We start from the raw sequence: 68,844 nt of genomic DNA, 5'->3' as shown, positions 1-68,844 counted from the left end.
TCAGGCACTCGCCAGTTTTTTTTTTTCCTACTTTTTTTTTCTAAAGAAAATTGCGTATGTTAAATCAGTGTGAACTTTTCGTTGGACTTTAAGTGAATGAGTATTGGGTAGTATTATTTGTGAGATAAAATTCGTTCAAGCTCATGAGATTGTCTTATTATTATTATTATTATTATTATTATTATTATTAAAAGTTAAGTTTACTGAAAATGAGTAAAATCTCCATTTTATTTCCATCAAGATTAAGCAGGATTACTTGTTGCTGTTATAATGATCTCAATGACTAGCAAGAAAATGAGAGAGACTATACTTTTGGAAAACTCATTTATAATCATACCAACATCCTTCTTCTTTTTTCATTTTTTTTTTCAGCAATGTGCTATAGGCTTTAATAAAATACACATGTTTTGGTGAGCACCAAAAAGAAACAACCTTACACATTCATTATATAGATAGGTTCTAGTGTTAGGACAATATCGGGTCGATGGCTTAAAGTGCCACTTAAACAAGGAGAGTGTAAAAATAAAATGAATGCGCAACGTTTTTATATATATTGGGTGTATTGGAAAATAAAAAGGGAAAGAGCAAGAGTAAAATATCTTTTTTTTGAAAGCAAAATATAAGCGATCATGGAGCACAGACACATACTTTATACGTCTTTTAAAAATACGCCCAGAATGTCTGTAAGAGTAATAAGACCTTTGAGATGTCCTTCATCATCACACCACCACAATCTGGGAGCCTTTCGCAGAACTACTGCGGCCATGATGTGGGAAAGGGTAAAACGGTCATGACAGGTGAATGGAGGATATAGCTCGCCTCGACTGGCTTTTATGTACATTAATACTGGTTTAGCAAGGGCATCAAATCTGTCTTTGTTCAACCCACGCAAGTCTTGGGGGCTGATCTCGGCCACCAGAGTTTTATCATTCTCTACTACAGCTAGTGCGCTTATGTGAGGGTTGTTCGCAATTTCCAGAAACGCTTTTAGTGCTGTCACTCGACAGTCTGTGGAGATAACATTGTTTTCGGAGATCTGTCTCAGCTCCAATGATAGTTTTACAAGAGTAGCTGTACTTATGTCAAGGATGGATCCTAGTCGATGATTGTTATTTTGAAGATAACGCAGTACATCCATTTGAGACAGTAGGACCGGACTTCCTTGACCTTGAACAAGGACCCGATGAACTCCATGGGTACTGAAAAGACGGATCAAATATGCAAGTGGGTCCGTATGTTTGACTGTAACTAGTTTGGCACTTTCTTCAGTCAATCCAATGGCATCTTTCAGTGGTCTCTGGAGGATGACTTGATTATCCTTGAGTGTTTCGAGGGAAATCTAATATGGTATCAAAAGAAAGGATGTTATTTTTGTACTCACGGTCAGCTGATCATCATAACGGTTTTTATATATTTATTTGTATTAATGACATGCACTTAAAACTTACATGTGAGCCCAAGAGCTTGAGAAGATCGAGGACACTGACAATGGCAAGATATCGCTTTTGGCTATTCTCGATGGTGTAGACAGGAGCAGACAAGATATCTTCGGCTAGAAAGAGGTCAAAAGCCTCTTCCATTGTGCTTGTCAAAGGCAAGTCAACAAGCTGGCGTTGTGATTCTGGCTTGACATCTTCAATGAGATGTCCCACAGTTTGTGAGCTGATAAAGTCTTGGTGTTTAGTGAGGTGTGTTGAAAGTGGAGTTTTTGAGGCGAGAGAAGTCATATCGAAGAAAAGGTTAATGGGTTCTTTTGCTTAGTTTATTCAGGCTTTTTATAGAATAAAAGATGTCACACAGAAACGTGATTTGCTTATTTCTACATGCATGCATGAATGGAGCAATTGTTAGGGCTACCAATTGAGGGAATGATTTTTAGGTCATTAACTAATACGATCTGAGTCTAAGCGTTATAGTTTTTTTTTGTATTGCGCCATATAGTTAATTTATGTCGTACATTTTATATTTATGATGTATATATATATAAAGGCAGAAAAATTACAAGGTAGAGTATTTATTATCTAAAGGTGTTTTGTTGTGTATTGAATAAATGATGATAAATGAATATGTAGAAAATAGAAGTAATTATAGGAGAGTGGATGTTTGTGAGATCGCAGAGTTATTTGTCTGGGCAGGTGAAGTAAACATCTTGCGATCATTGAATATGGTAGTAAAAGGAGACGGAGATGGGGATTGTCTGGCCCCCTCGTAAGAATAAGTACCGCCAGGTGTCTGGAGTACCTTGATACCCTTGGAGAAGTTTTGTCCTGTGCGCTCTGCTTCCCAGTCTTCCCATTTTCTCATGGTCAGACGTGAAGAATCAAAGGTACCTTCTGCATCACCATGACTAGCACCCTTCTTCTCACCAACAACTACACGAGTAGCACCCCATGAGAAATCATCAAAATGCCAGAATGAATATACTGGCAAGACAAAATTCCAAATAGGAAGAGCACAAATATAGACTATATGAAATAAACAAAGAAAATAAATTTTAATTAGTACTTGTTCTTGGTCTTGTTATATATGTATATATTCAATAATAGACAAGATCGTGTCCAAAAAAGAAAGCAATTTATGTACAAGGTACTTACCGATCATCCAGCACACATAAATGAACTTTAATGTCGAAACAGCAATAAGAACAGCAGGTAAGAATAGGACAGCCAGAAGAAGACCAAGAGATTGCCATTGTGGGTTAACAGATATAGCACTGTCAATGATAAGATATATAGACATGCAAATAGCAGCAGGCAAGACCAGTGTACCAATGAGATCGATAAAAACAGAGAACTGCATGGATAGACAAGCAATACCGCACAGATCAGACACCAAGACAAGTTCCATCAGATTGTGAACGGTTGAATTAATCCATCTTCGACGTTGAGACAATAGTACGCTAAACTCGTCAGGAACGACGGTCTTGCAACGGGCCTGAGGCACAAACATCATCTGACGCTTGGGAAATGTGCGCAACATGAGGGTAGATAAGAAACGATCTTCACCAAGTAGGAGCAAATTCTTTTCGTGGAGAGTGGTAACAATGTTTTGGTTGTATTCCATCACAATATCGGGGTTGGCAAGAATAGGCACCCAAGATCCATTCTTGGGACTTTTGATACGATACATACTAAAGCAACCGGGCAAACAAGTTACGATACCAAACAAAGACTCGAATGCTTTTGCATAATGATGGGAGATATAATATTCAAACACTTGAATTGCAGTGACCCCTGTAATATTATAATAAGTTATCTGCCATTTGATCATATTTCAATTATATATTTTTTGAAGATAAAAACATGACTTACAAGAGGTACGCTTGTTTGCAATTCTGGTCTCGCCGCACAATCCCATTATGGTTATATCGTTGGCCATTGCAGCTACCATGTATGTCAATGCATCAGGGAGAACCTTTGTGTCTGCGTCAACCTATTTAATTAAGGACGTATTATATTAGCTTAGTTCAACAGAATTATAATTTTCCGAAAAGCAATAATTTGGTTTACCATCAATACTACTTCGAATTTATCTGGAGTGACACCTTTCATAAGCCAAGTCATCTTCCAAAACATCTCGTAATCCAGCTCCGATAATCGATCATTGAAAAGTACGCGTTGAAAATAACTCATCAAGATAAGCTGTCAAAAAATATAGACGTGTGACGTATGACAAGTAAGTGAAACTAATTCAATTTCTATGTGCGTATGTGTGTTAAAAAAAAAGGTGAGAAAAGGTTACCTGAGAATCACGTTTTCCTCGGTTTCCAGGTTTCGGCCCAGCGGCTTCTTCTTCCGTACCACACTTGATGACAGTAACGCACGGAACTCCTTTGTAGTGGCCAGCATACTATTATATTTATAAATATAAATATATTGTGAGCATGATTTTATATTACAATTTTTTTTTAGATACAATGATAAATCCAATATACTAAAGAAAGGAAATAGCATTATTTATTGGTTTTAATTCTGCTTACCACTTTAGCCATATTGAGCTGTTTTTCACCATCAGCAACAGCCAGATATGATTTTGGCTCTGGGTTAGCCATTGCAGGGTCCAGGTCCATCATACCAATTACAATATCGGGGGTTGACATTGATTCTCCAGCACCGGTAATGATACCGTCAGCAATAACCAATATGATCTATAGATGGTTTTTGTGATTAGAGATCAATACTTGGCTGTCAAGAATTCGAAAGACCTGTTTATTACTATTGTTATTATTTACCTTGTGTTTTTTGGAATATTCAGTTTCTGCCAAACTATCCAAAGTGATCTTTAGGCCTTCTTCGCCTTCAGAATAGCAAGTGACTAGCAAAACGGTGTATAGTTCAGTCTGGATAATATCTGACGGAGCTGGGGTGACATTGGCACTACTGCGCTGACTAATGGGAGACTGGACAGCCGAAGAAATGGTCGATTGGGATGGCTGAGCTCTCAGGACAGGACCATAATTATTATAAGGTCCAGGGATGTGATTGGCTGGGTTATCGTTTCCTCCTTTGATAGATCTCCATGCGAGCCAGTTTGAACGTCCACCGGGTTTGACCAGTTGTCTAGAGATGATCCATTGGAACAGTAGGGCCATTGAATAGCGTATGACAATCAGCGCGATGATGACAGCAAACATCAGGTTCATAACGATCTGAGAGGCAATACATCCAGCCGTTTCGTCTTCCATTGCACCGATAGTGTAACGAGCCATCAGACATCGCTGAGCATTTTCTCCTTCTTGGCTATATGATAAACTGTACGAAGCATCGTTTCCAAAAGAGGAACGGAGTGTTTTATCGACGATAGTACCATAAATATGGTCATTATTGTTTACGTACTCGGTAAGGTTGAGGACTTTGAGAAATAATGAGTTTAGATTTAGATATAAATATAAATATATATATATATTTAGTCAGCACACAGGCCTTCTTTAAATTTGACTCACTTGAATCACCAAGAAGAACCAGGTGTGCTGTTTCTGGAGTGTTTTTGGCTCGAATATCTTCCCAGGAAAAACCGAGGTGAACCTTTGATTTGTAAAAATCTCGAAGCTCTTTAATAGACAAGCAGGTCTCGTTAATTGGAACAAGATCTCCACCTGATAATTTTGAGTTGTAAAAAAAAAAAAAAAAGGAAATTAGAATTCTTGTTCTGGATTAGAAAATGCGTATAAATATAACTTGCTGGTGTAGAAAACAGAAAAAAAAACACAAGCAAAGAGAAAGAAGATTATAAAACAAAAATAGACAAAGTAAAATAAAAAGGTTCTATACCATAAGGATTGCTGATGATACAAGATCCTTTTGTCATGTTTGCAGTAGAGGTAGCATATGAAGCACATCTATTGTCCGTATCTCCGTCAAAGATTGCGCCGATTTCCATATTAGCATAGTCTGCAGTGAGGTTAAGGCCTTTTGTTTGGAAGAAATCTTCGATGGTTTTGAGAGGATAGAGTTGGCCAAAAACCCGGATTTCTTCGTGGTACACTGGTGTGCGTACGCCATCAACATCAGTCGCGTAAGGGTAGCTTTGGTAGCTTACAGGACAAAGGGTTTTATTGAGACCGTAGGTGATGTAGGCAAGGATACCGCAGAGTAAGAGGATGATATAAACCAAAGTCAGCTTATTGGGAAAAACGTCATAAAAAAAAAAGAAAGTGTGTGCATTTTGAATTAATAAAGGTTGTAATTAGTAGTAGTGGAATTAGTAGTGGACTAATGATATTTAGATTATGTACAGTCTACGACATTTCGTACCTTTTCTCTCCAAGCTTGCTGCATCATTGCGTTTTGTTTTTTGAAACAGATGCGGATGACTGTATTTGGAATATAACATGTTGCAAGGAAGGCTATCCAGGACCACCACCCAGTCAGAACCTTTACCTTTTCTTTGGGTGGTTCTGCTGGTTGTTCCACCACTTCGACCCTTGGGATGGCTCGGCTTTGTCTCTGTGCTTCCAATTGTCGCTGTAAATGGGGGGACATGGGTTCGTGGCGGATGTTTCCCGGGTGCTGAGCACCTTCGATTCTATTCTGAGATTGTCCATGTAGCATACCCGGGCGTGGTCGCTGTCTCTCTGGTCGGGACAAAGATTTTGAGCGGTGTGCATTGGTCCGACTATAGATTCCATTGGATTGGGGTCTAGGTCCACCATGAGCGGGAAGAGTAGGTGGTTGCTCAAATTGTTGTTGATATGGTGAAGAATTTCGGCCTTGTTGCTGAGGATATAGTCCCTGATTTTGTGAACGATAGCTATCTTGACGAGGTTGTGGTTGAAGATGGCCTGGACGCTGATAAAATTGAGGATGAGGTTGCTGTGTTTGAGGTCGAGGTTGAGGTCGAGGCTGCGATTGAGATTGTGGTGGTGGTTGTGGTTGTGGTTGTGGTGGTGGTTGTGGTTGGCCCTGAAGAGGATTATATTGAGATTGTCCCTGACGAGGTACTGGACCTGGGCGATATTGATTTGACATTAATGTCTATTTGCTGCCAAGACTATTAGTATGAATCTGGGTTATTTCTTGTGATATGAATTGAAAATGAATAAGTATTGACAGGCAATGAATTAAAAAGGAAGAAATAAAGAAAGAAATAAAAGAAGAGAAGAGAAGCTGATTGAAATATGAGTTTAGAAGATATCTATTAAGATATATTTATATCTTTTAGGTCTATAAAGACTAGCGGCGTTAAATGTGTATATAAATATATATATATAAAAAAAGCCGGCTTTATTTTCATATAAGAAAATTGTATGGCTATAATCACTTTTTTTTTTTAAATAAATAAATAGATATCCAAAATCAATAGCTTTCTATGAATTGTGGCAATTAAACTACAAGATCTGGATATCGAACCTTTTATTTTTTATATTTATTTATTCAATCTGGTAATCAAAATTCAAACATATTTGTATTTATTATTAAACGTTTATAAAGGCAATTATATAAGTATAGGGTATAGTATTTATAATTATAATTCTAATAGGAATATTCAATGGATAGTAGAGCTATAATCAGTTTTATCAATTCAATGTAAGCTACTTTAGAAACCAACAAATTCGAAAAGAAAGAAAGAAAATACATAAAGGCAAATATTGAAACAAGAAATTTATTATTGAATATTCTAATTAATAACCTTTTTTCTTTCTTTCTTTCTTTGAAAATATATACACTAGAATCACGGTAATTTAATATTTGATCTCTACTAGTCTTGGTTATTATACCTGTCTTTTCTCTCTCTCTCACTTATATATATATATATATACTTGTATATTATCAAGATAAAATTATCAACTAATTGTTGGCATCAATTTTTTTTTTGTACTTGTATGATTTTAACTTTGACTTTGCCATGTTTAAAAGTCAAAGTCAAACCAAGCCAATCCAATACGATCCAATACAATCCCACAAGGTTTATACCCAGGGTGGCTTGTGGACGAGAAAGCATGTGTGAGTAACAAAAATAAAAAAAAATGAAAAAAAAGGGGAAATTCTTTTTTGGATGGCTTGCTTTGGGAATTGGAGTCGGAATATGAAGGGCTGGGAGATGTGTGACTGTATCTATTAATCGGACTCATCCATTGGCTGAAAAAATATTCCGTCTCGTTTTCAATTGGGGTGCTAAGAAGGCCGCCCCCCGCGACACGCACACGCTACACTGCTCACTCTCTTACTCCCCCTCTACAACTCACACACTACAGTGAGAAAGAGACCCTATAAGCGTAAAGTCAAATAATAGGTGAGTCCATGTTATTTTTCAGAAGCCCCAAAAATTATTCTTCCGCGCAAAGAAGAAGTCTCTTGGGACTGTAGTGCTTCCCTTTTCACATCACCCTTTACACTATGGCCCATCTCATCTACATCCTCTTGACCCTTACCCCATCCTGATGTCCTTTCATCAAACAAGAAAAAGTCTTTTTTTGTATTTAATATTCAAAAATTCAATTTCCCTTTATCCTTAAACCCTCTGGACGCGTCCACACATACTACTTTATACCACACAAAAAATCCTTACTTTTTTCTCATTTTTTTTTTCTTCAAAATATAATAAAATAAATCAAAATAGTAAACAAACATGGCCAAAGAATCTACCAAAGTATCCAAGCGCAACGCCAAGGTTGCTGACGAAGGCAAGAAGCGTCGCACTAAGAAGGATCCTTCCGCCCCCAAGCGTGGTTTGTCTGCCTACATGTTCTTCTCCCAGGACCAGAGACAGCAGGTCAAGGAAGAGAACCCAGAGGCTACCTTTGGTAAGTTTCTCAAATATTTTATATTTATTTATTTGTTTTTTTTTTAATAAAAAACAACAACATCTATACATTAATATTCACACATACTGATCTTTACTTCTCTAAATAAATAAATAAATGTAGGCTCTATCGGAAAGCTCCTTGGTGAGAAGTGGAAGAGCATGACCGATGATGACAAGAAGCCCTATATTGCAAAGGCCGAGGCCGACAAGAAGCGTTATGAGAGCGAGAAGGCTGCCGCTGCCGACAAGCAGAGCGATGAAGAGTAAAAACAAAGATTTAAAGATAAAGACAAAACATTATTGCATGCATCCGATCAACTGGTTTTATGTGTTTCGAGTGGTTTCACTATAGTATAGCATATCAATCCAATAAACCATCTCTCTCTCTCTCTCTCTCCTTTTCTTTTTATTTTCTTTTCTTTTCCTATTCTACCTTTTACTTGTGATTCATTAAATTACGTATTCAACACTTTAATTATACAATTGTTTTATTATTACTATTATGTTGCTTTTGCTCTTGTTGCTCTTGTTGCTCTTGTTGTTGTTGTTTGAATCTTAAAGCAATATGTGCGCTTTATTATAATGAAATAATTACACATCTATTCATCAGATTTAGAACCTCTTTTGCGCGCAAAGCGAGGGTTCTCTTTATAACCTCCCCCCTTTTTAAAATGAGGTTTGGCTTCATTGAATCTAGGCTTGCCTTCGAACCTGGGTTTGTCTTCGTAGCGAGGTCTGTCTTCATTGAATCTAGACTTGCCTTCAAATCTGGGTTTGTCTTCGTAGCCAGGTTTGTCTTCGAATCTGGGTTTACTTTCATAGCGAGGTCTGTCTTTATCGAATCTAGGCTTGGCTGAGAACTGACCATTTCCTTCTTCGGATCTTTGTCCAAACCGGTCATTTCCCCAGCTGGTCTTGCCCGATCTGTCTCCAAAAGAAGACGGCCTTGTGTTATATCCTTCACGAGATCTACCCTCGCGGTCGTTATTGGTCTGACCAAATTTTTCATTTTTCCAGTTCATAGCTGATCTGCTGCTATTCTCATATGATCCTCCTCTTGCAGGCTTACGGTCTCCAAAATCTCTTCGACCTTCAAATGCACTACCACTCCTCTCCCGAGACATCTGACCATATCTCTCGCCCCCACCACGACCGCCACGATCCTCATTATCCTGTCTAGGCAGACGGTCCCTACTCCAGTCAGTCTTTTTTAATTGACCCAGACTAGATTCTCTCGAGTAATTACTATTCGTGAATCTCTTTGCTTGTACCGGTCGCCCATTAATGTCATATCCACCAAAAGTTTCATTTTCTTGTGTTTGACGGCTTTTAGCAATTCTTTCTTGTCTTTCCCTAGGGTCAGGTTCACCGTATATATCTTTGAGTTGCTTTCGGCGTTCTCCCATGGCCTTGTAACGATTGTTTTCCTGGCGCTTGGCCTCTTCGTCAGAAGGTGTAAATCTAGATTTCAGAATTCGCTTCACAGCCTCGGGAGAGATTTTGAATTCTGTTGATATGCTCATTGTAGTATATTGACCTGGATTCTAAAGAATTTACGGACACAAACGTAAGTACACGGATAACAAAGAGTATCATATATATATCATGTGTGTACAGGCATTTTTTTTTAGATAGCCAAAAAAGTAAGCTAAAATAAAATACAATGCTTAAAACTGGTATTAAACTTACAGAGGATGCAAGGCTTCTAATCTTCTCCATTGTCTCCCGAGAGATTCTCTTTTTTGGTCTCCACAGGAGTTCATCGGATGTTTCAATACTTTCTGTCGAATAGAATCTACTTGTGTGCTGAACAGTGCATGTCAATGCTGGTGAGACATTCTTTAAAAAATTCAATCCGTGTAATCCACCAATAGAGGCTGGTCTTCGGAATAATGAACCAATTAATGAGATTGACATGTTAGAAATGCTAAGGGGTCAAAAGGGGTAAACACAGGTCAATGACAGTGGTCACAGAAGCTCTAGTTGGAGTATTTGTTAATTGGTTATTCGATTACCAACTCAGCCATAAGGTGAACGTTTTGATAAATGTTTACATGTCTTTACAACTCTAATGAAAGTCAAAAGTCAAAAACATCATTTAACTCCACATAACTCTCAAAGCAAACAAATAATGTAATTTGCATTTTGTCATACTCATTTAAAAGCTTCTAATTAATCTGAACATACCAAAAGCTTCATAAATACAAATAGAAAAAAAGTACAACTCCAGTATAGGTTTGCAATTAAATGGGCTAGTCTGTATGCTATAAAAACATGTCTTAAGATAATTTTGAGGGTTTCCAAAGGGCACCCACAGCGGTGTGTGTAAATTTTGGAAATTTGTAAATCTTGATGGTTAATGGATATCGAAAGTCTATCTAAATTTTATACACAGCGCTATGGATGCTCTAAGACGATGTGTAACGATACAAGTGGAGGTGTACATGAATTTCTTTTTCACGAATAGTCTCCCTTCAAAAAGCTTTTATGAAAATTAATGAATTATTAAAGTAGACTTCCTGGAAATATAATTGAGTATTATTTTTGTTTTTTGTTTTCACTAAACAAAACGAGACGAAAAGAAGTACATTAAAGAAAATTATCATCACTTTGTACTTATTTAAATAAATTGATTGACTCTTTTTTCTTCTTTAAGAAAAATGAGTCCATATGTTAATATATGCATAATTTGAACTACATTTATAGTCGAAAATAAAATATAATTTATTTTATTCAATTTATACTATTTTCCCTGAAGGGGTTGTTATTTTTGGCTTTGTACTTGATCTATATTTACAATCTCCAAAAAAAGATAAATTAAGTACCCTTTTTTTGTTATCTATTCCAAATTCTACTTTTTATCAAATGTATAGCTTTGTACAGAATTTGTACCCTGTTCATCATTCAGAACAAAGCCAAAAATCACTCTATTATTGTTGTACTTACTAATTGATATACATTTTATGCATTCAAATTCCCTGTTTCTCGTCTCTACACTGTAGACAATGTAAATAAAAATGCAACAAATTTAACTTCTAAAGCTTACTGTTTTCATGTTGTATATCACAAAAATAAAGTGCAAAATCGTAAGAGAGAAAGAGGAGAGTTTCTCTCTCTCTCTCTCTACGTTCATTTATTTACTCTGTCAGGCCACATACTCTTTTTTTTTCTTTTTCTATTCATTATTATCGATATATTATGTCCTTTATATAGTACTCACTCTTCTTTTTCTTTTATTTAATTTCAAACCATTCGTCCCTTTTTCTCGCTTTTCATATATAAACTATTTTTTTTTGTTTTTTTTTCTCTTGTAAAGGACAAATGAAATAAAATGTGTTTTTTTTTATTTATTTTTTCAAGCTTTTCCTTCTTCTTTTTTTTTACACTTAAAATAGGTCAAAACCATAAAAGCAATTGGCGATGTTTTTTATTGCCAAAAAGCGTATATAGGCACCAATAAACACTGGGAAGAATACTACTTCTAATAATAATGATAGTACAATAAGTTTCATAATTGTAAATTAGTATATATGATTACCCTTTTTTTAGAATAATAATAATAATTATAGTTGTGGTGATTAAGTTAACTGCCTCTGTACAAAAATAAATAAAGTTATTGTCATGACAGCGATTTTTTTTTAAAAAAATTGTAACCATGGCAAATAAGTTTTCTTTGATATAAAAATAAATAAAGTTATTGTCATGACAACTGTTTTTTTTAAAAAAGAAATTGAGACCATGGTGAATAAGCTAGATGCTTCGATATAAAAATAAATAAAACTATTGTCATGACAACTGTTTTTAAAAAAAGAAATTAGAACCATGGTGAATAAGCTGGATGCCTCGATACAAAAATAAATAAAATTATTGTCATGACAACCATATTTCTTTCTTTCTTTTTTTCTAAAAAGAATTAAATGAAAAAGAATTAAATTAATTTACACACACACAGAGAGAGAGAGACATTATATACACATATCTATATGTGGATTATAAAATAAAAAAGCTGCTGAATCAAATGTTAAACACTGATAATGTTTTGTTATTTCAATATCAAAAATTGGACATTGTACCTTTGAGCATACACACTTTTTTTTTTTACCTTTTGCCATTTTTTTTAAAGTTTGAGTGGCAATTATATTTGATTAAAGATGTCATTGTACACTTTTCTTACTGTTTTCGATATTTGCATCATTTACAAAAAAAAATCCGCGTATGATTATGATTATTTTTAAAAGCTTCTTCTAGTAATCTTAAACTGGCTTCTTTTTATTCCTTCTCATTTCTGAAAATGGAAAATGTGGCTTCTTGTGAATCAAGTTATTTGAATCCTAAAGAGATACAATTTAAAAATCATTTGTGTGTGATTATTATTCTCTTTGAGAGCAATGAGCATGAAAGGAAATTGACTTGTATGAAAAAGACCTACATAAGTATTAATAATAATTATGTATTCTATTATATATTTATTAAAAGTCATCGAGTCTATTTTTCTACCTATTTATTTCCATTAGGAATGAAACAAAATATCCTTCGACACTTGGGCTATCACAGGAGAGTGTGTTGAGGTGGCTATTAGCAACTAGTACTATTAGAGATTGTTTTATCTCAAATTTACCATTGTATGTACTCACCCATATATCTATGTATAGCTTATTTATGGTTGTATATGTATTCGTATCCATCGATAGGGTTGGTAGTTTAGCCGACAAATAGATAGATATATATATACTTTGTGAGTACACGTATGAATACATATTATATATACTTGATTTCATATACGATTAACCAGTATGATAAGTGACAATTCTGTGTTTCACATGAAAAAAAATGTCTTGGTTTAGATAAAAGTCTATACCAAGAAAGGAGTTCAATATTTCGAGATGATGAGTGCGTGAAAAGAAAGTGAAGTTGAAAGAAAGCCACACTAAAAAGTTTACATTTTTTTATTTTAAAGCTGTAGCAGATTTTCTTTTCTAAAAAAAAAATTGCTACACTTTTTTACTGCTTAAAAATGTTACAAATCTTGCTTTTCATTAAGCCTTTTAACTCCGTAAGTCCATTTGTAGAACGCAAAAAAAGGGAAAAAAAAGTAAAAACGTCCTTATATCATCAACAGGCGGAGTGATTGTCTGTTTTTTAATGCTTTGGTGTTTCGTGTACCAAAGTCATTAGGACTCTACTAACAGAAGCGTTTAAATTGTATTTATATTCTTTATTGTAATGATATTTAATTCATGCTGCTGACTAACCGTTTTATTGATATTCTTCTATGAATCAAATGTGTATACTGCTTTAACTTTTGGAATCATTAATTAGTGTCCATTTTTGGCTTACTGTTTGTGCCTTGATAGCTAAACTTTAGAGTATTTCAAAAGAATTTCTCGAGTCAAGTCACTGTAACTAATGAATATTGGAGAAAAATTGGGGAAACAGATGTAATTTTAATGTTATTTGGGTATTTCACAAGGCATCCCGATCTAGTAAAGTGCTTTCTTAACTACCCTGGGAACACACAGATGCAAAAAATATATATCTAAAAAATATTCAGTAGATATCCTTGTGTTTGAGGTTACCACATCTATCACCTGCCTCTCCGTCCCATAAATTCCTTTTGCGGAAATCAAGGAAGAAGTGCAAGTGTAAATATGGCTTATTACAATTTATTAATTACAATCCTTTTTTATTATTATTTGAATAAAAAATAAACGAATGATTAAAACAAGGTTTTAACTATTGTGTGGCGTTTTTCTAAAGCTCGTTTAGGTTAGTTAAAAATAATCAAGAAAGAGAAGAAGAAGAAAAAGTGAAGAATATTGATCGAAAGAGAGATCGAAAAATATAGATAAGTGGATAGATAGATAGATAATTATATAGCTAAAAAACAAAGTGAGTGACTCTTATATTGTATAAGGTGCTTTTTCTCTATCTATTCTTTGCATATGTTATATATGTATAAATATTTTTGTAAAATTAATATGCTTACTGCGTCTTCTTCTGTTTGTGAACAATGGAATAGAAATTCATTTTCAGATTGATTTTTTTGTGCTCAATTTATTTATATACACAAACTCAAGATTTGGGTTTTTGATTTTGCTTTTTGAAGTGTATAAAAATACACTCACACAAATATATATACTTCTTTTTGTCTATTTTTATATTTTTAGCACTACCTGGGTTTTCGGGATTTATTTAGAGATCTCATGAGATCATGAATCCCGACAACTGGGTAGAAGGCACGCGAGCAGGATCTGATTTTATATTGTTCTGTTTGTTTCTACTCTTATTTATCAATTTATTGATGGGATACTTTTTATCCGTCTCTTTGAGAACTGTGGATAACCGTGTTCCTGAAAATTTTAGTTTTATTATATATATTTTCTGGAATTCGGGCCATACTATTGGCCAAATTGTTAAGTATTTACAGCCAGAGCATTTACAGCCATTGTGACAATTGTAAAGATATCTTGAAAATGTATTATAAAAAAAATTCGGCCTTTCTGTTGCTGTAAGATTCTGTAATTCTGCTTTAGTAAACATACGCCTGGCTCCAACAATAACAGCAAAGACAACAGCAATAACAACAACAACAGAATTTGAGAAGGAGGAAAGTCATAGTTTTACGGGGGTTGTGGTTTATGAAAGCTTGATGTTTTGGTAGCCGCCATCTCCTCTCAAACGGTACCAGGGTCTTGTCAAGATGTGGAAGATCAGATTGAAGATCAGATAGACACAGGCACAGTTATGGGCGTACACAATATAGTATATCAATTCTTCTTTCTCAGATATATAAGCATATAGATATTATATATTTGTATAAAAAAGGTTTGTTCTGTTTGCTATTGTGATCAGAAAAAAATATATGGTCATACAGAAGGTCTGACAATGTGGCTGTATCAATATTCATATTATGTTTTTTTTATTGAGTGGGCTCATGTCATTACAATATAGCTTACAAGAGGTATATTATTATTATTTTAAAAGAATGATCACAAATAAAACGAAAGCTGCAGCTGTACCCAGTCTAGCTTATGACCTTATTTCTTCCTTTATTTTATAATGATGGAGAGGCGTACAACATAATAAATGGATATACACATACATATATGTATAGATATACGTATACATATACATATTCCTACGCGTATGTTTGGGTATACTTCAACTATAATGTATTTTTTTTTGTCATAACAACAATTAATCTTTGAGTAACAGTAACGTGGAATAAATAGATATTTTGTAGCACTAACGAATTGTATAAATGTTTATATAAATATAAGGTTTGAAAAAAGGAGAAAAGCATATATGATGTCAACTACATTTGTTAACAAGTTTTTGTTTTTTATATAAGAAAAATACAATAGAAAAGTGAAAAAGAAAAAAAAATATGTTGCTATGATACAGGCTTAAATGAGTTGTCAATAATAAGAAGAAAAATAGAGTGGCATATGTAAAAGAGAAAAAAGAAGAAGAATAAAACACTCTGTCTACGTGTTTGTGTGTTATGTGGAGGGACTGTATATATGTGTGTATATGTATATATGGGTGTGTGTAAGAGCGTATCTTTGGCTTATAATAAAAACATATACATAATGTAAGAAAAAAAATAAAAGAACATACAAGAGGAATAAATAAATCAATGTAGTGAAAGGAAAATTGCAGAGGCCGAGACTGTTTGTACTAAGATTGGTTTCTACGTCCAGGAAACGTCTTTCGTCGGCTGTGCAAGTCAAGGAAAAGTACACTGGTACTGGAGGCTGGTGGGGTACGTTCTTTGGATGATTTCTGGTTCTGTGATGACCGGCGCAGCTTTGCACGAAGGGCCTCCATAACAGTATTGTGATCCAGTGACTGTGGAGATACTTCTTCATTATCTTGCTTGTCTTTAGCTTTGTTTTCCTCCTCCTCCTCAAGAGGGGGGGTTATACTCTTTCTGGATTTTCTTATAGATTTTCCAGACAGTTTGTTTCGACCCTCTGGGCGCAAAGTTTCGGTGAACGATCTTCTCTTATACCTTGTTTTAGAGAGGGACGATGATCCGGGGGATGATGCTTGAGACTCAGATGCCTTTGGAGACATTGTCAGACTCTGGGCAAGTTCAATTGGCTCAGGGGATGATGCAACAGAGAGCGAAAGGTTGGAAAATGGTACATCGAAGGACATATAAGGAGAAGGTAGAATAATTGACTGTGATGGTGATGGAGGGCTGTTAAAGTCATGTAGACTAGAGCCAGTTGCAAATGGAGACATCGCAGAGATATCACTCCCGGCTTGTAAGGATGATAACCAGCTGGTATCAATGTCACTTGTGTTTGGTAACATCAGAGGATCTGCTTTAGAGTGGAATTATAATTAGTAAATAAAATAAAATAAAATAAAAAGAAAGATTTTTTTAGAATGATTTTTTTTAAAGCAGTCGAAATATATTTAAATAACTAAAGATAGAAAGCTATTTTTACCTGATGGCTCATGATGCAAATCCTGGGAGAAGGACGGCTCACTCCTGGACCGTCTGTGATGATTTAATTCGAAATCAAGGTATTTATTCTGTAGTCGTGCTTCTTCAGCAAGTCTAATCTCTTCAGCAGTACGTCTCTATTATAATGAGCAACAGAAGTTTAAATAAGTACACCTCCTTTTCTCATTACTACTTGGTTGCTAATTGTAGTATCAGAAAATAGATACTGAAAACTTACTTTGTCTTCTTGGGTTTTTGCGATGAGGATGTGTTTTAATAGATCAACGTTATTCTGGTATTTCTCCAGAATTTCTCCAACAGTAATGGTAGATAATCCGGTCAAGGATGCCAATTGGACTCCTATGTCTTGACTGGAGCCAGCGTCGCCAATTGATAAGGAGTCGCTGGCATCGTTCGAATCAATGCTCATTGAGCCTGTGTAAGATGGTAACATGGTTTATTTTTTGCACCTAAGAGACAAGAAAGAGCAAAGAATAGACGGCTTTTTGTACAAAGATTAAAAAAAAAAGAAAAATAATTAAAAATTCCGATCGGTAGCTTAAAGTCGGTATATCAATCGAAATTTTGATTGCTGTTTAATGTTTATGGAGAACACAGCACCGCTTTATGAGCTTCAATCCCGCACAGAGCGACTTCATTTCCTAAGCCGAGATAATTCTCTCTGTGTATATATATAACGTATTTCTAGAGATCTTGTTTAGTCGCTCGCCTATTAACCTGCTCACCCATTCATTAGTTCATTATATATATATGTGTGTGTGTCTATGTATACATGTATGTTCATATGTATTTCGCTCTCTAGCTTGCTCTCTCCCTCTATATATGTGTGTATAGAAGTAAAAGCAAAAGTGAAAATAACAGTGACAGTAATGGTAACAGTATAATTATTAGTAGTTGTAATATATTTGTTCTGTATATATTAATTATTAAGCAGGATGAATTGTATACAAATATTATTAAATTAACTTTGAACTGTTTTTTTTCTTAACTGAACACAATAAAGTCTTTGGTGCCATCATCTTACGATTGTTAGGGTTTGAAGCTAGGGCATTGTACATATATACGCTAATAATCTGCCGTTTAATTGTGTGTGTGTGTGTATTATTATTTTAACAGAGTGAAAAGAGGCGTGTCATTTTATTATTTTTATTATAATTAATATTGTTGTTCCTATTGTTAGTACAATTACACTTTCGAGAGATTAGATCACTTACAATTTCTACTCCCTTTGTTTTCTTTGTAGTACTCTTGTTGACACTAAAAATACATTTTACCTTTTCCAAGTTTGTAAGCAATTGACACATTGGGTACAGTCTGAAAGAAAGGTGCTATAGACGCATTGCGCAATGACCATGAGGGAATATAACAAAGCCACTTCAATGTCTATATATGACTATTATTTCAAATTTGATGGCGAATATCAAATCAAACCAAACCAAGCCAGCTGTAATATAAAATAATATAGAATAATATAACATAATATAATAAATCTCCCTTTCCTCCACACTCGCACTCACGCAGGGTGAGAACGTGCCCTGAATACCCATTTTCTTCTTACTGTTACCATAAAAGCAGAATAGTATGATATTCAACCCATGTACAAATAAAAATAAAAATAAATAAAAACTAAAGGTTTACCACTCATTGTATCACATCACCTCACTGTTCCCCACTATAGGAATCCAGGTAACCGGGTTGAGGGAGCACTTGCAATGATTGTCGTAATTGTTGAATGATGTAAGTTATTTTTCATTTTTTCATTTTATTTTCTGTAAGAGACATAGCTTAATATATATATATCTTCAATGACTTGTAAGCATAAGGGAAATATCAAAAGTTCAGTTTTACCTATAAAGAAGTTGCTTCGAAAATGTGTAGAAATATTTTGTGTATTGTGAATTTAAATAAAAGATAAATGGATTTAATAGTTTTTTGTTTTGTTTTTTGTTTCAGCGGATAATAAATAAGATATAATTTTTATTACTGTTACTGTTACTGTTACTGTTACTGTTACTGTTACTGTTACTGTTACTGTTACTGTTACTGTTACTGTTACTGTTACTGTTACCATTACTATTAGTATTAGTATTGGTATTACAATTGTTATTGTTACATACTCCTGTATATATTTATATAATAAAGATTAATACTTTTGAATATTTATAAATATATAAATATAAATATAAATATAAATAAATAAAGTAAAAGTATAAAAATAAATATATAAAAATAAATATATAAAAATAAATTAAACCTTTTTTTCTTATTTTGTTTGTTGAAGATGGTGCTCTGAAAATGGACGTGATTTCCAACAAATGAACATTTTTATATATTTATTTATATACATACATATATATATATATGTATAAATATCTTTTTTAATTCTTATACACTCTCCTTAAGAAAATCTATAGATACTCTTTATACCTTAAATGGGAGCCTTAAGTAGGACAGATAAATGAAAAGTTGTGAATGCTTGTGGGAAAGGTGCATTTTATATAACTTTATATAATTTTTCTCATATTAATGTATATGGTTAGATATATGTATATCAACTGATTTAAAAACTTTGAATAGATACATATACAATTATTAATTCTTTCAATTTTTTACCTAAAAAAATATACAAGGAGAGGATCCTTTCTTCTTCTTTTACCGCGGACACGGACAATGACAAACTGTTTGTGACGACAGTATCCTGAAAAGGTAGTCATGCAGCAACTACATTATAGAAGGGTAATACATTAAAGCTAGAAGGAGTAACAACTACGAGACACCGACCTAACAGCCAAAAAGTGAAAAGTCATTATACCTTAGAAAGCTTAATTTAGATAACACGATTTTACAGTTGTTTCAATATACTAAATACACGGAGTTTACATAATATCGGATATTTAATAAGTTTAAAGTACTTTTTTTTTGAATTGCAGGACGCAGTTTATTGAAACTCAGAACGCGTTTTTTTTTAATATTCTAAAAAGGTCGGTTAGATTTTCTTGGTGTGTGTTCAAATTCATTAGATTTTTTTTTTAAAAAAACTTTGTTCAACTTGATTCAAAATGTTCAGGTTAAAAAGCAAGATATTTTTATTGATACCTGAGTTATTTCCAGGTTTATATCGTTCTTCTTCTACCTGTCTATCGAAAACTCAATATTCTCTTTTCTAATGATACAAATTGAAAGAAAATAACGTTCTGCCAAAAAAAAATAGAAAGAATTTTAAACCAATACTTTTTTTTTGACAGCTATAAAAGTGGGCTTACCACTAGAACTTGAAGATTTTAAAATGCATGACAAGAACAACAGTCATTACACGTACTCTAACAATTTCAGCTTTATCTATCAGAATAAGCATTCTAAGTTCTTAGCCCAATGTCGATACCATGTCAATTCGCTGGCACTCTCTTTGTATTGCTCTATGCTTTTAATCCTGTAAAGCAAAGCAAATACCGACAAATGGGGACGATTGTATTTTAGTTCTTCAAATCACATGCACCGCAAGATATTTAACACCTTATATGTTCTGCTATCTTTCATTCATAGTCTACTTTGTAAGAGATGTTCGCTAGAATATTGTTAATCGTGTTTATGATATTCATATTACAATCGAGTAAAACGAGAACTCTATGTTCAAACTCTGGTACCTACTTGCTAATACTACTTATAAGTTAACGGTTTTATGAAGTTATACATCAGGTACGCGATCATTCGACACTTATACAGTGTACTCTTAATAGTAACATAGCAGGGATTATAATAGTAGTAGATATACCAGTAATACTTTCTTTTGCCTTAATAGATAAAACCCTCACAACATCTATTCTTTACACAGTGAAGGCATTAACCTATTAGAAAAGCTCAAATATCTCAATTACCCCTTTACTCCATTTGTATTGACCTAATATCTTATACGTATGTAGTCCAATAAAACTGATGGGACAATAGGCTATTTTAAGAAAATACTTATTTCCTGAAACATAGTGAAAGATTACCCGATTATTTTGTGTATATAGCAAGAGCTTTATTCTTAAGATCTTTCAATAAAGATACGTACACATATACCAGGAAACATAAACTTTTTAGAATAGAATCTTGAGCAAACCAAATACTTCAAATGAAACAGTCGAGGTTCAGAATATCGATATATTGTGTTATTGGCTCTCTTATCATAACCTTTTTTTTCTTTCAAATTAACATAGGAAAATATATCCTCATTTTTAAGCGTACTTGTTAAGAATTATAATAATAAAAGCGCTTTGAAAACAAGGAGAATTTTGCTCTTTTGGGTATAGCAAACACATCAAACTATTTTCCCCAATGATGAGTTTAAAATTTGATAGATTATAGATAAAAGTGTCACTCAATACTTGTAAGTTTTTGCAGGGTTAATTACTAGAAAATATGTTTAATAGAAATAAGGCGTATGTATATATAACGAGAATATAAAGATTATGTAGGGCACTGGCCACAATAAGTTGTCACTTTTACTTATGAAATTTCAAAATTCAGACTCATCCGACAGAAAATAAGAAATTACAGAAAGCAAAAGATGCGAGGAAACCTCTATCTGGGTTTTAAAAAACCACTACTTGAGATTGAAAAGTCGCTATTATAAATGTTCATTTCCCGCACACTTTGTATACTAAAGATTACCCTTTAGTATTAGAACGATTTAATGATTTTTTTTACATAATCTTGTAAGTGAAATACACATACAAAGTAACAAGAAGAAGTAGATTCACAGAATATACATATACCCTTTTACTTCTTTACAGATATTGAAATCTTATATTTTATTATTATTATTATTATTTTATTATTATTATTTATTAGGTAATTAACGCAATTCAACCTTGAATTCATCTTGGACAACATCACGCACTTTTTCTTGAATAGCATTGATTTCTTCATTGGTTACATTTCTATATTCAAATACGTTTACAAATATTATGATTATTGTTATTATTTTTAAATATCATGTTAGCCTCATTTACCTATCCATAGATCGGTACAGAATACGGTAACAGAGACTTCGTTTGTCGGTCTTTGGATGGGTAAATTCATCAATCTAAAATATCAATTTATTAGTATCATGCAAAAATATAAAATAAATGAATAAAAAAAAGAAGCCTCCATTCTATTTTCCCTTACCAATTGCACGTTCTCCACGATATCGCCTGCTGCGCCACGTACTACTTCACAAAAGTTGTTCTCATGCCATTCTCCTTTAGGAACCCAGAAAGAGATATCCTTGATACACGGGGGGTACTTTGAGAAAGGCTTGAATTTCTGAATCTTTCCTGGCGTAAACTGCTCGGTAAAGCGCTTATCCTCTGACCAAAACAAGCGAATATCTGGGATATCGAACAAAACCATAGCCAATCTTTCAAGACCCATACCAAATGCCCATCCAATCTTATTATCCAAGCCTGTGTATGTATAAGTGTGAGCATAATCATGGTCATAAGCGTGAGTATATGTGTGCGTATGAGTGTGTGCCCCGTTAATTAAATGAACCCTATTTCACCAGCCATCTATCTATCTGTTGCACCAGCCTAACCAAACCAAACCAAACCAAACTAATTTCATACCTGACTTATTCATCAATGGCTGCTGCACAACACCGCACCCAAGAACCTCAAGCCACGCTCCCTTGTAGAAAATTTCGACTTCCCAGCTAGGACTTGTAAAAGGGAAATAGGCATCAATCCAGCGCACCTTCAGGTCTGGTTCATCAGCAAACAGACTGTAAATCATACTGTTAATCGAGTGTTTTAGGTCTGCTGCAACTAATTGCACATTCTCGGGAGAGTGACAGCCTTGAATAGGGTTCGAAGGCTTGATAACCGTGTCATCCAAGAGGTCGATATTATTGGCACGAGTATCATTATTCATTCCAGCCTCAATTTGTGCTCTCATAGATACAGGGTCAGTGTTGTCAAAATAAGCAAATCCTTCGATTTGATGGAAAATTGGATAATGAGAAGCGTCAATCTCGTCTCTTCGGTAGACGTCTCCACTGATCAAAAACTTCTTTTCGCCCGAAGACAGACCCTGAAGCTGATGAGCGGAAGTGTGGGCGCGCAAGAGAGTGTTCTTGTCAAAGTAGTAATTGTCTGACTTTGTTCGACTTGGGTGATCTTTGGGAATCAGAAGATCATCAAAGTTTTGTTGGGTGCTGACAATAGGACTAAAACTGTGGAAAGGCTTGTAATTGTTAAAATGAGACTCGATCAACTGACGAATAATTGAGATTGGGTTTGTGGGTTGCAAATGAAGCTTTCGATTCATTTTGGAAAGCACATTTGGAGTCACATTGGTCCATTCGTCACGCTCAAAGGTTCTTCCATTCACTTTGACGAACTTGTCAGTGACAGTATAGTCTGAAAGCCGAGTATTATTAGTATTGTCATGTTTTTTTGGGCTTATAAAGAATAATAATTAATATTTATTTATTTATTTATATTTCTTATTTATTTTCTTATCTATTTATTTTGTGTGTGTGTTTGTATATATATATATATATATATATTCGTTTTCCTTTTGTTTTGTTTTTTACCTGAAGCCGTCGAGTAGGAACTGACACGGATATTACAGACACCAGTTGGTCTAGTGTAGCAAGACTTTGGCTGTACAAAACGCACCCAACTAACAGAGTGACGAAGCATATTGCCTTTGAATCTTTTATTTAATTATATATGTATATTACAAACAAAAAGAATTAAAAAAATATAAGGGGAGGCCGCCAGGGGGGAGGTGACTTAAGGTTGGTTGGGTTAGAAGAGCTTAAAAGAGAGGAACTTAAAAACTAAAAAATAAATAAATAAATAAATAAAAGTAAATAAATAATGTCAAATTTGAATAGATAATACACTTCTTTATTTCATCTTTTTATTATGACAGACCCGTTAGACCAAGATTTCGATTTTAATATCAATTTTACTATTAACTTTTGGTAATTGCCTAATTAGCTTTAGCCAAGACCTATTTATTATTTTACTTAACTGTAACAAAAGTGAAAAAGTAACAGAATAGAGAATTGTAAAAAAAAAGTCTACAAAAGTAATTGATATTTAAACCCCAGATTAAATATATTAATATTATGTAATCTTGGATTTAAATACTAACAATTTATTGCTTATTTATTTCTTATTAGGAAATTGGCCAAAATATTCGATTATGTTTTTAACGTGTACTTCTTGAACTTTTAGGTTTTGAAAAGAAAGAAATCGTGATTAATATTTATACTGTATTACAAAGAGAAAGACCATTAAGCAAACCATTCGAAAGATATCGATTATAGACATAAAGATATTTTTCTGATTTTAAACGTTCTTTGTGTTAGTTGTAATAATTTGGAAATATTTCGTAGTATTCAGTGACATCAAAGGAAACATTTTCCTGGTCCATTGACGGAATGGTTACCGGTAACAAAACAAATGGATCAAAATTGCTGATATTAACAATGTAGTTTTTAGAGCCTTCCTTCCTGTAGAGCTTCCAACGTTTGATAGATTCTATCTCGCCGTAAACGGACAATTCAGACATGACCATGTCTGTAACCATATCTCTTTCATAATAATAAGGAACATCGGAAATAATGACGGCTTTTTCGATTGGCAAGCGATCAGCTTGGCAACGACCCAGCGTCGTCATTTTTGCCATCTTAAGGGAGCCTGCCTTAACAAGATCGGAATAAAGCATACTACACACTGAGGCAAAAGAAAATCTTTTAGTGGCCAAAGTGTGCGCCGTAGCAGAAAAAAGTCTCTTGATAAGCGCAAGCTCTTTTTTGTGACAAGATGTTCTAGTAAAACCCACAGTAAGTAAGTTTAGCTGTGGCAAATGAGATTTGTAGCTTTCCCTTCCTCCTATTTTGTATTTACCCTACATTACGCCTAGTAATAAATGGATCCTCAATTGCAATCGGTTGATTATCCCACTGGTTACGCTTGAACATCGATCTGTTCAGACGTATAGAAATCGCACGGTTGAAATTGTGTCTGGTTCCGTAATAATAAAAGAAATCTATTAACAATTGGTCGAGCTTGGCTACATTTCTTGTCGCCCAAAATGTTCCGTTTCTTGTATATCTAATTTCCTTGAAACCATTCCGCTTAAGACTTGTGCGTTTGAAACAGTCATGGAAAGAAATGTTGCAGTGGATGTATGAATGCTTGTATTCTGTCTCTACCATATTTTTTGTATGGGAGTTGCAGTCCTCTGTATTGCATTGGCCTTCAAAAAAATCCTTGGGATTTTGTAGATTAGGAATTACAGGCGGATCGCACGTCATCAAGTACCACAGGCCCATAAGTGTATACGAATAACTACTCAAGGAACCATTGGAGGCTAAGATATGTATATGTATATAAGAATAAGAGTAAGAATAATATATACACTCACACACAATCGCACGCACGCGCGTGTGTGTACAAAATCAGAATGTTTACCATCATTAATATTCCTGCGCTTCACAAACTCCTTGATTGCATATATAAACGGCCTGACTCGTGGATCCAACTCCGAGTAAGCTTTTAAAAGACGTGTGTTGGTTGAACTCATGAGATTATTGACGCTAATGTCACAATGTATTCTGTGCGGCAAAACATCAAATTTACAAATAGGTACATTTGCATTGGGAACCGGCATGACATTTATCATCCCACTATTTCTCAATATGAAAGCCAATCGATGCATATTCATAATTGAATGCTGCTTCCTTGACTCTTTTCGTTTGTTAATCCAAGGATAATCATACTCGGGAGCAACGATTGCTAGATCCATATCCGAATCGCGAAAACCGAAACCATTGGCACTCGAACTTTTTTTTTAAATATATATATACATACATATATATGCAAATTATGTAGCTTTTTTTCTGAGATTTCTTGCCTTCATATCAGTGTATACATTTGATACTCATCGCGACTTACCCATATACCTTGACCTTATAGTTTTGGTTCCACGCGCCACCAATAATGTTCTCAATCCTTTGTACTATGTTCTGCCGTTTGGTTATATCCTCGGGTTTAGGGAGTAATGACTGTAATGGTGTTGATTGAATAAAACACCCTAATGACCTTTATGTATTATTCCTTTTCTTTGTAACCCATACCTTGTAAAGTTGGTTAATTTCTAAGCTAAGATCATGTGCACCTTGGTTTGGGATGTAGACAATTAAGAAAGCCTTAGGATGTTGGTTTACATCGAGTGGAGGAAATGTCAGGTCCTTGTGACGTGGGTCACTTTTGTAAGATGCAAAGCTCATCAGCTCAAACTCCTGTGGTGGAAATGTTCTGGTCTCGCCTCCGCTCTCAATATATTCGCTAAGATCATCAAAGGACTCCAAAAGATCTTCCAGTTTATTATACAAAAAATCGTCGTTGTACACAGCGTCTTCAATATCTTGATAGAGAGCCACTTGCGGATAGAGTTCCTGGTCTCTGAATGGAGTGGATGTCAGAGAAAAGCTACAGCAAAAATCCTTGATGTAGTGAATCAAAGGAACATCCACAACTGTAATCATTAGACAATCTTGGGTTTCTTTTTAGGAAGTAATGAGAGGTAAAGATAGAGATAGAGAAATACGAGTCGTTCCTGAGTTGTAAATGATAAAGATAAAACCAAAACCGTGTAATCTCTTTTTGGTCTGCTTTATTTAAACTCCCGTATTTTTTTTTGACACATCTATGCCAAGATTTGAACCAAAATTTACGATTCATATTTAAGAGATTTAGTAAATATAAAAAGGTAAACAACATCAAGATGTGTTCAATTGAAAGAGTCCTATAAAATACCAATGTTCAAGTACTCCATTATCTGTATACGAAGATCTCATTTAATAAAAAAAAACAAAAGAAAGAAACACTTGGGAGTAATATCCAATACAAAAATCTTTACATTTCATTTTTATTATTCTTTTTTCTTATTAATTGGTATAAGCAAATAAATCATAATACATAGAAGTTTTTCCTTCCTCTCCCCCTTTTTTTTACTTCTTGGATCGAGCCTGAGCTAAGAGAACTTCAGCTCTGGACTTGCTATTTGGGTCAAAGTATGGTCTCTCGGCCTACATTAGAAGATTCATTAGAGACAATACTTGTCATATGTATATAATAATACGGCATCTTACCTGAGTAGTAATTCTCCATCCATGGCGTTTTCCAGAGCCCAAGTAATCAAAGATAGCACAGTGCGATGTAACACGGTTGTCCCAAACAGCAACTGTATCTTCTTCCCACTTGAAACGAACTTGGAAGTCATAACCACCAGCCAGGTGCTCATACAAAAAGTTCAAAATGGTGTCCGACTCACGCTTGCTTAAACCAACAATGCTACGAGCAAAACCGGGTTGGATGTATAGAGCCTTCAAGCCAGTGACAGGATGAGTACGCACAAGAGGATGTGTATGCAAAACATTTTGACGACGCTGGGGAATTCCAGCGTTAACAGCACCTTCGGCCTGCTCTTTACCAGAATGAACAACCTCGAGACCTTCGAAAAACTTTTGCAACGCAGGAGAAAGCTTATCATATGCAGCATAGCTCGATGACCACAAGGTATCGCCACCAGTAGATGGGAGTGTGTCGATCTTCAAGAAAGTAAATCCTGGAGGCTGGAGCTCATAGCTGACATCAGTGTGCCATCCTGTAAAGAAAGAATATAAATTAGGAAAAATTAGGAAAATCACGATAAAAGCCATGAAAAGAACATGCATATACCTTCTGAAGCTCTGACTATTTTAGGATAATATGCGCTTTTCTCACTAAAATAATAGAAATAATAGAAGGCGTTATTAAATCATTTATTTTTATTTTGCTATTTTTGTTTACTTACACATCAACACTGTAAATTGGAAGGACATAGGGATGGTTGGGAGGGTGGCCACCAATATTGTGAATGTGACTAAGTAGTTAAATGAGTTAGCTGAAGTTAATGAATACACTTCTTTTGAAGTGAGGATGGTTCCACTTACAGAGGTCCTAATAACAGTAAATTTAAAGGAATTGATTAATATTAAATGTCCATTGAGCCGTATCAAAAGAAAACCTACCATAATGTCTGCCAAGGTCTTCACCCTGGACGATGTTAATATCCTGCTTTTTGAAGAACACAACACCGCGTTCAGCAATCAACAAAGCCAAATCATCCTTTTGCTGGTTGGTCAGCTTGGAGAGCTGTATACCGTGAATTTCTGTTCCAACATTTGGAGTCAAATCAAAGATTTTCTCAGCATTGTCATAGAGAGAAGCCTTTTTTGGGTCTGCGCGATGGCCAACATCGACATGTTTAAAAGGTTCAAGTTCAGGATACTATTAGAAGGTTAATACAATTAATTAAAATTAAAAATTATATATATATTTTAGCTTTTTCGTAGACAGATTTCAACATTACGGTAGTAGTAGGAGTAACCAAGTAGTAGTTGTCTGCAGCAGCAAGCTTCTTGAGATCAAGGACTTCTTTTACTGGGGCCTGGGTTGTAATGGCAGCGTTTGTCATTGTCAAGGTGATTTTATTATTATTATATATGTAACAATATTGGGAATACCATTAAAACAATTCTCAAATCAATGCTTATATACTTAATTAGTTTTTTTATTTGATTGAGGATAGTTTCTTGTCTAACCAGAATCTTCATAATCACAGTAAATTGCGCAATGGTGTAGATGTAGTACACAAATACCACAAATCCGGAGGTTGTAGTATTTGCGTCTTTAGGATTAAATTGCGTCAGATCATAAGCCTCGTTCGTAATATACCCGGGAAAACTGATGAAGCTTGTGGATACTGTAGTGTGAATAAAGCACTGAGCTCTCTTTTGCAAAAGTTTACCCATATAATGCAGATTAAGGCTGTTTGATTAAAGAGTTTCATTTATTTATCTTTCTGTGGGAGAAAAGAAAGTTTAAATTTTGCCTTTAAAACCATAAAGATAACGCATCTATAGTTATTGGCAATTGAATCATCAAAGTAATTTATGGTCTCATCGTTATTACTAATCCAAAAAAAAAAACTACAGTTCTACCTGTACTTCACAGACAGTAATCTAAAGAAATAAAATTTCCAACATCAATAGCAGTCAAACATACTTAATGCCAAGTATCGAGTGTTTTGGATAATTTTTTCACAGGCAAAGCCAAAGAGACGTGAAAGAGGCGCAATCATCTTAGGCTAGTTATTTGTGTGCTATCTTCTAGAATATACACGGGCACACTCTAAGAAGTAATATGTAAAATTTATATAATGTCTTTAAAAGATACAAACCTATAAATCAAATCTATTAGAAAAGCGTTTTAGTTGTTGTTATTAAACAGAATTTAAATCTTCTAAGGATATACTATTCAACCTATATATCATCATATATATTGAGTCAGTGATAACACCGAAAAAATTGTTGAGCTTTGAAAGTGTATGTGTATGTGTATATATGTATGCATGTCTTTTTTTTTCAAAGGAATATATTTATATACCTGGGAATATATTATCTGTGCGTAAGATGCAGTTGAACATATTCGAATACGTAATTTTACTGGTGGTCATATTTGATATCCTTTACGTAAAAATAAAAAATCTAGCTCAAACTATTATAGTATTCATGCACAAACAAGTTTGACTTTCGAGTTGTTCCCGATGCAAGGCCAAATTGTTAGTTAGTATTTTTCTTGCTCTTAGCTATGCAGCCTGTAATTTATATCCATGGTTTTTAATTGCTTATACTACAAATGTATTCTTGCTTACTAGATAATATCTTCATATATATATATATATATATGTATTTTATTTTGTATACTTAGTTAAAGACATTTGTTTAGTCCTTGGATTAAGGCCGTCAGAAATAAACCTTTTCTTTTAGAATAAAATAAATAGTCTATTTTCTCCTCAACTTACTAATTAGATTCAGTGTTGAAGAGGAAACTGTCGGTACTCTTGTGACAAATCCTACGGCCTCAGTTACAATGATTATGTATATGCGCTCAGCAGAAATTGGGCTATAAAATATTACATTATCTTTTACTATGTGTTTTTCCTTCTTCTACTTCTCAATATTTGTAATATTACCGATAAATCAATAAATACTTTACTTCTACCTACAAAAGGTTGAAAATTCCAAAAAAAAATTCCCAAGAGGACCAACAAACGCAATGATAAAGTCGCATAAAGGGATTGATTTGATCCTACACTTTCTCATTTTTTTTTGAAATTCGAACAAAAATAAATAAGCAAACAGAGACACTCATATGCAGAAACTGGTTGATCATTGTCTCGAGTATCTAGAAGAGAGAGGAGAAAGTCTTGTTTCATCTCTTGCAGCTCGCATTATATATTAACTTGTGGTATCCACCCTCCAAACGGAAATTATAATAGCAAGATATACGTACATTCGCTATTTTACTCTTTGTTTTCGACTTATGAGAATCTTTGCTAAATACATGGGTTGATTTTTGTGTATGGCTTTTTATTTTATTTTACTGCTAATACTAATACAATGAGTTTAATGCGCAAAGAGAAAATTGGTTACTCGAATGGACTGTCCCAAGGGATAGCATGTCTTTAATAGATTCCACACATATTGAGAGATAAAGTCAAATATATCAAACAATATAAATAAACTAGTAAGTAGTCTTTTGTAGTAAAACTATAGTATGTAATGCGCAGGATAAAGAGTCAAAGTAGAGAGTTTGATACACTCTATAGTAGAGCATTTAAAGATACAATATCATTTCGCAATCTTAAAGTCTCTTTTATGTCACCAAGACTAAGAATAATGGGATGTTTGCTTAAATTCAATTTCTTACACTCGACAGAGTGAATCACAAGCTATTACACTCACACAAGGTATTTCGTTTTACTGGATACCCTACTTTTCAGCAATATGGGTATGGGCTTTGAAGTTAATTGTCGGCTCAAATGCCGTCAAAATCACAATGTTACTGATGACAGCCAGATATTGGGCAAGAAATACGGCACATAAATCTAAAGGGAGTACACATATATATGAACTCTTGTATTATACATCATTTTTATTTTATCTTTTAAAACTATCAATCATTTACAAGTATTGAAACACACTAGATGATATAACAAGTAACTAGTTAAATAATGTGTTTATTTCCAAAGTACACAAGATAAAATAATGATAATATTGAAAGAACAAAGAACCCCCGCCTTCACCTAGTCATTATTTTCCTTTAATCATTTAATTAAGACCGTACCACAGGTATAAATGTTTGAGATAAAGCCATTCAAGCTCACAATTTTGCTGTAATCAATACTTACAATATTAACGAGATAGACAAAATGTAAGTAATGATTAAGTGGTTAATTGCACTTACCGGGCTTTGGATGTCTTGTATAGAGTTAAAGGATAAGATTGCCTAATGATATTCTAAAAGGCATATATGTATTGTATTGAACTTCTTTAGAGAATATAGCAGAATTCTAATGATGTTAAATCCATTCTTACAAGGCTATTCTGGTCAATTGATGTATTTATCATAAAATTATATGTATGGATGTATGTATACAATAAATATTTTTATTTTTATACATTAGGATTGGCTATGTTTTAACTTTATTCATGCAGTCTGGGTTCCTTGTATATTTTATTCGCTTTATACTAGGAGGTATCAATAGACTCCTATTGACTAAGACGCAGCAGGGGGGGTATTTTTTTTATGTTAACTTGATGTCTAGTAAAAGTGAATAAAGTTTGACTGATCAAAGAAGTATCCACACACTTAATATATAAATACGGCTTTGATTTTTTTTAATGCGCTTTGTGAATGAAAGTAGTCTTGTACTCACACCCAGCGTGTTACAGATCCTCGTAAAAGAAACGTGTCTTTTTTTCCTTTTTATTATACAACTTAAACACATACTATATAAATATACATATATGATCGTGTAATTGTATATAGATAAAAATATAGACCATGTACTGTGGTATTATTATTATTATTATTATTCATTGTATACAACTTAGTACAAGGTACTCAATAGATCCTTTCATTTACACCAAAAGTAATGTCTGTCCCCACGATATTATCTGAGTCTCAATGGTATGTCCGATGCACGACCATTTACCGCAAGCCAACCCGTTGACACCAAACACACATACATATACATACACAGATACACACATATACATACGCATTTATACGCACGCACACACACACAAAGAGAGAGAGAGAGAGAGAGCCTATTTTATTTTATTTTATTTTTTTATTTTATTTTATTTTAATTCAATTTCAATTTCAATTTTTATATACTATTATATTATTTTTCTACTTCCTTTTTTTTATTGTATATATCTATATATCTATATATCTATAAAGAAAAATCAATAATTCTACAACCACCTATGAACCTAGCTACAGACAAAGGAGACCATAACAAGGGCTCAGTAAACTCAACAGAAGAATCAGCAGACGATAGCGATGTGGGTACATGGCCTTGCATAAGTAGTGGCCATGAGGTTGTGGGCGGTCCCGACGGCAACAAGATTCTACCCGATTCACCTATACCTTCAGAACTACCACTTTACACAGAACCAGACACTCTGTCGTCTTCTCCAGAGACACATGCTCAGATGACTAGCAGATCGCGCAACAAAATAAAGGAATCCAAAACCACAAGCAGTAATGACAAAGCCACACCATTAAAGAGTGATCATAACCGAGAAAAACCCAGACCAAGGCGAGTGATTGGAAACTTTACGTTGATCAATACTCTAGGATCTGGCTCAATGGGAAAAGTCAGATTGGCAGTACACAATATTACTGGAGACAAAGTAAGAAGCCACTAGAGTACATATACATATACATACATGCACCTATACATAATGTGTGTATACACAGAAAAAGAATGATCTGTGAACAATATTTACGCCTACATGAACGCACACACACACGCATGTCCCTTTACTCTTGTTTAATAACCTTTTTCTTTCTATTTCTATATTTGTATGTCTTTCTGTCTCGGTCTCTTTGATATCAGCTTGCAGTCAAGATCGTTTCTCGAGTAATACCCTCAGAAAGACAGAGTTCGTCAGAGAGTAGCAAAAAGAAGAGAGAAAACAGGGAGATCAGAACCATTCGAGAGGCCAGCATTATGCTACTGTTACACCACCCGCATATTGTCAGCCTTAAAGAAATGGTGGTATTGGATCCATACTACTATCTGTTTATGGAGTATGTAAATGGTGGTCAATTACTAGACTACATCATCTCTCACAGAAAGTTAAAGGAAAAACAGGCCCGTAGTTTTGCACGACAAATTGCCAGTGCATTAGGTAGGTATTAATAGCACACACTAAACCCACATATACATACACTACGTACTACACACATTACACATTACACATTACACATTACACATTACATATTACACACAAAATATTAAATAACAAACGTCTCTTTAGACTATTGTCATCGTAACTCTATTGTTCACAGAGGTAAAGTTTAGAATAAGGGATGCCAAGTTTATGGGCTCATATTTACCAAGTCCCTATATATTCTTTTTCTTATTTTTTCTTTTATTTTTTTTTTGGTTTTGATTTTGGTTTTTATATAAAAGATTTAAAAATCGAAAATATCCTCATCTCCCAATCTGGCCAGATCAAAATCATCGATTTTGGTCTCTCGAACCTCTTTTCTCCCCGTTCACACCTCTCAACATTCTGTGGATCACTATACTTTGCCGCACCCGAGTTATTGAATGCACGATCGTACACTGGACCAGAAGTCGATGTCTGGAGTTTTGGTGTGGTGCTTTATGTTCTGGTGTGTGGAAAGGTACCTTTTGATGACCAGAATATGCCAATACTTCATGAAAAAATCAAACGAGGTGTAGTAGACTATCCATCTCATTTAAGTTCAGGTAAATATTATAACTATCATTTAAAAGAAACATAGACAGAGAAATAAGATAAGATAAGATAAAATAAAACAGAATACCCAAAAAAAGGTGAACTTTACAAGCACAGTATGTATACATAACCCTATATTGTTTTAGAATGCAAGAATGTGCTGACACGCATGCTGGTGACAAATCCGGCCCACAGAGCAACGATGTCTGAGATAATCGTGCATCCTTGGATGAACAAAGGGTATGATGGTCCGGTCGACAACCACCTTCCAGAACGTGTTCCCTTGACTCTTCCGGTCGATCCAGAGGTGATCCGCGGCATGACAGGTTTCGAGTTTGGAACAGAGACCGAGATAAAAGAACAGCTGGAAGCAATCATAACGTCTGAAGAGTATCAAAAGGCTGCAAAGATACTAGCTGAACGATGCGCTGAAGCTAATCGAATTCATTATCATTCTCGCTTTGCACACCCTACTCTGGGCAGCCGAAAGTCATTCTCGCTCTCAAACAACGATCCGCAGTCAGTCCCATCTGCTTACCACCCACTTGTCTCGATATACTACCTTGTAAAAGAACGCATAGAGAGAGAGAAGAGGGTAGCAGAAGCACCGGATGAAAAAAGCTCTGTTGGTAGCACACTTTCATCAGACGATGTACCTCTCGGTTCACGACTACCGGATATATCAGTCCCAGAATCTTCTTACATTGCTAAGAATTCTCTAGAGCCATCAATATTCGTCGACCCTCATGAAAACCCACTCGAACTTCGAGACACGCACCACGGTGGAGCATCTACTGGGGTTGCATATAATCACCGAGGAAAAGCTAATATCCGGGTGGATGACGAGGGTCACATTGTGGAAACCGATCGACCCAACTTACTCAACCACAGCCTCACTCGATTCTTTAGTCGGTCATCCACCCGCAACTCAGAACACACTGCACGCACTAATGAAGACGACGATGAATCAAAGAGATCAAGTGCTGTACGCGATGCAAGTGTCTTTAGACGTCTAAGCCAGGTTCTTTCTCGTGTACCTCAGCATGAGACGACGCCCAAACCACGCGAAGACGCTCGACGCAAATCTAGCCGGCAGCGTAACCAGAGTGCAGACTATTCTACTGACAGTGCACCCATTCCTATCCCTTCCAAATCTGACAATCGGTGGGGTAAGAACAGACAGAACCGGACCAAATCCTACGCCCACGCCAATTCCCTCCCTGCTCCAGATTCGTTTAATATGAACAGTGTTTCTCCGCCTGATAATCAAGGATTTGGACAAAAGATGACACATTTTTTCAGTCGAATGACAAGCACTGGCTCATCAGACCTAACATTTGCAAACTCCTCTAAGCGGAGACAGTCTTTGATAAATACCTCCCGAACACCTACCACCATCACCAATACTAATACTAATACTAATACTAATTATAATAACAAAACTGCCACTATTACCCCTTCAACTACTACTACTACTACTACTACTACTACTACTACTACTACTACAACCAATACTATTACCAATCGTATATCTCAAGGCAAGGCAGCACCCATTCAGAATCTTCCGAAAGTATCCGCCCCTGAACCGAAAAAGCCCCATAACCATGAACAAGTATTTCCCCCGACAGTTAATGGGGCGTCCTGTACTCAGCAAGGCTCAGCCGACGAGAATATCCGGCCTGTATTTATCAAGGGCTTGTTTTCTGTCACCACTACTTCTACAAAACACCCGTCTGTGATTAGAGCAGATCTTATCCGGGTATTGGAGCGTATTGGAGTCAAATGGCGGGAAGGAAGAGGACGGTTTGAGTGTGTACATATACCGAGTATCGACATGAAAAGAGTGGTGAAGCCTGAAGACGAAGAAGATGATTTGGACCCAAACAATAATAATTCTTATGACTCGGAGGATCTTTCATCAGCGTCGTCGTCCTCATCGCCTTCAGAGGGAGCTTCTTCTGCATCTGGTCAGCTGGATCCTGCAATTACAACTCAAGCCCAGACACCCACACCAGTTACAGTACCTGACCTGGTTGTACGATTTGAAATCTACATTGTCAAGGTACCTTGGTTGCTGGGTATGCATGGTCTACAGTTCAGAAGGGTCAGTGGCGACCCATGGCAGTATAAGAACATGTGTAGTCGTATTTTGGCCGAGTTGAAGTTGTAATATAGGGGTTAATTGCTTTATTGAGCAAAACATTTAATTCATTGTATAATATCCAGTCGCATTTATTTACTTGTTATTCTTCATAATTATAAAGGTTAATATTTATATATATTAAATACACACATAATAATAATTTCTTTGAAAAAAAGAAAACAAATATTGAAGGGACTTGGTGTTCGATATACTCCTTAAAGATGTGTATACCTTGGTTTATACTGTGATAAAGGAGAGCTCATTTTTTTGTATATCATATATATATATATATATATATATATATTGACGTATAGAAATATTCACAAAGTAGCAATTGCTATTATCTTGTTGATTTCTTCTTCGTCTTCGTCTTTTCGTATGTTCTTTACAGATGATGTTATAGAATAGGTTGACTTTGGTCGATAATTCGATATATATATATATATTTTCGATTTCTTCTTTTTTTCTTTATTATATGATATGATATGATATTGTATTATGCTGTGTGCTTCCGACGCTTGGAGACAAATTCATCCACCATTGTATTGTACAATTCGTCATGTAGCGCTTTTACCTTTCCGTGATGTTCATTTAGACGGATCAATTCAGACTGAAGTGCTGTAACCTGGGATTGTAAAGATGTACTAGAATCTTCAGTCTACACCAAAGAGAGAGAGAAAAATAAGAAGACAATTTAAATAAATACAATAAATGTAATCATTTTTTTATCTGTCTACTCCACACACACAATATATATATATATGTATATTTTATACCTTCATCTCTTTTAACATTATCTTTGCTTTCTGAATAGATTCTGTTGGGGTGGGTAATGAAGAATAAAGAGGACCAGCCTCAACAAGCTGTTGATGTTGTTTAAGATCCTAATTTTTCATACATACATATATTTTACAAAGAGAAATGGGTGAGTTGATTCATAAATTTTAGATTTTGTATATAATATAATATAATATGTGCATCTAAAGATTTGCTCCAGTTTTAAAGTGTGAGAAATATTTACCATGTGGGTGTCCATCACGATTTGCTCTGATCCATTTCTACGCTCTTCTTCTTGTGACACCATGGCACGTTTAAATGGTTTCCACGCCATGGGAGTGATCTTTTGTGAGCTAGCACCTGTGAGTAATTCCGCTGGGCGCAAGAAGCAAGAGACAAAAGTAACATGTCCCTTGTGGGACTCAAATTTACGTAATGGCTGTCGACTGGCTACATCCCATACTATACAATTTCCATCTTCTGATGAAGAAACCAAAAGACTATCATCGAATGATAGACTAAGACCTGTAATAGGTCCACTACACACAATATATAGAAATAAATAAATAAGCGAATACAGAAGAAGAGAATAGTTATTCTAATAGTAGCAATAGCAATAGCAATAGCAATAGTATAAAATAGAATAAAGAAATGTTAACAAAGCTTACGTGTGACCAGAGAACACAGTTCCAAGAGATGGTTCAGAGCTTGCTTGGATTTTGGATGAAATTGGGTCAACTGTTTTGATGCCGACTGATTCAACCTTACCCATCCCACCAACACTCTCTACGGTGTGTGTACCGTATGTCTTGTCCTGGCGTCTTCTGTACAACTCGACTGAATAGATTTTGTCTTCGCACGCAGCAAAGAGCATGCTTTCTGAGGGATTTACGACGACTACAGAGACTGGTTTTGGGAAAAGGAAGGTGGTGAGGTGCTTTCCGGTAGCCAGATCCCATAGTTTGACGGTATGATCCTGACTGGCAGTGTAAACACGAGCACCAGCCATGGTACCACATCCGACGTGCATATCTGTGATTGGGAGTGTGTGGTCTGACCAGGAGTAAAGAGGCGAAGGACGTTCCATGGCATCGTGCTGGTCGTCGCTCTGGGTTGTGTCCAGAAGGTTGGCCAGAACCCAGACGTTGACAGAGGCATCTTCACTGGCAGTCAGTAGAGTGGTGTCGTCGTCGCTGAATGCAAGACGGGTAATTGCGCGATAATGAGCTTCGAATACGCGCAAGAGGTGGCCGGTTGCGATGTGCCAGAGATATACTCGACCGGTTGCTGTGGCACCTGCTACGTATGCTCCCTGGTGTGATGCAGTGACGGTAATTATTTTTTCGGGAGTTGTCATTTTGTGAAGAATCTGATCGCGTTGCCAGCCGTAGACATTGAGCACAGCGCGGTCAGTCTGTGCAGTGAGAATAGCACCTGTCTGGAGAGTAGCACCTGGACGAGGCACACGAGCCAGGCCAGCCTTTGGTGACATTGACTGTTTGAATGAAAAGAGGGTTGACCCTGAGCGGATGTCCCACACATAGATTGTTGAGTCTGTGCTTGATGCTGAGAGGGCGACTTCTGTGAACATGATCTAAACTGTGTCTTTATTTCTATATCTCGTATATATGTATATTTATATGTATATTTGTTTTTATTCTTTTCAAATTGTCAAGCAGTATTTCTCTCGCTTTCTTTCGTTCGTTCGTTGTTGGCTTGGAGGGTAGGGTTGCAGAGGGTTTGGAGAGGTAAAATTTGCATTGAAAAAGAAGTACAAGCCACCAGGGTACATGAAAAGCGGTCAAAAAAGAGGAAGAGGATAAAGAAGGATTTTGTAATGATAGTGTGTTGTGTGTCTTTGTGTACAAACACACAAATGTAAACATATGGATACATATATATATATATGTGTATGTATGTATATACTTATATGTATGCATGTACGTCTATTAGTGTTTGTGCTTGTGTTCGTGTTCATATTTGTGTTTGTGCATGTTATATGGCCACACACGTGGAATTGATCGTGCTCTGGATTGAATGAATTTGATGCATATTCTTACGGAAGGACAGTTCCAAGAAATCCGTAATAGTTATAATGGGAAATGTGTATATAGATTATACAAATATATATACTAATTTATTAATTTATATATTTTTATATATATATTTTTTAAGAAAGTAAAATACAGGGTAAGATCATGGGTAATTTGTTACACTTGGTTCTAGTAAACGTATGTTTTGTGTGTCTTGGACAGTCACAGTAACCCTTATACTTTCTTTTTCTTTTATGATTTTTGGCGTCTAATTTCTAAAGAAGTCTAAATAACGCACCACTTGTAAGTGTATAAAATCAAGTAAATAAGTTTACGGGTATATTTTTATGTATATATATACATTCGATAAAGTAAAATTTTCTTAATAATAAATTCGCACGCACGCGCCTCTATATTATTAAGGGTAAAGAGTAATAATGATGATAAAAATAAAATAATAAAAATAAGGAAGAGGAAACGGGAGATGAAGGGTAAAAATGGTCCTTACTTCTTTTAGGGTCTTCTTGATCGGATGCCAAAAATGAAAAGCAAAAATTAAGAATATATCTGAGACGAATGAGGCGAAATATTATTGTAAATGTGCATGCGGCGATCCGATGAAGACAAGGATGAAGAAGAGGGATTAATATGGGTAGAAAGTGGCGTGAATTACAAGAAGTCTAAAGACATGGAAATTAAAATAAGAATATTGGGCTAATTAAGAGGGGGAGGAAAATCTCGTGTGGATAGATAGATTTCCAATAGGCGTAAAGAAGACGAGAGAGTTTAATTATTTTTATAATAAAAAAAAAAAACCTTCTCGGCGGCGAACCATCTGTGCGTTTTTATTTTATTTTTATTATTATTTTTTGTAGTGAAGGGGTTGAATAGGCGGAGTGAATGATATTTTTGTGCGTTTATTTCTTTTTTGGTGCTAGGGATTTCTTGGATGGCAAATGCTTCCAAACTTGGCCTGTTTTACTACTCTCAATTACAACTTGAGATTTTCTTGGGTACACGAATCGGCCGATATATGGCCTTATCGTTGATAAGATGCCCTGATCAAATGAATGGCGGCATTGACATCCTTCAAAGGTCTCAGGCGATGAAGTTGACTGGGTTGTACAAAAAGAGTGGTCCAACTAAGTTGACAAGGTCTTCCGTTTTCCGGCTCTCTTGAAATGATGTCTATTGTTGCTACTACAATCTTGATTACTATTAGTTCTATAGATTTCTTTACAAGGTTTTGCCGACAAGCCTTCTCAACCGATGGACCGGAGAAAGCGTATTCATCAAAGCGGGGAGGAATATAAAATGGTCAATGTACACCCTCTCTCAGTATTATAATCAGTCTTGTGGCGGTGATTGGATGGTACCGTGGGAAACCTACTGGTGCGGTACCCTAAAGTCATCGAGTCACTTTCATGATCAAGGTTGGGCGGTGCTGGCATCAGGAACCAAAAGAAGAAGAAGAAATTAAATATACTTATAAAAAAAAACGCTAGTAGAAATTTTTTTATTTTTTATTTTTATTTTTTGTTGCCATGTGTACCTATTTTAATTTTCTTCCTTTCCTTTTCTTACCTCTTCTTCTTTGACTTTGATGCTTATTTAATTACATGGTCTGGCCTATTAGCGATCAGAAGGTTTCATTCGCAACCCACACAATGACAAACTACCCTTTATCCCCTGCCTCAATTTCTCCAGTCCACCTGACCGCACCACATAGACAGGCCCGAACCGAAGATCAGTTTGCGGCAATGATGATTGATGAGGACGACGACTTTCTCGAAGACGAAGAAGATGAAGAAGACGACGAAGAAGACAGCTCGGTCGACGAACAGAGTCCAAACGCCCGTAGAAACCAAAACTTTGAAGATCCTAAACGTCTGCCCAACCGCGCCCTTTTTCTCAATTTTACGTCTGATCTCAATCCACAAAAGAAGAACAAGAAGAAGTCAAAACCAAAGAAACAGACTGCCTACAAGGTCAATGGTGTTAATATTTTGAACAGGTAAATATATATATATACTTGAATATACCCAAATATACCCCCCAATTATATATATATATCTGTGTGGGTATAAAAAGTCAGTCAAACTAATTAGATCAAATAGAAACAATTTGGACAGCAAGACGGCGATTGAAAGAATTCAACGTAGACGTGAAAACCACAACCACGTTGAACGTAGAAGACGTGACAATATAAACAACACGATACTTGAATTGTCTCAGGTAGTTCCCAATGCTCTTCAGCCAGGACAGAAGCCAAACAAAGGAAATATTCTCAAATTAGCACTGGATTATATAAAGGTACAAGACAAAATTCAATAGATTAATGGGATTAGCAACTGTAGCCTATAGACACAAATAACTAATCAGATCTACTTTTCTTCTATTATTACAATCTTAGGACCTTCAACTAGACAACCAGCGCTTAGTAAGTCAGCTAGACCCTTTGGTGGTGGGTCAATCTTCTCGCCAATTGCAGCAGGCCAATAGTACCCCACAATCACCCGTTAGTCGACCATCAATTACACAAGACAGACGCCAAACAGTGCCTATCCCTCAGAATTCTCAAGATCAATTGCAGTACCACCACCAATCATTCCCAACCAATCATTATTCCGCAAGTACCCCTTCATTACCCACTTCTCCCAATCCATTATTTTCCCGGGTATTTGCCCAGACTCCGTTGAGCCCATTGTCGCCCATGCACCCAACATCCTCAATGTCTTCTTCTTCGTCGTCTATTTCTGGCTACCAATACGATGACAGTCAACCTGGAAACCCACCTCCCTTAACACTGCCACCTCAAATGGGTTATTCTGGCTATCCCGGACCAAATAGCTTCACAGGCACCATCACAACCACTGCAATTACTCCAACAACCGCAAAATCCGCAACAGCTCCAACAACAGCAAATATGAATAATGGTAGTACTGGATTCCATTCCTTACCTTCTTCTGCCTCATCTTCTCCTGCACTTTCCCTGACATCTTACTCGGCCCCTCCCCCACAACCTACGCTGGTGTATGTATCCAACTCACCCGGTCCACCCCCATCCTACTACAGTCCTCACCACTACAGCCACAGCCACAACAATTATGGTCTGCCTCAACCTCCGTCTGCTGATGTTGTAAATCCTACAAAAGTCTTCAACACATCGTCAGGAGTACCTCTACGCTCACTCTTACCTGCCAACCAAAAGCATAGTCCTTTAATAGCGACTTCAACTTCAACTTCAACTTCAACTTCAACTTCAACTTCGGTACCAGCATCAGTATCAGCATCGGCATCGACATCGACAGTTTCGTCAAGAACATCTCCTTCTCCCCCACCTCCACTACCATTACCACTGCCATACTTGCCCACACTACGGATGAGTGGCTGTGAAAAGATTTATGGTGGAGTCTGTCGATACTAATAATGTACTCATACCACAAAAGCATCGATGGGCTGGAGTACTTCTTCTATTTTCCTTTTTTGTTTTTTTTCTTCTTCTTTAAAAAGAAACATCCTTACATTGTGTATATATATATATATTTCTTCATCTTCTTATTTTCTTTCTAGTCACCGAAACTTTCAGATGAACTTTTGTACTAAAGAAAGACCATCATATTTTTTGTTCTTTTGATATTCTTTCATTCATTAATTTATTCATTCATTTATTCATTCTCATTCATTCGCTCATTTTCTTTTTCATTTTTGCTTGACGTTCATTTCTCTACACCTTTTCTTTTTTCATTACACAAAAGCAAACCCAACCAAAAAACTCATGCACCTTTCCTTTACATTTCAATCATTTCTACTATCAGTACTTCTTCTACTTTTTTGTTTTTTTTTTATGCTTTATACTATTTACTTCTTTAACCTAGGTTTTTCTCCTAACTGACCATCATCATCATATTCTCTCTCTCTCTCTCTCTCTCTCTCTCTCTCTCTCTCTCTCGTTCGTTCGTTTTCGTTTTCTTCTTCTTCATACACTCATCATTGTTTCACTAAATACACGCACATACACACATACACACATAAATTTATGGACAGTGCGCCCATTCTGCTTCTAAATAACACACTATACACGTTTATACTAAGACGTGAAATTATTTATATTATATGTATATATTGTACAATGTACGCAGCTCTACACACACAACGGAGATTTCGGATTATACTGTAGCTTGCATGTTTTCCGAATCAAACTCTCTGAGAATGCCACGTGATTATTATTTTATATATAAAAAAAATCCCCTCCCCCTTTCTCCCATTTCTGTAAAAAATGAACATACAAGGATCCACATGCGGGGAGGAGGATATAATACCCTTTTTTGGTTGTGCAAGTCAAAAATAATAATAATAATAGAAAATAGAAACTGAAACAAAGAGAACAAAGAGGAACCCATAGATGAAAATTTAGGATTTAGTGCTATTTAATCACGTGGACATTTATTAATAATAGAGAGAGAAAAAAAAAGATACCTTACATACAGTCCATACACCAACTACACTACATACAATAGCATGTGTAATATATATAAATAAATCAGAATGAGAGCGGTAATTGGCGGGGAAAATAATATTAATAATTAGATACAAAAAAATACACAAAATACACAAAAAATTTGTACATCAAAAAATTATTAAAGATTATTTTTTTAAAAGGAAAAATAAATAAAAAATTAATAAATAAACTGTACGTGAAAGGAAGCTATTCTGTATCGATATTTGTACATAAGGATTTCTTTTATCCGATCTGATTATGGAATATAGTCTGGAGCACAGTAGATCTCATAATAGTAAGATCTACCGAGCAATAAAACAATAATTAAAAAAAAATAAAAAAAAACCTCTCAATTATCCCAAATATTTGGTATTATTTTATCCGCCTTTTTTCTTCTTCTCTCAATCGATATAAACCAAGAGATTCATTTAATTGTTCATTATAAATGTAAGTAAGTAAGTGAATAAGTATGTAAAGAAGAGGGAGAAAGAAAGGCAAGGAAATCAAAGTAAAAGTTTATTATGTATTATTCACAGTCATGTAAAGCTTTCTTTTCAGCTTTCGATCCTTGGACCTGTCCTTCCTTCTTTGTTCTTTAGGATTGGTTTGGGAACCACCTGATTCTTGTTCAAAGCTAGCGGATTCTGAATACTGGCGTATAATGTGTGCACTCTTGGAATGATGTTTTGCCAGACCAGGCCTTGCTCGGGTCGGTTTCTGAGCGCGGCAGTCGTCGGAAACCACGCCCTCGATGTCACTCGTGCAAGGTTCATGGTGGTCAAGAAGTGGTAAACTGAGTTGATGAGACTCAATACCAGAGAACTGGGATAATCTCAAGCGGTATAGAATAGCGTCTATTGCCAATTCAACCCTCAAACTGTTTTTGATAATTTCCATCTCTTTTAGGTCAATTTGTCAGTGTCAAAATAAAAAAGATCAAATCAAATCAAATCAATTGATCGGTTGGTAAAATTGATTTATTAACCGATTCTCAACTTACTCGGCCATGTTGCTCGCTCTCCACACATAATAAATGATTCTAAATCCCATGTTGTTGGGTTCGACAAGACCCTGATAAAATCCATCTTGCCAAGCTCAGGCACAATCGTAATATCACCGGTGTATTTTTGATCAAATACCGCATTAAGTTTGTGAAACAAGAGCGGCATCACACCGATCTCCTTCATCTATAACAACATATCATCATCATCATCATCATTGTCATTATCACTACGGTTATAATTATTAGTGGTATATACATATTGAGTCTGCACTTGCTTGAGTAAATCGATGCTGACACTCATTCTTGATGATTCTTAGGCAAAAGGACGTTACTTGACTAGCTTGAGTCGTGTGGCTATTAGACATAAATGGCCACACATGTGGATTTACTACAAATTTGGTTGGAATGAAAAATAAAATAAAATAAAATAAATGCAAATACAAATACAAATATAAATATACCTTGACAGACTATAAAGTGGTTTATGTGAAATAACTCTGATAGTTTTTCCATTGGAAGATCGCTGCAGAAAAATAAAACAACAACCAATTATTTTTGCTTGACTCTTTTATCTATATTCTAATACACTTACTTGTCTACTGTTCCGTCCATGTATCCCTTTGCGTTAGATGGGTCCCAAGGAACTGTGTTTCCGTTCTTATCTCTTGCCATTAGTTGTGCAGGTGCATAGATAAAAGGCACTGCGCAAGAGCTTAATCTGCACAAAATTACATATACAACGCATTAATATTCTACAGCAAGTTTGAGCTACATATGTACTTGCACTGCAGACCAAACAAGCTACAGTATATATGTATATGTATATATATATATATATATATCAGTCAAGTGAAACGGTTTTTTTATTTGAGTATTACCACATCTGGTGCTGTGAGATAATTCAATAACTGTGGCATATCATGTAGTGTATTTGTACTGACAGCTATATTGAGAATTCTGTGAGATCGATTAAAAGCTTCCTACATCAAAGTTAATAAATTAGACATATATATATGCAAAAAATATTCTTTTCTCTCTCTCTCTCTCTCTCTCTCTTTATTGTTGGTCTGACTGTGAGTTTTGTACCTGAAATGTAACGTTTCCAACATTGTCTATAATCGATTTTTTCAAAACCTCGGGATCAAATAACCCTCCTTTTGACAATAGTCTTTGTAGCCGTCTTAATGGAGTATCAGGGTGCTCAATCTCTTCAAACATTTCCTGTAAATTCAAATATAGATCCAAATGTCAGCATATGAAGATTTGTAGTAATTAAAATTTCGTTATTCTTTTCTATATATATATATTGATTATTAGATAATAAGGAGTAATAGTAACAGTAATTTACAAAGTTATAGTCAGAAATATGGTCAAAGGATATTGCTAGATCTTCATCTGTTCTTGTACACACGACCGCTGCGACTACACTTCCGGCCGATGTACCGGATATGATGCGTGGTAAGAGCTTTTCTTTGAACAGACAGTGGAGTACACCAAGATGACACAGACCTAAACGAGAACAGTATTATTATTTTAATATGTGTTTGTAAGTGTGTACTTGCCTATTGAACCACCTCCACTAAGCATAATTGCAGTTCGACCAAATACTTGGCGTGTATTCATAAAAAATGTATGCTTTGCTTCAAATGTCAGTTCTGACTCTTGATCTGAGTCGATTGGATGATCGCATATCCAATTGAGTTGCATGACAACTTCATCGAGGTATGAATTAATCAAACTCTTTGTTCCTGTGAGGAATTTGCTGTACAACTTGTAATAATAACAATAATAATAGATAATTAATATACATATATACATTTATATATATATATATATATATTCATGTATGTGTTTTACTTTTGGGCTTGACATGTCTCCAAGGTTACGGGTCATATTTGTTTGAAGCTGAAAAATGGTTTGGCTGATGGAGGGATTTGATTTACGAGTAGCCTGTAGTTGACTTAGACGTGTCTGGATCAATTCCCAATCATAATCAGACGATTGGTGAAGATTCTGCCATTCCTCAAGACCCTGTGTGCAGTCTAGAGCATTTGCTGTCTCGAACCATTCTTGGTAGGTCTTTGCCGATTTTAGGAGGTTTTGATGATATTTAATCAGATTTTCTTGACTAGATCGAGACCTATAATACAACTGCTATATATAAATAAATATCTAAATCTAAATCTATATCTATATCTATATCTATATCTATATATATGTATGGATGTATTCTTATGTACTTCTTTTCTTTAGATAATATGTATTTATTTTATTTTATTGTAATCTACATTTTGCAGGAAAGAATAGATCTTTGACAAGATCAAACTAGGCAGACTGTGGGAAGTTGTGGCAAGTGTTTTGATGGTCCTTGTTTGAGGGATACTGTTGCTGGATTCCATCAGAAGAAGGTTAGGGTCAGGGTTAGGGTTAGGGTCAGGGTTAGGGTTAGAGCTAGGGTTAGGGCTTGGATTGTGGTTTTTTAACCCTAATGTTTCCATATCTGTTTTTTTTTTCTTTAACTAAAAGTCAATTGGAAACAAGTAAACAAAGAAGATGATAGAGCGAGAAAGAAAGAAAAGGAGGTATTGAATTATAGTGATGTTTATATATGTATAGGCTTATACTTATGCATACATACATACATATGTGTATTCAAGGTAGTTTAATTAAACATTTTGTATCTGAAATGTACACAAAAATATGTGTTTTGAATCCAAATAACTGGAATTCAATTATTAGAATTTATTTTTATTTTATTTATTTAAAAATGAATTGAAGTAAATATATTATATTATGTTATGTTTCTGTAATATGTATATTAAACCGGGTTTGTATTTCTTTAATATGTACGTTGACCGCACACATACTTCTTTGTCTTTAATATTTAAAAAAGGAAATCAAAAGGAAGAAAAGAAGAAGAAGAAGAGGAAATAAAGAAGGTTGATATAATTTTGTAAGTATGCTGTACGTGAAGAATGTTTTAGCTGATTATGTAAAAGAAGAAGAAGAAGAACCCCTTTGAGACAATATATAACTATAGTGTATATATATATATGTGTGTGTGTGTGTGTGTGTGCGTTTAAAGAGAAAATGACAGAGAAGAACAATAGTAATATATAGAGAGAGATAAAGAGGTAGAAAGGTGTTTTTTGTAAGTGCAATGTGTGTAATGCGAGTGAGTGAGTGAGTGAATGAGCGTTTTGTTGTCCTGTGCTGTGCTGTACTATGTTGTGCGTTGTATATATATTGATTTTGAATCTTTAGTTTAGAGGGTGGAGGCATGCATAGTAGATCTGAATCCACGAATCTTTTCACATTCTCCCTTTAGATTGCTTGCTCGATCAGTGTCCCATTCTCCAGAGGAATAGAACATCCGTGAGTATCTTAGGCATATCTCTTCTCTAAAATTACTGTACAGTTTACGGTTGTATTGACGCTAAGAGCAAACAGACCAGCAAGAAAGTAAGTAAATAATTAATAATTAATAAATTGGATGTGATATTTTGCTCGCATTCTTTCATTCTTTCATTCTTTCTATCTCTTTGTTTTCTTAAAGGACATGAAAAGATATATATAATACATACCTCTTTTCGACGTGCTTCTTCCAAGTATTTGTGGGTCTGATGAATGAGAAAATCTTCGGGAAGTACCCAATAGTCCACTCCGGAAAGATATATTTCGTACAAACATGCAGCCTTGTTTGCACCATATCCAATGAATCGCTCATCACACCATGGGGTTCCATTCTTTTTGTAGATAATATAGGGTTCATACGAAAAGTCATAGGTGTCCACCTGATAGATCTCTTGAGAAGGATACCAGCGGGCGTAGTTGGTCGAGCCATGACCTCTGAGCCACGACTTGTGGAACATGTCCAGTTTTCCACTATCGACCTCTTTGATCAAGGCTTCCTTGGAGGCTGGGAAGGTGGTCGAGTTCAGTCCGTCGTCTTGGACGGTAAATTCAAAGGCAGGTACTACAAACGCAGCTCTTCCGGACCGAAGCTTGTCCATGATTTCTGGATTGGTGCGGATTCTCTGACGGAAATCTGTGCAGAGGTGGAAGTCGACGTCGAGCATCATAACATAGTCAGTTCTTGCGAACAGCTTGGCAACATTGCGCCACATATTGAATTGGCGGTCAAAATTGTCGAGGATAAGATGGATATCAACGAATTTCCGTACATCTGGGTTGGTTGCGACCATCTCTTCAAGTTCTTGAAGGACTAGTTCTTTTGTTTCGTCATCGTTTACATGAATTGCTGCAGATATAGGACCTGTTTTTGTATAGTTTGTATAGTTTGTATATTTTGATCAATAAACAATAATTGGCGGTGCATTTAAATTTAAATTTAAGTTTAAATTTTTTTGATTGATTGATTGATTGGTTGGTTAATTAATTTTCTTTTCTGCACAGATAAATAATTGTTGTAAAGAATAGTAGTAGTAAAGTAGTAATACAATACAATATAATATAATATAATATAATAAATAAATAAATAAATAAATAAAAATTTAGGCTTATGAACACGAGGAACACAGAAATAATACTAATGTGGAAAATAATAGATCACCCGACAGTGGCGGATCTTTTAAGGAAAGAAAGATATATATATATATATACATAATAGTGCTTGATTTGATTTGATTTGATTTGATTTGTTACCTTTGTAATGGCTGGCCAATCGACTGAGGACCATAAAACGATTACGGGTTACGAGGGTTGACATGGTAATATCTTCTTGTTCAAATGAAGAAGAGGCCTTGTAGTAGTAAGACATGACATTCGAAGGTCCCATAGCATCCGAAAAGACCTTTGACAAAATAAAATCTTCAGAGACAGACTGTACGACGTCTATATTATGTGCACAAAAAAAAAGAAGGGAAAAGGTTTTCAAATAAATAAAATGTCTTGATTAATATAAATTTGTACAAATTTATACATTTTTCTATAGTTGTAAACTAAAATAAAAATGCCAAGTAAATTTGAAATTGCTATATATTAATTCTATTAACCTTAATTACATACATTATATACATTATATACATTATATACATTATATACATTATATACATTATATACATTATATACATTATATACATTATTTATCTGTCTATTTTACCTTGACCAGAGGCCCAGTTTACGTTTGAAGAGAATCCTCTAAGGTGCTCTTGTTGAACGTGTCTATTTTGTGGTTCTACGTGTGCAAATGCAGAAAGTGGCTTTTCTGAGGTCGAAGTGCGGTCGTAGGTGGTGTAAAAGTAGTGGGCGGTGTAGATGACTGATGCTAATGCATAGACAATGAGAAAGTACTTGCCCATCTTGGAGCAAGTTTGTGCGATTCCGGGTCTCATTAGAAAAAATAAAAACAGAGCCTTCTCTTTTGTTAAAAAAAAAATAGAGATCCAGAGAGAAAGAAGAAAAGAAAGAGAGAGAGAGACTGGATATATATAAATGAAAAAAAAGAAGAAAAGAAAGGAGAATTAAAGATAGGAAAGTTGAAGGGTCCTATAAGAAGTACTTTAGATTACAATGGACAATGAAGGGAACGGAGGGGGAAAAATATTATATACATATAAAAAAAAAGGAACAAGGGAGAGGGGCTGTGAAATAAGGTTATCCTCTTTTTGGAATTGCTAGGCACAGAAAGCCAAAAACTAAAAAGCGACATATTCCTATTTGTATTTTATGTATTCTGGTCTTATATTTTATATGGTTCTGTTGAATTTGGGAGTCAAAATAAGAATATGATGAGTTTTTTTTTGTGATTGTAGATATTCAATAAGAGGCTTTGCTCCAAGACGTCCATCAATTCCATCTCTATTTTTTTTTCACATCACTGTTATTAGTATTATGATTATTTGGTGTATAAATATATAAATTTTCTTTTGCTGTATTGTCATTACCATGGAAACAAATAATTTGAATATCTATGTTGGAGGAATCTTCTTTTTACTATTCATTATCATTGATCCTTTGCATTCAACTTGTTCATTGTTTTGATAGTAATTGCCAAGTAAAAACTCTTATTCCTAATAATACCTAGGAGATTCATTACTAATACATATTATACATCTATATAATTAGGTTATTAAAGCACACAAGAACAAGAATAAAACAATGGCCTAGAAATGTCAATTAACCAATCAATTGAAACAATATCTATATATCTATCAGTACTTATTAATATTAATTTTGTGGGCGCAGTTATTCTGAAAAGGTAGAAAAGTGTGGCTATCGTTAGTTGTACACAAAAGAAGAAAAATAAACTCAAACGGCTTTAGAGTGTCAGAAATAACCTTACACTACACTACACTACACTACACTACACTACATTACACTACATGGCATTACATTACATAAAACGCTATGAAATATCAGTAATTTTCTTCTTCTTCTTCTTCTTCTTCTTCTTCTTCTGCTTTTGTTTTTGTTAATATTAAAATTCCCAAGTTTTATCCTTTTATATATTCTATTTTATTATATTACAATTATATAATATAATATTTTATTTATTTAATTATTTAATTATTTATTATAAAAGATCAAATTCTTGCTTTGTGTAGTGGCCATAGACCAAGTCATATCCATCAAATTCATACAATGTACGATCGGTTCGCTTGTAGCCCTTGACATGAACCATTGATCGTACCATGTGGCTGTGGCTGTGATGCTCCTTGTGGTGAGATGTAAAGAATGTGACAGTGAAACTCTGGGGATCAAACACCTTGACCACCTGGCTCACCAAGGCTTCAATTGGAGTCACGCCTGCCTGTTTTCCGCGTTCGCTGTGCGAGTTTTCAACCGGAATGTTAGTCTCAAATGAGGCGTACGAGCAGTTGTCTTCAGGTGTAACGTGGATAGTGAAGTAGCGTGTGCCAGCCAGTCCATTGGATGAGTAGCCACAGGGCTCAAACAGAAAAGAATCCAGCAGCGCGTCGGGATAAAGCGCCCCGATTCCAGTCTCAGCGTCAACCCACCGTCCACCGACCGTTCCAGGTTCTGTCTTTTCAGAATCGTGGTAGAATTTCTTCATCTTCTCTTTTCCGAGGCGTGTCATAAGAATCTCGACAGTTTGGTCAGGGTAAGAAGGATGACCTTGGTTACCAAACGGAGATAGATCTTCGCTGTCTGATGCGCATGGTGTCGATGCCCCACTCATGTAATCCTGTTCGTGAGCGGCGGCTTGTAGGTGAGCATGTGGATGTGTGCGTGGTTGAGGGTGATGAAGTACATCGTCTGCTGGCTTGGTAATGTACAGGAACCAGCTGTCACTTTCAATCTTGCCGATCTTGTACGCCGATCCATTGTCTAATGAAATATATATATATGTATGTATATTAGACATCGATAATTTGGATTTGGGTTTGGATTTGTTTGTTTGTTCTTGTCTTTTAAAGCAAAAAAATAAACTCAAAGCATAATTATATATATTGTATTGCATACCGAAATAACGATCAAGAAAATCAACCTCGTTATCCCAAGATCTATGTGGACCACTTTGACGCTCAGGGAACATGAATGCTTTACGAGAATAGAACACACGCCAGACTTTTTCAAAGCCACAGGTTTCATGAGCAATTTCCAGTAAGCGATCAAGTGCCAATAGCAAGGTGGTTGTGCCGCAGGTCTTGATGATGATCTTGTGGGGATAGACAAACATGGATGATTCACTAATAATACCAAGATGTTCCAACAACAGCAAGAAAAGTGAAAATAATAATAATTGAGTAATTGATCCTGCTTGAGTTTTTACATTTACTTTTTTTCGGTTGATTTGGTCGTTTGTTCTGTTTACCTCAAAAGATAGGCATCTACATCGGTGCTTGTGATAACATTTAGGACTGTACACTTTACAATGGCCAGCATATCATCCCAGACTGCACGAGAAACGGTGCGTAGACCTGTGAGAGAGTCTTTTGGGCTAGGTGGATGTGATTCTGATAGATCTTGTGTAGAAGAGGATGGTGAGGGTGAAGAGGACGAAGAAGAAGAGGAGGAGGAGGAGGAAGAGAGTGATGATGAAGAAGAAGCTTTTTTGAGGTTCTGGTGGTCTCGCAAGCTTTCGGATGCTGGTGAAAACCAGATTTCGAGTAGTTTCTCTGGTCCTTCGAAGGAACCTTGTTGGGCCGAGTAATTTTCACCTTGAGTGCACACGTTGAGTTCGTCCATGATGAGAGTTTCTATGTATTATGATGGATATATGCAATAAAACTTCAAGTACTTTTTTGTTTTGTTTGTAGTCGATGCTACTCTATAGATATCATACAATGAATGAGAAATAATAATAATAATAATAATAAAAATAATTAATGTAAGAAGAAGAAGAAAAAGAAGAAGAAAAAGAAGTGCGACCTGTGTTCGAACCACAGCTACTTTACAAGGAGGAATTTTTTTTTTTTTTTTTTGACTAGAAAAAAAATAAATAAATAAAAAAAAATTTAAAAAAAAAAATTAAAATTTATAATACCACTGTAGTAAATGGCAGATTTTATAACCCCGTAATCGTAGGAAATATACGGTCCCGTATATCATATACGAATCCATATAATTCCTACGATTACGGGGTTATAAAATTTACCAATAGAATTTTGGATTTTAGTAAATTAAAAGTATTTACAGCGAATACTATTTATGAGAGTTCAAATTACTTTTTATTTAATCCAATAAAATCTTTTAAAATAGCAAAATTATACCATTTTTAGGTACATATTTCCCTTTTTATAACAAATTTGAATAATACAATTCGTTAAATTTCAAATTATTTTTTATCTAATCCAATCAAATAATCTAAATATAGTAGAGCTATATCTTTTTAGATATTTTATTTTTCTTATAATTGGTCCAACAAATTTAGATTTTTTATAGCAAAATATTTTTATTTTTGACTTTATTATTAGCAAAAGGAATAGAATATTGCTCTTCTTTAGCCTTTTCATCCTTATAACGCTGCCTCTAACAAAGAATACTACAAGGATATTAGAAAAAAGATAGAACAAATATGTAAAGAAGAAGACTATAATGATTTTATATCAAATGATAAGTCCAGTTAGAGTCTAATTTAAATTGTAAAATCAGTGTCTTTACAAACTACTAGATATAAATTTAGTCAAAAATAAAAAAGGAGGGTTTGTTTAACATCACAAGAGTTATACATATATATAGCATTATATCTATCAAACATGTGTATGTGTGCTTATCAGATAACTTGGTCCTGAAGCCGAAAATTGCAGTTGTAATATAATTGCTAATTAAAATCCAGTCGACCTTATATTCTTCAAAAGTACCTGCTTTATAAAGGCCACAATAACGATAGAGTATATATGTATTGCAAGATTTTTTATATGAACTTTGTTCTGATACTCTTTTAACTGTTCAAAAAGTCTTATAAAACTTTTATCAAATGTCTTTAGAAATCTACCTTCGCATAGTAGTTCGTAACAGACATTGAGAGCTTCAGGAACAAGCTGAAAATCATGCTTCGACCGAGACGCGAAGAAGGAACCATAACATAGCGTATAGCAGACTTGAGTTATACTTACTCAACGAAGCTCAATCCATGGAACTTTTCAGATTTTCTATGCCAGAGATTAAAAGTATTACCATGGTACTTGGCCTGGAATCAACCTGACATATTTCAAAAATAAGAGTCAGCAACATCTTTGGCTTTGCCATGTTGATGTATCAATACAGTTCTCCCAAACGCCTTTTTGGCATGTCTCTTATTTTTGGAATGGACCCAACGAGTATATAAGCTGTTTTGAGAGGAATAGAAGACATGATATACGAGAAAATAAGATGGGGAATTCAGTTCAATACGCATCTTTTTCTTGGTGGTTTTTTGGATGTTTGTATCTCCCTTTGGTGGAATATTTTGAATAAAAAAGAGCTTAGAATATAGAGATTTAGCATTACTGCATATCCTCTGTCTTCTTTATAATAATGATAATAAAAATAATGGATCCTTTTGACAGATAATCATGTATCTGAAAATGTAATTATTTTCAGTTAATTTCAGCCGAAGATTGACTTTAGGCCCTACCCCAAAAGGAAGTGTTTCAGATTTATGTTGCACAAAATACTTGATATAGGCATAATGTAAACCTCGTGTCCGAAGATGAAAATTTGTAGCCGAAGATCAATCTTCGGACTAAGGACCAAGTTATTTATTATAAATCAGTTAGTTAGTACTTTATAAAACGTCAAAGTCTTGTTAATAATAATAATAGTGAGAAGAAAGAGAAAGAGAAAGATTTTACAAAATAAAAAACAAGTTTGCATTAAAAAAAACATTAATAACAGGCATGGCTGTTTCTGACATTTTTCTCCAAAATAGGCAGGTTGTTTCAAATAATCGTAGATTTTTTTCTACAGTGATAATACTTTTTTCTGTCTTTTTGATTGGGTAACATAGTCTTACCCGAATCATGCCTATTTTGGCTATATTCTTTTTTTTTTTTATACTACTCAGAATAAAAACTCAGATTAAATTACTATATAAAGAAATGTCTATATCTTTTTTTTTTTTTTTTTAATTTTAGTAACACACCTTTTATATATATTTTATTTTTTTCCATATCACACCTTTTTTTTTTTGATAGAATTAATGAAATTGAAACAAGAGAGTAAAAAAAAAAAAGAAATGTGAAATAAAATAAAAAATAGACTGGATGTTTCAAATTATGCATATAGTCTGTGTTAGTAAATGGTTTCAATATTACTTGATACTGTGGAATGTCACATCACATCACATCATATAACATAACATATAAAACATAAACTTTTTGGCTGTAGTAATAAATAGAGCCCTTTAGTATTCTTAAAGAGTGCCTTGCTCCGATGCATAATTCGTCCCACACTGATGTGATGGATGTGATGGTACTTGTCTACGTCATAAAAGATGTTGTTAAGAGCTGTTTTGCTTGGTTGACTTGATTGACTATAGTGAGTGTGGTGTATTTAGCTTTCAATTTCTACCCTTCTACTCTCCCTTTCCCTCTCTCTCTCTTTCGTGGCTTTGCGGAAACGTCATAAGCCAAAGCATATGTTAAAGATATATAAAAAAAAGGAAGTGGGAGGAGTTCCTTTTTATTGTGTTATTTTATATATTTATATATTATTTTCTCATAAGGCGGGGTGGGTCCACCCGCAAAAACTTATCTGGTCGTTCCTGACGTGATTTCTGACCCAATTCTTTGTGCCTTTGTTTCCGCCCTTTTTCATTCCACGACTCTCTCTCTCTCTTTTCGCTCTTTCGCTCTCTTTCTCTTTCTTTCTCCCCTCTCTTTATTTTATTTTATTTTATATATACATAAATATATATATATATATATATATACACATTCACACTTTCTTCTCACAACTCAATCTATCTATAATGCCTGGATACCAGTCTTTCCCGGTACTTAACCAGCAATTCATCGTTGACCGAAAGTACCAATTCATCCGTGAGATGGGCCAAGGTGCCTATGGTGTTGTCTGGTAAATGACAATAGTTTATACAACCAGAAAATACAAGTTTTGACATGATTTTATATACATACAAATAATATTTCAGTGCTGCCAAAGACACAAGTAATGATGAGCAAGTTGCCATCAAGAAAGTAAGTTTTATGGATTGCTAATTATAACTTTAATAAAAGGACAAAGACGAAAAAAAAAAAAAGGCTTGCCATAAAATAAACTAATAAATATAATAATATTATTATTTTTATCAAACAAACCAAAAAAAAAAAAAAAAGGTCTGCCGTATCTTTGAAAAAAATATTCTTGCCAAACGTGCTTTACGTGAAGTCAAACTTCTCAAACATTTCAACGGTCATGAAAATGTAAGCGTCTCTATAAATATATACTATTTTTTATTTTATTTATTACTATAATTATCTGTGTATCTAAATATATCCACACCTACATACAAAAGATCACATCTATTATTGACATGGACATTGTCAACCTTCAAGACTTCAATGAACTGTGAGTAAAATGCCTATTTGTCTATACAAAGAGAGATAGAGAGCATATAATGAACACTCCTGTTAACCCTTTATTATAGGTACCTTGTACAGGAACTTATGGAAGCTGACCTGCATCAGATCATTCGTTCTGGACAACCTTTGACAGACGCCCATTTCCAATACTTTGTCTATCAGATCTGCAGAGGTCTCAAATATATCCACAGTGCAAATGTAAATATCCAAGCCATGTACCCACTTTTTATTACAATTATTTATTTATTTTTAAAAAATAACAACAACCTATGATGATGATGATAATATAAAGGTCTTGCACAGAGACTTGAAGCCAGGTAAGAAGAACAGATCAAGATCAAGATCAAAATCAATATATTAAACTCATATCAATTACAAAGGAAATCTCTTGGTGAATGCTGATTGTGAACTAAAGGTGAATATCTTGTACATAATAGCAGTAGTGAAAGGAAAAGAAAAGCAAAATAAAACAAGGGGGAAGAAAAATAAGGGGGAGAATTTTAGATATTGATCATTGATGTTTCTTAGATTTGCGATTTTGGCCTTGCACGCGGCTATTCCGACAACCCAGAGAGCAGTGCTGGATTTATGACTGAATATGTCGCAACAAGATGGTATCGAGCACCAGAGATTATGTTAAGTTTCCAAAACTACACAAAAGCCAGTAAGTTTTTATTTATTATTTTGACAGCATATTTTTTTTTAAGTACATAATATACATATGCATATATACATATAGCTTTACATAATCTATTTACTTACTTATTTATTTATTAGTTGATATGTGGTCCGTTGGCTGTATTTTTGCTGAGATGCTCGGAGGAAAACCTCTTTTTAAAGGGCGTGATTGTAAGGGTCTATAAATATTTTAAATCCCTTGGTGATTTTGGATTTATTAATTAATTAATTAATTAATTATTATTATTTTCTTTTAAAGACGTTGATCAGTTGAACCAGATTCTTGGTATTCTTGGTACACCCGACGAAGAGACTTTGAGACGAGTTGGAAGTGACAGGGTAAAAGAAAATAATAAAAGAGATAGAGGGTGTGAGAAAAGAAAAAAATAGGCTCCATGACAGAAACACAAAATCAAAGAGAGAGAGAGAGAGAGATGGGGCTGGTGCACTGACTAGACTAGAGTGGACTAGATTTGACCAGATTAAATTGAACTAAACTGAACTGAACAAACTCAAATATCACACTTTTGTCACACAGGCTCAAGTTTATATCCGCAGTCTGCCACGTATGCCGAGAATTCCTTTCCAAAACCTTTACCCCAGAGGTAAGTCCTTTAATTAGTATTTACGATTGAGTTATAGATTTTATTTTCTCTAACGGGGTTGATTTAGCAAATGCTCTGGCCATTGATCTCTTAAACAAACTTTTGGAGTTTGATCCTTCGAGACGTATCACAGTTGAAGAAGCTCTGGCTCATCCTTACTTGAGTGCATACCACGATGAAGATGACGAGGTAAATAAATATTTTTTTTTTAAAAAAAAAAACAAATCTAAGATAGTAATAATTGCGATTTATTATAGCCATCACACAATCACACATTCGACTTTTCATTTGAAGTTGTGGACTCTATTGTTGACATGCGAAGTAAGTACTGTGGATTAAATATAATATAATGTTATAAATTACAAGGGTAGCTTATGTATATATATATATATATATATCTGTGTATTTATTGGGTCAAACATAGGAATGATTGCACAAGAAGTCATGTCATTCAAGGCCTCCCACCAGACTACATTGCAACCACCTGTCAACACTGGAGCTGGTTTACGACGAAAGGAGAGGTTAGTTGACCAATTGATTGGATAGGTTAATTTTCCCTATTTCTATCTAATTTGTTTGTTTGTTTGATTTTGTTTAGTTTGTCAGCACAAGATCGCGAGACACTCGAGCGAACAACAGCACAGGCCAGAACTGCAACAGCACCAGCTGCTAATAATGGAGCCAGTGGTGCCTCTCATCAGAGAAACGAGTCTGTAGGTACTGCAGCAGCTGGTGGAGCTGGTTCTATTGCCGCATCTGCTGTTACCAGTCACGCTATGCGACACATGGAGGTAGATGAACTGGAAAGAGAATTGAGTGGTCTTGCCTAAGAAGAAGAAGACAACAACAACAACAACAAAAAAAAAGAATCAAATATATTACTTCACAGACAGACATTTTTTTTTTAAATTATACACACATGCATTATATATTATATATTATAATATATATATAATATATATTGGTGGTTATCTTTCTTGATCAATCCTATAATGAAACATTGAAGGATCACTACAGATTTTGAGTTGGATTGTCTTACCAAGGATTCCCGCCTTTGCATCTTTTTCTTGCCTTTCCTTTTTATTACCTACCAAATGACAGTTCTTAGTTGCAATAAACGTGGGTAAAAATTCTTGGTCCAACCACCCCATCTCCTTTAACTAGAAAGGTGTTTGAGAACAAGATTCCTATTGTTGTTGTTTTCTCCCCAACAATAACAACACAGACAAGCGTCTCTCTTTGTGTACAGATATAGATATATTGATTATTGTTGTTGATGATTATGGTGATTACGATTTATTTTTATTTAATTTTAACCCCGTAGGCCGGGACAATGCTCTCAAGATTTCCCAGATTAGTACAAGCACAATAAGTTTATTCGCATATAATAATCGATTCCTTCGATCGTTAATCAACCTCTTTTCCTCCTCCTTTATTCCATTCTCTCTTCTCTTCTCTTCTCTTCTCTTCTCTTCTCTTAATATCAATATCATACCTAGACAATCGTAATGGCCCAGTACTTTATACTGCCAAAACTTCTCTACATTACCTTGTACGCCGTGCTTGGGTCTGCTATACCATACCTACCACTCTTTTACGATGAATCTCTCCGCCTATCTTCCAACCAAATCGGTGTCGTCCTGGCCATCGCACCATTTGTCCAGAGTGTAGCCTGCCCTGTCTGGACAATCCTGGCCGACAAGAAACCTTCATGGCATGGTCCTTTGATGGCCATCTTGATTGCTATCGGAGGTACAAGTGTGATGACTCTCATGTTCCTTCCGAACTGGCTGATGCGGGATACATGTGCAAACAATCCGAGCTGTGATCCTGCAGTTACCAAAACAGACGAATCCTCGACCGGTTTGATATTTGCGGCCGTGCTTGCATTGATATTTGCTTTCTTTGGTCAACCCGTAAGTGCACTAGTCGATAGTGCTGTACTCAAGATCCTCGGGGAACACAAGGTCTTATATGGTAAGAACAAAACGAATGAATGACGCCAGAAAACGCTTTCTTTTCTCTCTTTTTTTTGTGTTATACCATCATTACTATTGTTGTTGTTTTTGAAAACACTCATCTTGACTTGTGAACAGGAAGTCAACGTCTGTGGGGATCCATCTCAAATGGTGCCAATATCCTGCTGGTTGGGCTCTTGATCAGTACAATGGGTATAAATGTGGCATTCTATGTATTTGGCGTGAGTGTAGTCTGTTTCATTATCATTGCATTGTTCACTCGATTTGGAGGGGGGAACGACTCCACCCTTGATTCGACCTTATCGCAAATCAATGAAGAAAGCCCGCTCCTAAAAGACCAGCCACGGACAACCAACTATGCCATCCCACCAGAACAAGTCGAGCAGAATCACACCCCAGTCCAAAACTCATTCTTTTCTGCCCTCAGCCAAGTCCCTACTGACCATAGCAGACCTGAACAGCATCCATCAAACTATGCCTTTGGTCCCAACCTCTCGCGACACGACAGTGTAGGAAGCCACACCAACACAATCTATCTCGAAGATGGCGACCGCAACATGGACCAAATGATGCGTGTCACTACTTCCATGGCTGCCCAGGATGTCCAAACAGAGGCAAACGAGCTCTTGCTACATACCGATGGAATGCCTTCTCTCGGGTTGGTTTTGTCTCGGATCCCGACTGTCGACACTTCCTTGGCTGCGTTTGCCTCTATTGGCCAGCCCGACAACATGCCTCCTAGCAAATCAACCCTGACATCCCCTAGAGTCTGGACGTTCCTGGTTACTACTCTTTTGTTTGGAATTGCGTATGCCATGATTGCACAATTCCTCTTTCTCTATTTGCGCAACAATCTGGGTATGGAATCTGCATTAATCGGCTGGACAGGTCCTATTGGTGGAGTGGCTGAAGTCTCGACATTCTATATATCTAAACAGGTAATATAAAGAAGATAGATAAAGAGATGGAGAAACTTTTTAAAAAAAAATTACATTTTTTAAGAGTTTATATAACTCACTCATAACCCTTTCTTTCTATTTTCTTCTTCTTATTATTATTATTATTCTGAATTTATAGTTATTTGACAATTTCAGTGTGACAAGTCTTATCAGCTTTGCACACATTGTTTTAATTCTTCGTAACTTTGTCTACACATGGCTTAGCCCAAACCAATTCAGCTCGACAGTCATTGCACTCTCGATGCAGCTCGTGAGTGGTGAGTTACAGGATGATTTTAAAATGAAAATGAAAATACTATACAAATTTACAATGCTTACAATAATGTTTATATACTTTTTTTAAAAAATATATATACAGGTTTAGCATATGCTATGATTTGGTCCACATCCGTCAGTGAAGTAGATACCTTTTTCCCTGCTGATCAACGTGCAATGGCCCAAGGTATCCTTGCTGCATTGTTCTCTGGCCTTGGTTACGGTCTGGGATGTATCATTGGAGGAATGGTATATGATCAGTACGGGGTCACTGCATTGTTTGAGGTGTCTGCTGCGATAGCTGCCTTTAGTCTCGGTGTGTTCTTGTTGGGCCGATGGTCGCATACTTGAATTGACTGTAAAGAGAGAGAGAGAAAAATACTTTAGCACTACCTATTCTATTATGTTAATTTTCATTTTAATTTTTATAACTTTATAAATACATACTACACACATACATACATACATATATATATATATATATCTCTTTGCAAAAACAAAACAAAGCAAATATGAATACATAATTTAGTTCCTTGATCCTATATATATATATATCAACCAAATAAATTTATTAAGCAGCCATACTCTGAGAGCAGTTTTTTCTTTGGGACAAACCATTGTGTTTACCCTTTGGTTAGAAAAAGGATTTGAAATTATAGCTCAAGTTTCAATATATCTTCAAGGATTTTTTCTTTCTTTTGGAATCATGGAGATAAATGCCACTATAAAAAATTCACGAATTATTCCCATAACTCCAAAACAAAACAAAAAATTAAGTAAATACATAAATACAAAATGAAGTGCAAGAAAAAAAAAGAAAGAAAAGGAGAAGAAGGAGAGTGAGAAATCAAAGGTGCTCCAATTTCTCAAATGGAATACTTTTTAAAACTTCGAAAATGCATATTTAATAATTTCTGCATTATTCCAAGAATAGAAACATGGCTAAACAGTTAGACCACAAAATATTCCATTATTGAATGAAACCTTTTGAAAGTCTTTTCTTTCTCTTCCTTTTTTTTTTCCTGAAATTGATGATGTGCCAAACTGTCATTCTGTATACTTTGTATTATGTTCTCAGATTTCGTGCCATTAATTCTAGGAAATCGCTAATATTAGGGGGACGACATTTTCAGGATGGGGCACTACCTTTTTGATGGGAAACGTTGTTTTGATTTTACCGGACCACAAATTGTGACTTGCTGTCCGGTATCAAATAATTATATCTGGTCCCTAAGGATTCATACTTATCATAATAAAGATACTTTTATACAAGGCAGGATAATAGCTTTTTCTACGCTTCTTTCCTCTATGTAATTATGTCTTTTCCTTCTCCACTCATGCGTATTAGCTCACTAAATTGCTCCCAAACTTTGTGCATTCATCAAACTGTCTCCAGGCATATACCTCTCCTTCTTTAGGAGGCACGACCTGTTTTTGGGCAAAATGATAATAAAAAATCTTCTCATATAAAAAAATAGCTTTGACTAAATATAAAAGCATTGTTTTATATATATAATTCTATACTTAAAGTTTTATACTATATGTAATAAATTAACTGATATATATATAGAATAATAAAAAACTATCTAACATGTTACTTCAAGACATTATATCCTAATAGAAAATGTCGTGCCCTACCCTGGAAACGTCGTCCCCCAAAAGTCACGACTTTTCATATCTTGTCTATTGAAAAAATACCTTATAAAATTTGAAATTTCTTTACTAAATACTTTATTAGGCTTATAATATCCTTTAATGTAATAAACATTACCTTTTGTTAATACTTATTTAAGATAAACACTAATAAAAACTGCTAAATCTTCTTCAGAAAAGAAAAACAAAGTCGCAAAAATGTCTGAGAATACATATAGTATTAATTAATTTTGCATATATTAAAAAGTATATCTAATAATTGTAGAATAAATGTAGTTTACATTAAAAAAAATATATATTAGATAAAGTGACAGCTACTTAGAGTCATAATTAATAGTTAAACACTAATAAGTTTACTTCTTACTATAATTATGATATAATATTATAAGGCAAAGAAGCAAAAATAGAATCAACTTATTATACAAAAATGGTAACTAAAATCGAGTATTTGTAAGATATAAAATTTATTTGGCTCCCGTCAACAAATCACATACCTGTGGCTGCTAATGAGTCATATTTTCACGATTTAACTTGAGACATAAATCATATGTTTTCATTTTGTGTGATTTAAGTGGAAAAGATTATAATCCATATAATTTGCATTTTTTTCAAAAACTTTCATAATGGATATAAAGGTAATGAAGCCTTTTATGCCTAAGAAAGTTTGCATAGAAGTTAAGCGAATATATATTTACAAAATCCATGTTTTTATTTATTCTGTAAAAACTCTTTCTATCATTTCCTTACAACATGTACATGAGATATTTTATCAAAAATACAAAAAAATGAAAAATATTCATATAAGACCAAAAAAAGTTTTTAATTACATATATTCAGATAACATATGAATCCAGTAAAAGTTTCATAGAAAACAAATGAGAAAAAAGTGATTCTACAAGCAAATACAATATTTTATTTTATTGAAAAAAAGCAAATTTTTGAGATATTACGTTAGTTTTCTCATGATCGACCCTTTCAATTCAACTAAAAATCCTAGAACCCATACATATATCTATACACTACTTGGATCCAAAGTTATAGAGAGCCAAGACTTGAATTGATGAAATAAATAGATGCAAATGCATAATATAACATATTCGAAGATAGTTTGGCTCTATCTGTGTAACACCACCCGACATTTATGCTTTTTAATTCGCTGGATATATGTGTAACTCGTAGGGTAAAGTACTTCCCACAAATGATTTCTATGAAAAAACAGAGCGGAGAGTCATTTAACCCACAAGTGATAGATAGCTTATGTTGACGCAAAGAAACAGATTGATAAGATTTATAAAGGTAAAAAAAAAGATCGTCTAGCTAATAAAATATAAGAGTAAATGAGTATATAAATAATAAGTTGTCTAGCTAATGAAGTATAAAGAAAAATATAATAAAAATAAAAGAAAAAAAAGAAGAAAAAAAGATTATGTTATAGTGAAATCAACATGTTCCTCTTGATCGGAAAGAAAAGAGAACATCGCATTTCTACGATCATACTTATTGAACTCTTTAAACTTGTTCCAGTAAGTATCAAAGTTGTCGGGAATCTGGTTTCTGACACAACCCAAAAAGAATAACTCAGGAATGGTTGGACATTTCCTTGAGACATTGCGGGAGAGGTGTACTGTTGTCCAGTGGTTATTGTTAACATGATTGAAAATCAGAGGTTGTTGATGTTTTGATATGTTTTTGGGAAGCGTGAAGGGAAGGGACGATACGGAAGGGGTGTTGGGGTTGTCTGAGTAGACGCAGACTGGTCGCTTATAGGTGTCCGCAGCTAGTTGAGCACAGTCGGGTGTGCTAAACCACATACTGGCATCTAAACACGCTGGGATGAAGTTGGAGTTGGGGTTGGAGTTGGAGTTGGAGTTGGAGTTGGTGATGCAGAGATCAGAACCATGCTTTATAATGTCTTCTAATTGCTTGACATCGGTTCCAAACGTGCTGGCGTAAATGCTGCTGTATTTTGGAAGGGTAGCAAGCATATCTCTTTTCACAAGAGGGAACTTTTCTTGATCTTTATAGATCAAATGGGCAAGGACCCGAAAACCACACCATCCATCAGCAGTAAGGTTAAACCCACCCTTAACGTCATCGACTATCTCATGAGAGACAGGAAAACCGGGCTGGAATTTAACCCTCTTGCCAACAGAGGTGCGATAGGCATATTGGTAATCTTCTTGAGCTGTAGCGGGTCTTTTAAACCCTATTTCTTTTGTGGCATCGACTAAAGAGCATATAAGTATACAACGATATTTCTATGGATTCAATTACACTGAAAAATGAGAAAGAATATTACCTGGGTCGAGAGGCTCTTGTTTTATTTTTTTTGTTTTGCTTTTGGTGGCATCGACTAAAAAGCATATTAGTATAAGGTTAGATTCCTTTTCATGAATTCAATTACACTATAAAATAAAAGCACATATTACCTGGGTCGAGAGGCTCTTTTTTAATTTGTTTTATTTTGTTTTTGGTAGCATCGACTAAAAAATGTATGTAAATATATGACAAGATTCTTTTTCATAAACTCAATTATATGTAAAATAAAAAAGCATCTTACTTAGGTCGAGAGGCTCTTTTTTGCTTTTGTTTTGTTTTTTGTTGTTTTTCGTTTTTTGTGTAGCTGCAGGCTTTCCATCTCTTGTTCTAGCTCTTAACCTAACCATTGCCTTAAGGCCGGCCTAGTATTTCAAGATACATATTAGTACTTTGTTATGTTATATTTTTTTATCTTACATGACCAGACGAAACACTGATCTTCCTCCAGTTTGCCCGACCAAAGTCTTTGGGAAGGTATTTGGGACGTGCACCACCCTTTCTTCTGCCAGGATATTTAATTTTTTCTGGGGCTTGAAAGTTAATCGAAGGGTGCCCAGTTTTGCCTTCGAATTCAGAAGTAACCTTCTTGATCTTTTGAAGGAGGTTGGCCACTTGCTGGCTGCCCTCACAAGAGCGGAAAAGAGCCTCAAGCTTTACAATCTCTTGCATCCACTCTTCTGGCCTCTCGGCAATTACGTGCGCTGTACAACTTTCTTCGAAAGATGTCTCTTTTAGAACAGGGTTTATGATCCATCTTTCAGAAACATCATCAAGGGTGAGCTCCCTTCCAGCTGGCAGCGAGTGTCTGCAGGGCAAGCCGAACTCAAACCTGTTTTTGCAATGACAAAATTCATCGTCTCTATTGATCAAGCGAAGTTCTTGATCAATAACAAGCAATGCTCTCTTAGAGACTTTCATAAAAAGCCTGGAAAGCTGCTTGTTGCGGCCAACCAAGACATCGACAGTTGTCGATTCCCTGATTTTTATAGCATTGAAGTCTCTTCCGAGCCTGTCTACATAGGAGTTGACAGCTTCAAATGCAAGCCCCAAAGACGAAATTGCTGATATCCCTCTTTTCAAAGCTTGGCGTGCGCTCTCGACTCTCTGGGTAGTTGTACACCCAAAATGCATTTGCTGGCTGGTCAGGTATCCTGCCCACTTCTCCTGGCACTTTATCCATCTTTCGGCAAAGTAAACCAATGCATCTACCTTGGACCCTCCTTCGTCTACTTCGCAACCAGAAGATACTGCATTGAACTTCATCAACGCAACCTCGAAATCCCTTCTGGTACTGCTGTGAATCATGGAGTTCACATACTCCATAAGGACCTCTTTCTCTGCAACTGACTTGAGTTTTCCAGCGAAGACTTTCTCAACGCTATTCAACATATGCCAGTAGCATAGCAATTTGACATTTTTTTGGGAATACAATGTCAAGTGCATTCATTAAGGCCATACATTTGTCTGTTACAAATAGAGAACTGCTTTTCTTATTCTCAAAAACAAGTGCCTTGAGCTGCTCAAGGAACCAAACGTAGGTCTCCTGTTTCTCATTCGAAACCCAGGCGAAGGCAATGGGAAACGATTTAAGAGTGTCTCCCCCGAGGTTATGGACACCTTCCACGCATACAAGAGGCATTTCCAAATTATTGGTTGAGTAGGTGGCATCGACGGCCATGACTTCTGGGAAGCGACGGGCTCTTTCTAGCATCTTTGGGTGCGAGAAAAATACTCTTTCAAGAGATCCATATTTGCCGGCGTCATAGCGTACAAGATATCCCTTAGCTTCCATGGTTTTAACGAGTTCAGTACCTGCATCCTGAGAAGTGGAAGCAGTAGCACGAGCAAAAGCAGCCTTGATATTGTTGATGTCATTCACATACAACTTATGGCTGACATTATCCTCTTCATTGATCGCCTTTTGGATCTCACGAGTCTTGGTTTTGGTCTCAACAGGCTTCATAATTTCCCTAGCATCATCGACAGTAACCTTTGACAAACGACCTTTCAAGGTAGATTCCAGGCAGTCATCATCAAGAGGGTGATTGTGGTAGCCTTCAATCTCATTGGTGGCTTTCAAAAGAAGATATCCTTTAGCGGCCTTCTTGTATGATATTTTCAAGAGATAGGGGCATCCAGTCTTTCCACTAGACGGAATTCTCTTGCGTTCGCTGTCTTCAATATTCCGTGTGTTCTTATAATGACCGCCCTTGGCACACTTCAAATACACTCGAGTTGGTTTACTATCTCTAGTTACAAGTGCAAAATTGTTGGCAAGTGCATATTCCTGCATCTTTGAAATTGCCATTGTCATGTCACTGTAACCATTAACTGGTGAGACAGGAAGAGGTTGTTGGACAGGATAATGTTTCTTTCCATTGAAAAAGCAGATTTCTTTATTGATAGGATTCATATTGAAGTGATTTCTAGAGAATACTTATTAACATCATGATTTCTAATTGCTAATCTGCAATGAGCAAAGTAATCTCTTTACTATCTCCGAGAAAAAAATAATATTTTTAAGTGCAATTGATTAGTAGCTCTTACGAGATGAGTATAGAATAGAAAAGAAGGTTTTATATTTAAATATTGAGTTAAGAATTTCAGGACACATCGTTTTGCCCTGAAGGATTGGAGAAAATACCTCGGACCTCGGACAAGTAGTCACAACGAATTAGTCCGGCAAAAAAAGGTAGTGCCCCATCCTGAAAATGTCGTCCCCGTAAGATTGCTGCTAGGAAATAGTGTCCAAAGCTATCTAAAAAAAGAGTGCACCCTTAATAAATGAGACAAGTGACCATAATCATGCCTTTCTTTTTAAAGTTTTTTTTTGTAAGACACACGCAGTCGTGTATCCACCCCAGCATGTATTGTACAAATATGATGATTAGATGGCAGCTTTGCTCTATTTCTTTATTTCTCAGCCCCTCTCAATCGAGACTCAAATAGAGTTCGGGACTGTGTATCTAATGTGAGACAATTTATGGAGCTTGTGTGTATCGTAATATGAAAAACATTCTATTGATATTCGTAAACATTCTTTTTTTGTGCCTTGTCTTTGGAGTACTGACTTGGAGTTATCCTTATCTTTTGAGTGCTTACACGTCTGTTACATATATTTAAAATATCTTTACCCCCTTGTACCCATAAGTCTTTCATCATTTACCCCCAAATATTTCTCTAGCCGAAAGCATTTTTTATTATTTCTTCCTTTTTTTTCTTAAAGCCTATAAGTAGTATAAAAAAAAACTTAAAGTATATTTTGGTTTTATTTTTTATTGTTCCGGGAGGCCGGTTTTTAACACTAAGAGGCGACTAAATATTTGCTAATTAGTATGATAGTTTAGTTATTATTCAGCAGGCGAATACCCTAGACTTTATTAAAAGTAACATGGTGGTTTGGTTTGTGTGAAATCCTGGACAAGAAGAGTGGCCATAAGAAATAAGGGTGAGGGTGAAAAGGGGAGAGTATAAAATAATAGGTAGATTTTGTTCGTTGTTTATATGCTGACGCTCCTTGCTGAATATGCGTATATGTATATATATATATATATCCCTTACTTCTGGAGCGTTAATATAAGCTGTGTATCATAAACACGTCTTTATTCAACCCGTGTGTAGAATATTGATTGTCCATCTGCTTGTATTCCATATCAAAACTTCCTTTCATTATTTGTTAGAATACCGCTTATTTGTCGGATGTGGTTCATCCTTTATATTTATCCACAGATCAAAATCATAAATTGAATAATTACTAAGAGTAAGGCTTCAGAATAATAGAGTTCGTTACACCACACCAATTTTCCGAAAATCAAGTGTACAAAATGAACACGCAATGTGTGGGATATTTCTAAAATAATAATAATATAGATATCATATCCTAACTAGCCTAGAGCTTCAATAGAGACACAAGAAAATGTATAATAATAATTTGCAATTTTTGTGGTTACTGCACATAATTTAACTACGTTGAAAGAATATGTTCTTTGGGCAGGATACTATGAGTGTTATTATTATTATTATTATTATTATTATTATTATTATTAATTTTGGGTTCTTCTAGACAGCTTCTAGATTCTTTTTTTTTAAGAAAAAAAAAAGAAAGGTACAGAGGATGGGATATCACTTTTTGTATCTTGATTCTATTGACCTTCTGTGCGTGGTATTATTTTTTGGCGATTGTGACAAAATTAAAACATCTTGTGCAATGATCACTTCTTTGGTATAAATATTATTCGGTTAGTTTATTGGTAGTAGTAATTATGGTGGTGGTATTATTATTATTATTATTATTATTTTGTTGTTGTTGAATTTTGGCCTGTCATTAATTTTACCCGCTGTATAAACTTTCTGTTCTTT

The 68,844-nt window shown here is 35.1% G+C and overlaps 18 protein-coding genes across 18 annotated transcripts; 4 read left to right on the top strand and 14 right to left on the bottom strand.

Moving 5' to 3' along the window:
• Positions 1–649: 649 nt before the first annotated feature.
• On the bottom strand, positions 650–1,727 carry PHYBLDRAFT_59666 (hypothetical protein; the record flags this gene model as incomplete). The annotated part of the gene is made up of 2 exons (XM_018440539.1): positions 650–1,339; positions 1,449–1,727. 2 exons carry the CDS (start codon positions 1,725–1,727, stop codon positions 650–652), a joined length of 969 nt encoding a protein of 322 aa, XP_018294174.1.
• Positions 1,728–2,085: 358 nt separating this feature from the next.
• Positions 2,086–4,051, bottom strand: PHYBLDRAFT_16235 (chitin synthase; the record flags this gene model as incomplete). The annotated part of the gene is made up of 6 exons (XM_018434606.1): positions 2,086–2,465; positions 2,595–3,233; positions 3,312–3,432; positions 3,510–3,641; positions 3,742–3,849; positions 3,980–4,051. 6 exons carry the CDS (start codon positions 4,049–4,051, stop codon positions 2,086–2,088), a joined length of 1,452 nt encoding a protein of 483 aa, XP_018294173.1.
• A 4,016-nt stretch (positions 4,052–8,067) lies between these two features.
• On the top strand, positions 8,068–8,511 carry PHYBLDRAFT_110191 (hypothetical protein; the record flags this gene model as incomplete). Its single annotated transcript, XM_018428155.1, has 2 exons — positions 8,068–8,242; positions 8,366–8,511. 2 exons carry the CDS (start codon positions 8,068–8,070, stop codon positions 8,509–8,511), a joined length of 321 nt encoding a protein of 106 aa, XP_018294172.1.
• A 206-nt stretch (positions 8,512–8,717) lies between these two features.
• On the bottom strand, positions 8,718–10,165 carry PHYBLDRAFT_158225 (hypothetical protein). The gene is made up of 2 exons (XM_018433755.1): positions 9,934–10,165; positions 8,718–9,788 (listed from the first exon to the last, which is right to left on the bottom strand). Exons 1-2 carry the CDS (start codon positions 9,961–9,963, stop codon positions 8,844–8,846), a joined length of 975 nt encoding a protein of 324 aa, XP_018294171.1. The 5' UTR covers positions 9,964–10,165; the 3' UTR covers positions 8,718–8,843.
• A 5,759-nt stretch (positions 10,166–15,924) lies between these two features.
• PHYBLDRAFT_143113 (hypothetical protein) lies at positions 15,925–17,156 on the bottom strand (the record flags this gene model as incomplete). Its single annotated transcript, XM_018430937.1, has 3 exons — positions 15,925–16,577; positions 16,704–16,839; positions 16,941–17,156. The coding sequence occupies 3 exons, from the start codon at positions 17,154–17,156 to the stop codon at positions 15,925–15,927; spliced, it is 1,005 nt and encodes a 334-aa protein (XP_018294170.1).
• Positions 17,157–21,560: 4,404 nt separating this feature from the next.
• PHYBLDRAFT_59661 (hypothetical protein) lies at positions 21,561–23,391 on the bottom strand (the record flags this gene model as incomplete). The annotated part of the gene is made up of 5 exons (XM_018440538.1): positions 21,561–21,645; positions 21,718–21,791; positions 21,875–22,152; positions 22,315–23,106; positions 23,283–23,391. The coding sequence occupies 5 exons, from the start codon at positions 23,389–23,391 to the stop codon at positions 21,561–21,563; spliced, it is 1,338 nt and encodes a 445-aa protein (XP_018294169.1).
• A 437-nt stretch (positions 23,392–23,828) lies between these two features.
• Positions 23,829–26,280, bottom strand: PHYBLDRAFT_75979 (hypothetical protein). Its single transcript, XM_018443110.1, has 5 exons — positions 25,842–26,280; positions 25,660–25,769; positions 25,177–25,547; positions 24,610–25,075; positions 23,829–24,530 (listed from the first exon to the last, which is right to left on the bottom strand). The coding sequence occupies exons 1-5, from the start codon at positions 26,250–26,252 to the stop codon at positions 24,065–24,067; spliced, it is 1,824 nt and encodes a 607-aa protein (XP_018294168.1). The 5' UTR covers positions 26,253–26,280; the 3' UTR covers positions 23,829–24,064.
• Positions 26,281–26,717: 437 nt separating this feature from the next.
• Positions 26,718–28,225, bottom strand: PHYBLDRAFT_143110 (hypothetical protein; the record flags this gene model as incomplete). Its single annotated transcript, XM_018430936.1, has 7 exons — positions 26,718–26,795; positions 26,859–27,373; positions 27,448–27,491; positions 27,563–27,631; positions 27,702–27,708; positions 27,780–28,038; positions 28,121–28,225. The coding sequence occupies 7 exons, from the start codon at positions 28,223–28,225 to the stop codon at positions 26,718–26,720; spliced, it is 1,077 nt and encodes a 358-aa protein (XP_018294167.1).
• Positions 28,226–30,415: 2,190 nt separating this feature from the next.
• On the bottom strand, positions 30,416–31,223 carry PHYBLDRAFT_166098 (hypothetical protein; the record flags this gene model as incomplete). Its single annotated transcript, XM_018435363.1, has 6 exons — positions 30,416–30,482; positions 30,589–30,700; positions 30,781–30,795; positions 30,940–30,986; positions 31,060–31,112; positions 31,191–31,223. The coding sequence occupies 6 exons, from the start codon at positions 31,221–31,223 to the stop codon at positions 30,416–30,418; spliced, it is 327 nt and encodes a 108-aa protein (XP_018294166.1).
• Positions 31,224–32,315: 1,092 nt separating this feature from the next.
• PHYBLDRAFT_109828 (hypothetical protein) lies at positions 32,316–35,763 on the top strand (the record flags this gene model as incomplete). Its single annotated transcript, XM_018428138.1, has 7 exons — positions 32,316–32,516; positions 32,723–33,017; positions 33,147–33,179; positions 33,302–33,604; positions 33,740–34,762; positions 35,249–35,560; positions 35,615–35,763. The coding sequence occupies 7 exons, from the start codon at positions 32,316–32,318 to the stop codon at positions 35,761–35,763; spliced, it is 2,316 nt and encodes a 771-aa protein (XP_018294165.1).
• A 422-nt stretch (positions 35,764–36,185) lies between these two features.
• Positions 36,186–38,227, bottom strand: PHYBLDRAFT_186141 (hypothetical protein). Its single transcript, XM_018439200.1, has 4 exons — positions 37,182–38,227; positions 36,758–37,052; positions 36,513–36,620; positions 36,186–36,394 (listed from the first exon to the last, which is right to left on the bottom strand). The coding sequence occupies exons 1-4, from the start codon at positions 38,102–38,104 to the stop codon at positions 36,233–36,235; spliced, it is 1,488 nt and encodes a 495-aa protein (XP_018294164.1). The 5' UTR covers positions 38,105–38,227; the 3' UTR covers positions 36,186–36,232.
• Positions 38,228–39,585: 1,358 nt separating this feature from the next.
• Positions 39,586–39,997, bottom strand: PHYBLDRAFT_143107 (hypothetical protein; the record flags this gene model as incomplete). Its single annotated transcript, XM_018430935.1, has 2 exons — positions 39,586–39,746; positions 39,874–39,997. 2 exons carry the CDS (start codon positions 39,995–39,997, stop codon positions 39,586–39,588), a joined length of 285 nt encoding a protein of 94 aa, XP_018294163.1.
• Positions 39,998–43,566: 3,569 nt separating this feature from the next.
• On the bottom strand, positions 43,567–46,548 carry PHYBLDRAFT_59654 (hypothetical protein; the record flags this gene model as incomplete). The annotated part of the gene is made up of 12 exons (XM_018440537.1): positions 43,567–43,946; positions 44,048–44,234; positions 44,383–44,438; positions 44,512–44,573; positions 44,643–44,768; positions 44,823–44,851; positions 44,929–45,030; positions 45,137–45,271; positions 45,399–45,559; positions 45,622–45,820; positions 45,908–46,190; positions 46,367–46,548. The coding sequence occupies 12 exons, from the start codon at positions 46,546–46,548 to the stop codon at positions 43,567–43,569; spliced, it is 1,902 nt and encodes a 633-aa protein (XP_018294162.1).
• A 767-nt stretch (positions 46,549–47,315) lies between these two features.
• On the bottom strand, positions 47,316–49,404 carry PHYBLDRAFT_59653 (glycosyltransferase family 49 protein; the record flags this gene model as incomplete). Its single annotated transcript, XM_018440536.1, has 4 exons — positions 47,316–47,486; positions 47,635–48,326; positions 48,716–48,904; positions 49,173–49,404. The coding sequence occupies 4 exons, from the start codon at positions 49,402–49,404 to the stop codon at positions 47,316–47,318; spliced, it is 1,284 nt and encodes a 427-aa protein (XP_018294161.1).
• A 1,181-nt stretch (positions 49,405–50,585) lies between these two features.
• On the bottom strand, positions 50,586–52,223 carry PHYBLDRAFT_177191 (hypothetical protein; the record flags this gene model as incomplete). Its single annotated transcript, XM_018437861.1, has 3 exons — positions 50,586–51,361; positions 51,497–51,723; positions 51,849–52,223. Coding segments are annotated over 3 exons (1,378 nt in total), but the record flags the coding sequence as incomplete, so codon positions are not given.
• Positions 52,224–55,427: 3,204 nt separating this feature from the next.
• Positions 55,428–57,866, top strand: PHYBLDRAFT_16163 (hypothetical protein; the record flags this gene model as incomplete). The annotated part of the gene is made up of 14 exons (XM_018434438.1): positions 55,428–55,531; positions 55,608–55,653; positions 55,792–55,878; positions 55,971–56,023; positions 56,103–56,235; positions 56,330–56,354; positions 56,418–56,452; positions 56,566–56,701; positions 56,815–56,886; positions 56,975–57,054; positions 57,254–57,320; positions 57,388–57,509; positions 57,578–57,641; positions 57,745–57,866. The coding sequence occupies 14 exons, from the start codon at positions 55,428–55,430 to the stop codon at positions 57,864–57,866; spliced, it is 1,146 nt and encodes a 381-aa protein (XP_018294159.1).
• A 986-nt stretch (positions 57,867–58,852) lies between these two features.
• On the top strand, positions 58,853–60,861 carry PHYBLDRAFT_88121 (hypothetical protein; the record flags this gene model as incomplete). The annotated part of the gene is made up of 6 exons (XM_018443687.1): positions 58,853–59,072; positions 59,157–59,297; positions 59,417–59,957; positions 60,042–60,237; positions 60,377–60,515; positions 60,617–60,861. Coding segments are annotated over 6 exons (1,482 nt in total), but the record flags the coding sequence as incomplete, so codon positions are not given.
• Positions 60,862–63,590: 2,729 nt separating this feature from the next.
• On the bottom strand, positions 63,591–65,154 carry PHYBLDRAFT_166089 (hypothetical protein; the record flags this gene model as incomplete). The annotated part of the gene is made up of 5 exons (XM_018435362.1): positions 63,591–64,393; positions 64,466–64,519; positions 64,596–64,649; positions 64,727–64,847; positions 64,903–65,154. The coding sequence occupies 5 exons, from the start codon at positions 65,152–65,154 to the stop codon at positions 63,591–63,593; spliced, it is 1,284 nt and encodes a 427-aa protein (XP_018294157.1).
• Between the last annotated feature and the right edge of the window lie 3,690 nt (positions 65,155–68,844).

Source organism: Phycomyces blakesleeanus (genome assembly GCF_001638985.1).
Source record: "Phycomyces blakesleeanus NRRL 1555(-) unplaced genomic scaffold PHYBLscaffold_6, whole genome shotgun sequence".
NCBI classification, from domain to species: domain Eukaryota; kingdom Fungi; phylum Mucoromycota; class Mucoromycetes; order Mucorales; family Phycomycetaceae; genus Phycomyces; species Phycomyces blakesleeanus.
The sequence above is the reverse complement of the archived record's forward strand: the minus strand, read 5'-3'. Positions and strand labels throughout refer to the sequence as shown.

Excerpts from the sequence above, each read along its gene's own strand:
- PHYBLDRAFT_158225 (XM_018433755.1), bottom strand. The coding sequence starts at position 9,963 with ATGGAGAAGATTAGAAGCCTTGCATCCTCT. Across the intron at positions 9,789-9,933 it reads TTAGAAGCCTTGCATCCTCT|AATCCAGGTCAATATACTAC; the intron begins GTAAGTTTAATA and ends TAAATTCTTTAG.
- PHYBLDRAFT_75979 (XM_018443110.1), bottom strand. The coding sequence starts at position 26,252 with ATGATTACAGTTGTGGATGTTCCTTTGATTCACTACATCAAGGATTTT. Across the intron at positions 25,076-25,176 it reads GCGCAGGAATATTAATGATG|CCTCCAATGGTTCCTTGAGT; the intron begins GTAAACATTCTG and ends TACATATCTTAG. Across the intron at positions 24,531-24,609 it reads ATTACTAGGCGTAATGTAGG|AACATCTTGTCACAAAAAAG; the intron begins GTAAATACAAAA and ends GGGTTTTACTAG.
- PHYBLDRAFT_186141 (XM_018439200.1), bottom strand. The coding sequence starts at position 38,104 with ATGTTCACAGAAGTCGCCCTCTCAGCATCAAGCACAGACTCAACAATC. Across the intron at positions 37,053-37,181 it reads ACTGTGTTCTCTGGTCACAC|TGGACCTATTACAGGTCTTA; the intron begins GTAAGCTTTGTT and ends TATTGTGTGTAG. Across the intron at positions 36,621-36,757 it reads TCGTGATGGACACCCACATG|GATCTTAAACAACATCAACA; the intron begins GTAAATATTTCT and ends ATGAAAAATTAG.